Source organism: Scleropages formosus, chromosome 11, assembly GCF_900964775.1.
Source record: "Scleropages formosus chromosome 11, fSclFor1.1, whole genome shotgun sequence".
NCBI classification, from domain to species: Eukaryota; Metazoa; Chordata; class Actinopteri; order Osteoglossiformes; family Osteoglossidae; genus Scleropages; species Scleropages formosus.
Window position 1 is genome coordinate 4,121,714 of NC_041816.1, and position 62,197 is coordinate 4,183,910.

The 62,197-nt window shown below is 46.3% G+C and overlaps 2 protein-coding genes and 1 long non-coding RNA gene across 7 annotated transcripts; 1 reads left to right on the plus strand and 2 right to left on the minus strand.

Annotated features, from left to right (window-relative positions):
- Positions 1-832: 832 nt before the first annotated feature.
- On the plus strand, positions 833-2,508 carry LOC108934623 (uncharacterized). The gene is made up of 2 exons (XR_001966142.2): positions 833-1,395; positions 1,692-2,508. It is a non-coding gene; the product is annotated as an uncharacterized LOC108934623 (long non-coding RNA).
- A 27,444-nt stretch (positions 2,509-29,952) lies between these two features.
- On the minus strand, positions 29,953-49,672 carry stk33 (serine/threonine kinase 33). Of its 4 annotated transcripts, none has more exons than XM_018752387.2 (13): positions 49,563-49,672; positions 41,055-41,171; positions 40,459-40,572; positions 40,215-40,319; positions 39,481-39,619; positions 36,995-37,080; positions 36,104-36,191; positions 35,346-35,421; positions 35,098-35,210; positions 34,728-34,813; positions 34,303-34,566; positions 33,981-34,061; positions 29,953-31,452 (listed from the first exon to the last, which is right to left on the minus strand). In XM_018752387.2, exons 2-13 carry the CDS (start codon positions 41,169-41,171, stop codon positions 31,291-31,293), a joined length of 1,431 nt encoding a protein of 476 aa, XP_018607903.1. In that variant the 5' UTR covers positions 49,563-49,672; the 3' UTR covers positions 29,953-31,290. The 4 variants fall into 4 exon arrangements, with proteins under 4 accessions (XP_018607903.1, XP_018607906.1, XP_018607907.1 ...); XM_018752390.2 differs by lacking the exon at positions 49,563-49,672 and adding an exon at positions 49,246-49,473; XM_018752391.2 differs by lacking the exon at positions 49,563-49,672 and adding an exon at positions 49,242-49,473.
- A 4,116-nt stretch (positions 49,673-53,788) lies between these two features.
- Positions 53,789-58,770, minus strand: LOC108934625 (ras-related and estrogen-regulated growth inhibitor-like protein). Of its 2 annotated transcripts, XM_018752574.1 has the most exons (6): positions 58,719-58,770; positions 57,066-57,122; positions 56,184-56,257; positions 55,348-55,496; positions 54,896-54,910; positions 53,789-54,068 (listed from the first exon to the last, which is right to left on the minus strand). In XM_018752574.1, the coding sequence occupies exons 1-6, from the start codon at positions 58,768-58,770 to the stop codon at positions 53,789-53,791; spliced, it is 627 nt and encodes a 208-aa protein (XP_018608090.1). The 2 variants fall into 2 exon arrangements, with proteins under 2 accessions (XP_018608090.1, XP_018608089.1); XM_018752573.1 differs by lacking the exon at positions 54,896-54,910.
- Between the last annotated feature and the right edge of the window lie 3,427 nt (positions 58,771-62,197).

A 62,197-nucleotide genomic window follows, 5' to 3' on the forward strand; every position in this document is an offset into this window, starting at 1 on the left:
AAGAGCACACACTGCGTGTCTGTTCATGAATCTATTTGTGTAGCTTCTCTGGGTGTTTCGTACACCTTCCATATAGTTTTTCACTGGTTACTATGTGATGCACGGCAGCAGTGTGTAACGTTGGTGCCTCATAGCTCCTGGGCTGCGGGTTTGAATCTGGCTCCGTTTGCGTGGAGTCTGCATGTGTTCACATGGGTTCCATCTGCTCTGGTTTCCTCCCACAGTTCAAATATATGTATTTCAGGTGAATCGGTGACTCTGACTTACCCACAGCGTGCGTCTGAGATTGCCCCGCAATGGACTGGCATCCCATCCAGGGTGAACCCTGTTTTTCCAGGATAGTCTGTGGGTCATATTGGTCCTGCACTGGACTAGCGGTTACTGGTAGCGAACGAAGCAGTGGTTTGACTGTGATCCTGTACAAACAGCAATTTGGGAAAAAACTCCAGATCAGTGTGTAACAGGGTAACAGCAATAAATATAAATCACTTATTCTTCTCCAAGAAACACTTCTAAGCTGGTTTCAACTGAAGTTTATCGTTTGTAAATTAATTAAGTGATACCATTAAACTGGCTCACTTTCTCAGTGGGTATATAAAATATGACTTTAAATACCAGTCGTTGGCTTTAGCTGATAAGGTTGCTGATTGCTGCTGCAACTGGATATCAAGTTTTATGAAACATCTGCAGAAGTGAACAGTGAAGAGCTCTTAAATTGTCACGATTATCCTAATGACTTATTTTGCGTCAGCACTCCTGGTGGGCGGGGCCAGGCAAGGAGGACCACGCCCCCTCCTCTGCGATGAAGCCGTAGCTGGAGTGTGAAGGATGCTTGCGTGTGGTGTGTTCACGGGCCTCGCTTTTCGCTACAGTTGCATTTCACGGGGAATTTGGCCGCTGCGTGACATAATTGGCTCGTTTCGGCACCTTCTAATGTGGAATGGCAATAGAAAATAAAAAGGCAATCTTTCATGCGGTTGGTGGATGCATAAATTACCCTTTAAGCCAAGCGCTATTTGATTGTAATTCCCCATTATTTACTGCAAACATCATGTGAAACACCCGAGTGCACCTGCTGTCGGAGAACGCGACTAATTGCATTAGTTGTGCAGCAAGGGGTGAGCGCGCGCCGTCGCTCGCCGTAACGCCATTGGCCGCCTGTAATTCGAACGAGCGCGCGCTCCTCCGCACCGTCCCTCGCTGCGAATGTGACCGTGGACACGCCGGTGACCCGCCGTCGCCGTTTCAGTGGCGCTGCGCCGGTAAAGCCGCGTTATACCGCAGTCGGGACTCGTGTAATTTTTGTCGTCGTCAGCTCCATTGGTGCGGAGCGTTTTTAAAGAGGAGGAAGCCGAGCGCAGCCGCTCTTATGGTTCGATCATTATATTTCAGCATGTGAGTACACGTCACGTGCCGTGTTTTATTGCCTGGTAACTATTACCGCACGCTTTGCTTTGATCCTTATTTTATGAGGCTTCATTGTCGATGTCTTTTCAAGGGCCAGATATCATTAAAGCGGGCCTTGCTGATCTGTTTTCCTCTGTTTCTCGTAACCAAGTAACTGCAGCATATGTGTGTTTTAGCTTTATGACGGGGTGTGTGGGAGGTGAAGTGGAGGGGAGGGCGAGCTTTAATGATACCTTTTTGTAAAAGGGTTTTGCCAATTAAATCGCTTTCCCCATCTTTTGTAGCGAAAGCGTCGAAGCCTCGGAATTCCAGACGTGCGGTAGAGAGTGACAAGACGGCGCGGCGACACGTTCTCGCACCCGGGCCAACGCGGAGGCAGTGACGATACCCGCTTTGAAACAGGAGAACAGTAGACTAATGGGCAATTACGGCGATCGAGCCTGAAAGGCTGCGCGCGAGGAGCGGGTCCCAGAGGCCGCCGTTACGTGTGCGCGCGCGCGCGCAGCCCGGTCCCCTCGGACCCTGCTTCGTCGCACGTGCGCGAGGAAGGAGCCAGCAAGAAAGGCGGAAAAAAAAAGGGCTCCGAAAGCGCAGTATAATTGAACTTTCCACATTATTTCTCGCTAATATGTGCTGCCACTTGGTCTCATTAGCGAAATAATGTGCTCTCCAGTTCTGGAATGAACTCTTTGCCCGAGTAATTAAAGCGCCCAAAGTTTCCAGTCCTTTGTTTAAAGAATTCGTCCTTGTGCTCTCCATGCCCCATCAGCCGCCTAATTAGCGGAGCCTTTGTGTGATTAAAAACTCTCCCAGAGATTCCATTGGATATTTGCCTGTGCTAATGAGTGTTTGTGGACAGCTGGGGACGCGCAGGCCCTCCCTCTTCCTCTTCCTCGGAGGACCTCTGTCCGCGGCCTGCGCCCGAGAGCTGTCGCTTCCGCGGAGGCTGGGCAAATTGGTCCCTATCATTGCACCCCTCCAACCAACACGCCCGTGCGTGTGCTTCTAGGCAACCGCCCAGCCCCCGCGGGGAGTGGAACTTGCTTGAAATATAAATGAGGATGAATATTCATATTGGCTCCAATAAAAGTGCTGACTTCTCGTGCATGTCTCGTGTCAGTTTAAACAGCTCTACAATGGGTTTGACCCCCCCCCCCCCAACACACACACACACACATATCATCTTCGGTCCCCATTACGCTCAGGTTTCTTCCCCTAGTCAAAGTTAGGGTCACTTCCTGCTTAGAGGGTGGCTCCTGGGGAGGCTTAGCAGACAGTGAGGGGTAGGACGGGGTGTGGAAAAGCTTGCGGGGGGGGGGCTTTAATGAAGCCCACTCGGAAGCAGGGAAAGCCAGGGTCGCCTCTGCAGGGGGAATACGGAAGACGTGGTGCGAGCTGCCGGAGGGACCTCCTGCCCAAAGGGGGAGATCGTGGAGGAAACGAGACGGTGGCGCTCCCTGTGAATTCAGCAATCCCCATTTTGTTCTGTGTCTCATGTTGTTTTCCCAGGGATGAAGCAACAGCAGTGTCATTAGTCATAATTAGCATTGCTGGATTTATATATATTACATCATTTTTTTAAATTTATAGCTATTAGCATATGGTCTCACCCAAAGCAAGAAGGGTTATTTATAGATGCCGACATTTATGGATTTACGGTCATGTCTCGCGCAAGGGCACAGCAAACTTCCTGGTTGCATGTTGAGCTTTAACCGCCAACCCACCTGCTGGCCACCGCTACAGTCTTTACTTTTCCACAACACATTTCTGGTCTTTTCATCCCATTTGGAGGTGAGATGATGCTCATTTGCTGTAATTCGCAGCTGTTGTTTGACAAGTAGACTGCAGAACAGCAATTTCCCCTTCATGCAGACCACATGTGAATGGTGAAGGTGTGTAGGAGCTCCCAAGGCTGGGCCAGAGACATGGCGAGATGCCTGGCAGCGGGGTGGAGCTGGCACGGGTGACCGGAGGACTTCTGTATCGCCACCTTCCCGGGAAGATGAATGACTGCGGGAGATTAATTACGATGTTGAAGGATGGGTACCTTTTCCACAGACTTCGTTGTAAACCGTCAAGCGCAACGAGCCGCTTTGCCCCGACTGCGGTTTAAAGAATGGCCTTTCTTTAGGAAACAGCAGTTAATGACAAAATATTTTAGACTGAAATTTACACCTGAAAGGACTCATTTTGCCTTGGAAGCAGAAATCCACTGTAATTAAACTGAATAAAGGAAATTAAAACAATCCCTTGTCTGCTTCTGATATGATGTTCAAAAGGAACTGGGTGATTTTTTTTTTTTAATGAGAAGTATCTTGTTGCGAGGGTTAAAAAGATTAGGCAAATTATGAAATGATAAAGCAAAAATAGCAGCCTTGATTTGAGTTGATGAACAGCCTTGCCGGGTCTTTGTTACACTCAGTTTTTATTTTTCCTGGTTTATTTAACCGTATTCTCTAGCTCAAGCTGGTCGCACTCCCTTAGCTATTAATACGTATTCTCAGTCATGTGTACCCATGTAAGGTCAAGAAGTATTAATGAATATAACTGTAGGTTATGCAATCCACAGTGGACCAGAGTATTTGTTTGTCAAAGGAAAACCTACATTAAATATTTTTCAGAGTTCGGTTATTTGCGCGTGGACGAAAAATAATTTTCATCTCGCTTCTTGGTAATTTGTTTATGTTTGATTAAAGTGGAACGAAGGGATTGCAGAGCTGGCACGTCCGCCGCTGCGCCTGGTGGCTCGACAGGTTTAATAGTCCGCGGCGCTTAGAGCTGTTTCATTGGGTGTGAAGGGGACCGTTAACCGTTCAGCCACCAGCCTCTGGTTTCCACACCTTGGTGGGCCTCATCGCAGCACCTTCCGCCCTGTCGTGCACTGTGGGCTCGCCGAGTCGGATGGGGCTCAACGGGGGCACTTTCACAGTGACTTCCCACAATGCACCGGTGCAAGCCAGCGATTCCCCACGAACCTCAGCGAACGTCGGCCTTTGGGCCAGGTATTAGGGAAATCGCTTAGCAAGGCTGACCCCCGAGGAGTCCGGATGGGGCGGAGGGGGCTGACCCCCGGACCTCGACGCCGATCGTGGCAACGTAGATAACCGGGGCCTGGCTAATGGCCTAGCATGAGACGTGTGGAGATCTCCATCCCTTGAGGCCCGTGGACCATAGCTGTGCAGCAGATCCTGCGCTCTGTACTTTGCGTTGCTAATGTTGGCGAACCCTACAAGAAGGTTCGGTTACAGTAGCGTTTCGAATGACGGCGCCTGCCTTTCTCTGCGTGGTACAGAGCGGGCCGAGAGGTTCGACGGTGGACTGAACTACCCGAGCTGTAGGTCTGAAAATACGGCTAGTCATCTCAGGGAAGGTGTCGAGTCACGAAACTCCGCGCCGAACGGCAGCGGCGGATGGGGACAGTCAGACGTGTAAATACGCCACTATGAGGATCCTTCTCATCAGGCAGCAAATGTGCTCCGCGTGAGACTCTTAAGCGGGAGCTGTGACAGCCATTGTCACGGCGCCGCTCACGCGCCCACACGCCGCGCCGCCGCGTCTTCGCGAAGCCATTCACCGGAGACGGACGCGTCAGCACTCCCTCGTTTGAAGTGAATTCCAGCACGGAGGCGCTGCGCGGCGCGGAGCGGCCCTCCTTTCTTCTCCCTGACGGCTCTGACAGGAAGGGGAGCTCCCGCTGTTTTTATCTCGCCCCGAATGTGTTATTGCGGGGCTCTAATTTGCCGGTTGATTTCTGTAATGCGGTGTCGCGCGCCCTCCTTCCATCTCTTCAGGGACGACTTGTGAAGCCCTTAATAAGGTGACAGGCTCGCGATCCCATATTGGACTACATCAAAACTGCTAATCCTTGTAGATTGGAGCCACCCACTGATTCAGATTGTCATTATGTGTTCCATAAATGTTCAGATTGCAGGTTTTGCGCTCCTGGATCAGATGTGTGTGTGTGCGTGTGTGTGTGTGGAGGGGGGTGTACGCTGGTATAAACGTTCTTTTCGTTTGTATTCCTTCCTTTATGCTGAGTTTAACTGGGACAGCTGGTGATAAAGAGCCACAATGGCGCCGTTCCGCCTGCGATAAAAGCTCATCTTCGCTTCCGCGACGTCGCTGCAGCCGCTTGCCTTTGATGCCGAGAACATCTCCCTCTTTAGGGTGATCTGACAGAGTTTAGGGAGCGTGAGAGGAGCGCACACGTTGGTACCCATCATCACGCGTCATTGTCCAAGGCTGCAGTATCGCCGCGAAATGGCAAGACGATTTCACAGGAAGTGAGAGATGTTCGGTGCGGTGTCCTTTCATCCCGCTTCAGTACGTTTCCCAGGCAGGTTCGACGCAGCGTGTTCCGTGAGAGTTTTCCCTAATTGGACAAGCTGAGCTAATGGCGCAGACATCCACCTCCGTCAGTGCAGAACGTCCCTTTTCCCACATCCTGCTGGCTCGCTCGCTCGCCGCACGCGGAGGCTGGATGCCGCCTTGGGCCGTGCTCTCCTTTCCTCCCAGCCGTGTGTTCCTTTACACTCCCGCGATGTTTCTACACCCTTCCTCTGTTTTCTTTCTGGGTTTTCGGCGTCGGAGATGATGGGCGTCTCTCCCGGCGGTGGCAACGTGCCGATGTGCAGCCACCGCTCTTCCGTCGGGGTCGCGGAGAAAGGTTCCCGGCACGGCGCACCTCGGAAAAAAACACAGCACTCACAATTAATAACTGTAATAAAACCTCTCTTTGACAACGCGTAATAGCGATTGTCTCGTGTGAGGCAGACTCATTTAAGAGCGCGCGTGCTTTAAGGGCAATGGTGACGTCTGTCAATTCCGGACAGGTTCCGCGAGGGAAATGTTAAACTGAGAAAGGGGAGCTGGCAAAAAAAGACTCCTGTATTTTTTATGAAAAAGGTCACTTATCAGGGTCTGGAAAGTCACCAAGTTCTCTTCATCAATTTGATAAGGATTCGAAGAAGAAAAATAGCAATAGGTCATTCCTTGCTAATGCTTCTCAGAGGTTTTTTATGAGGGCCTCATTTCCCATTGTAATATTGGAATGTCTGTATAATTATAAAAGTCTAATAGACTCTAATAGATTTTCATTTGGGACCTGAATGGGCTATACCACCTCTCCTCGATTTGAGAAGAAAAATGATTTTTAATGTCCACACATGGCTTCCTGTGACCTTATTCAATCTCGGGCCTGATCAGGAAATATATTGATTCAATTACAGGATGACGACAAGCAAGTGCGGAGGAGAGGGTGGAGAGAAAGGTCAGCGTATATTTGAAAATGTAAATCTGAACAATGTCTTTCGGGTTTGCTAAAAAACCCATTACCAAATGCCACACAGGTCCGGTCACACCAGCCTGGACCACCCAGGTGGGAGGAATGCAAACATGAAGGCCAGTAGGTGGCATAGTAGTTAACAACTTTAAATGATATGTTCCAGTCCCAGAAGGGCTGTGCCGTTTCAACCTTTAGTAAAGTATTTAGCCTGAAACGCTTATAAATAATATCCACTGTATGTGTATATGGGTAAATTTATGAATAAATTATTTACTCTCTTGGGAAGAAATGATCAGCTATGCAGCGTTATACTAAATTACTTTCTTTTAATAACCAGAATAGCATATTCCTTCCCATTCCATCAGTAGCTAGAGTGGTTGTTATAATTTGTTCTTAGGAATATGTATAAGTAGGATTTTCATTACCATTTTCCCATAAATCCTATTTTGTTATTGTGGTTGGAATGAGTGTGTTATATAGCGCACTGTTGTATTTACCTGGCCTCCTTTTTACTACATGGAAACATTGAGGCACACTAGCAGTTTCAAAGAAAAAACAGTGCATCATGTCAGTGAATCTTTAATAACGCTGATCATTTAAGGGCAAATAACATGTACACCACAACGGGTGCTAAATCTTTGTATAGTAATTAGAATCTCATTAAAATTCGACTGTTAATTTGCATACCACTGTGTAGCATTATAAATTATTAATTATAAATAAATAAATAAACAGAAAAATGAGTGGCATAATTAAAGCATCTGCCTCGTTATTGTGGTTGCGTTTTAATTGACTTTGGCAAATTATAAATTAATAGCTTACTTAACTTCTATTTACAAACATTAAGGCATCGGCAAAAAAGGCATTTTTCATAAGACGCCTTGGTGCTAATTCACTATAAACCGCAGAGTAATTGAAGCTTTACAGTCTACTTGTGTCTAGTGCTTCTATTTCCAACTGAACGCAGACAAATATCCAGACCACTGCCAAATAATGTGAGAAAATTCTTTTGTGTTTCACTTATAGTTTAGCCACATACTTTCTTATTTTCACTGGCAAGGATTGTAATTACTGGTGGTTTTTTTTTTCCAAATCACTTCATTAATGAAATGGGACTGGAAGAGGTTCTGAGCTAATGCATTACCAGGGGTGGGCTGGCGCGGGCCCCATTGCCCAGGGTCACATTTCATTTGCTGCCCATGTCAAGCAGCTAGCAGCAGGCCCTACGTGGCCGGCCAATCAATGCCTCCACGCTGTGGCCCTTGAATGAATCCATTAAAGTTATGCACAGGGAAAAAAAACGAAATCCCTCGATAGCTGAGATAGAAATTAGCCATGAATTAAACGGCGGGGGGCCGGCCCTGGTGTGTTGAGTCCCATTTGTTGCCCACGCTATAGAAAGCTTTCCCTGCTGCTCCCCAGCCAGCGTGGACCCTCACGTCCCTGCTGGCCCACTTCAGCTATTAAAGAAAATTCCGGTTCGGAGCGGGAAGGTCTTTGGCCAGAGGAGGAAGGGCAGCAGCTCACAGGAGCCCTCTGCTCACCAACTGCCAGAGGTCCGTTCCAGGGCCTTTTGTTCTAGGGTATCTGAGTTTGTAAAGTGTGTTTCTTTAAAATGCCTTTACCTTTCATGTGAAAGGGCTTCCCTGTTACTCTGAAGTTACCAGAATGCATTGGAAAGGTACCATAGCAACAGAATATGGGATGTTCAGCATAGTCCTCTTTCTAACTTATCCAGGACGCCGCTGTTGTAGCCTTGGGGCCTAAATCAGTTCAGTACATCTGACTACATAAACTGGAAACACGGAACAAGCTCTGGCTCACCGCGACCCCTCTTGGGACAAGCGATTTCAGTCAACGTGTGTGTGTGTGTGTGTGTGTGTGTGTGTGTGTGTGTGAGGTTAATATTTAGCTTACATTTCCATTGAGGCATAAGCACACTCACACACACACACACGCTCATTGTCTGAAACCCATTGGCCCAAGCGGGGTCGCGGCGAGTCAGAGCCTAACCTGGCAACACAGGGCGTAAGGCTGGAGAGGGAGGAGACACACCCAGGATGGGACGTCGGTCCGTCGCAAGGCACCCCAAGCAGTACTTGAACCCCAGACCCACCAGAGAGCAGGCACAGGCCAAACCCGCTGCACCACCGTGCCCCCCCACAAGGTATAAGCAGTGTATTAATAAAAAAAATGATTTAATACTTGCACATATTCTTTGTATTACTTAGAAACGTGTCTACCGCTATCCATCTTTGATTTTTTTCCCGCATATATTTAAGTATTCAACAAAAAAAGCTTGAAAAGGCCTCACTGTGGTGCAGTGGGTAGAACCGGTGCCTCAGCTGTTTGTTTTGGCGTGAGTTCAAACCTGACTCGGTCTGTGTGGAATTTTTTTCTCGATGTTTTTGTGTGGGTGTCCTTTTGAGTGCTCTGGAGTGTGTAACTCGGTGTGTGCAATTGTCCTGTAGTGACTTGACATTCCATTCGGGGTGTACCTTCCCTCACCCTTTGATTTTGAGCTAGATTCTGGATCTCTTAGACCCTGCGTTAGACAAATGGGTATTAATAATGAAGAAATTAATAATTCACTGAAATATAAATAAAACCCCCTCTGTCATTTGGCCTTTCTTCTATATGGTTTTATTTCATATATTTTCCTATTTTCCCCATTTCGTTCTCTTGGTCTAAAATCCATCCAAAGAAGCGCAAGTTCATTACATTTACATTTACATTTATTCATTTAGCAGATGCTTTTGTCCAAAGCGACGTACAGCTCAGTAAAAGTACAATTTAAGAGAAAGAGACATAGCTGCAGACACGTGACTCAAGTGAACCTAGTTTGTTGCCTACCACTTCCTGCACCAAGGATCATTGTTCGAGTAGGTGCATAAGACACAGAATAGACAAATCCTGATACCCTCCCACCATTTTTTTTTTTTTTAAATATTATAAGATACACAAGCAAGCAAAACACTGCTGGAGTAGTGGTTGAATTAAGGCTTTATCTGGTGATGCTCAGTGGGGGGGGGGGGGGGGGGGGAGCACGGGGGCGAGGTGGCACAATGGGTTGGACCAGGTCCTGCTCTCGGGTGGGTCTGGGGTTCGAGCCCTGCTTGTGGTGCCTTGGGATGGACTGGCATCCCGTCTTGGGTGTGTCCCCTCCCTCTCCAGCCTTATGCCCTGAATTGCTGGGTTAGGCTCTGGTTCCCTGTGACCCTGTATGGGACCAGCAGTTCAGAAAGTGTGTGTGTGTGTGTGTGTGTGTGTGTGTGTGGTGATGCTCATAAAGTTATGGTGCATGAACATTTACACCGTACATGAGCTGGAGAGATCTTGGGCGAAATCGGTCTGGACCTATCGCGGGACCACCGAGCGAGCAGAAGTAGACGAGTGAAGGGGTCTAGTTGGGGTGTAGCAGCTGATCAAGACCTGTAAATAGCTGGGAGAAGTTCTATTGATGCATTTGTAGACAATAACCAGGGTCTTGAATTTGATTCGGGCAGCTATAGGAAGCCAGTGCAGAGAAATGAGAAGAGGAGATATGTGGGAACGCTTTGGCAAATCAAACACAACTCGTGCAGCAGCATTTTGTAGAAGCTACAGAGGTTTGATGGCATTAGCAGGAAGACCACACAGAAGAGAGTTGCAGTAGTCCAGACAGGAAGTCACCATGGCCTGAACAAGTAGTTGGGGAGAGTCAGTTGTGAGGTAGGGACGGATCCTACGAATATTATGCAGGATGTATCTGCAGGACCGGGTTGTGGCTTCGACGTGCTGAGAGAAAGACAGACTTGAGTCAGTCGTCACTCCCAGACTCCTAGCTGAGGAGGTAGGCAAGATGAGCGAGTTGTCCAGTTTAATCAAAAAGATCGTGACAGAAGTTCATCCCGCAGTAGCTACTGAGACTTTCAAGATTTAAGTGCAGACATTGAGTCTGACTGGTTTCCAGTGCTCCCAGACAGGCACATGTCGTTCCCAGTAAAACCACCAGTCCACCCTGAGAGAGGCACAGAAAACCTCTAAGTGAACTCAACCTCCCCGCTGGCCATCCAGGCCTCTGTGGAGCAGGGCGTAAAGGGCAAGCGCAGAGCAGCCATCCTTCATGTGCCATCGCAGGGGAGCCGCTAGTACTCAGTCAGGCAGACGGACTGCAATGAACAGCCCCAGCCCCCTCCCATAGCCAGTTCTGCATACTAGACTCCAGAAGCTCCTCCGAGCATCTCCAGCAGACATGGAGGACAGCGAGAAGCAGCGCAGACAAACTGCATTCGTCCGCAGTCGCCCGAGCGGAAGACGCACCCGCCGGCGCAGGCCAACACGTGTGTGTGAACGGCTAAATGAGATCTGAAATGGTTCTAAACAGTCGCTCTCTTCTCCCAGCGCTGGAGTCACGCATCATAGTCGGCAGCCAGGAAAACAAGATGAAATAAAACTCTAAGCCGTCCTGGCAGCCAAGGACACCGTTCCCTCACCGTAATAGCCTGTATCGTCTGGCCACTCCATGTGTAGCTTCTCTTCATTGCTCTTGGCTTTTATTCCTGACAATAAGCTCTTTATCACCCCTCAGCACAATTCATTTAAAACCACCGTCAAGAAGCAATCAGACCTTAAGTAAGAGGATTCAAAGTCAGCGTGTTATTGTTAAGCAAAGTACCATTGCTTCATTTCCATAATGCACACGGGGAAGCGCGTCGGCTGGCCAAAGTCATAATAAGTCTCTGGTTCAGTCGAAATAAACAGTTCATATTCCTTTGGTTTTTTTGGGTTTTCAAGAGGTAAATGTTCTGCTTCACTTGTTTCTGCTCCTGTTCTGCTGGCTGCTTTTTTAGGAGTTTGATTCTCTCTCTCTCTCTCTCTCCCTCTCGCGCTGGCTCTCGCTCTCATTCTGGAGGAGATGACTTTGTGTTTGGCTTCCCTGTCTCTCTGCCCTGGACACCTATGATTTAGCAACTCTTGACATATCCATTACACAGTACAGATTGGCTCCCTCTTCTCCCTCCGTCTCCCTACCTATAGAAATGACACGGACCTTTTTGCTTTTTTCCCCCACTAATGCCCTCAACTCGTGGGTGGTGCTTTTAGCAAGAAGTGGATTCTAATTTCAAGAGTCTTCCTCTACTATTAACTACAGACTTCAAGTGCTACAGGGAACACATCAATCTTGACAAGGTCTCTTTCTGTCAGGACTGAAAATGCCATTCCATTTCAGATTTTTTACTCTTTTATAAGCTCCAGTTGCACTGTAAAGCATTACTGCTGTTGCACATATTAGTAACAGTAATATTATTGTTATCATATTTTTGTATTTAATATGGTCACATTGTTTTTGCTGTTAAGGATTTCAAGGTGAATTATTCTTAATCGTAAATACTGCTGTAATATTTTTTAATCATTTAAATGCCACCACTGTTTTTGCTAAATAATAAGTGTGTACCAATAACTGTTGCGCTGCAGTTCTGTTTCTGTGTAACACGACGTGAAGTAAAAATATTCATTTATCAAGATTTTTCCTTCTCTTTTTACTCAATACTGTAGACTTTCCTAATTTATCAATTCCTGAACTTAGCTGTAGAAATCTATTGATATTAATTTACTCAGGTCAAAACGACCTCACTCTGTATATAGAAAGTGGGTTGCAATGCATGATGGGAGAGCAAAGAAAGTGTTTTTTTTGGTGAAGTTGGAGTCCTATTATATCATCTGTACCACTTTGTGCACTGATTTGATGTGCCCCTCTGATTAGCCATCTGATTGGCTGTCAGCATTGTCATTCTGATTGGTTGTCTGAGTGGCTTGCAGCACTCTCCCTCTGATTGGCTGTTCAGTGACTAATTGGAGCAGGTGGTGGATGGACATCCTGGCCAGGGTGTGCAGCCATGCATCTTTTTGCCCTAAAGAAGCAAAAAAAAAGAATTAGAAATTTTAAAGACAAAATGAAAGAAGGCAAAGCGTGACGCACATCTTTAAATGGGCTAAATTATAAGAGAAATAACAATTATTAACGTAGTACATCTGGTAAATTGTGGTTAAAGGTCTAATAAGCAAGCCATATGACTGTAATTACAAACCTGCTCTCTTCAGGCACCAGTGTCTCCACAGCCCTGAGGATTAAGACTAATGCTTTACTTGAACAAGATGCAGAACGAACTGGAATTAAAAGCAATTAGCACAGTTTCAAATGGGTTGTAACATGTTGTTTCCCTTGTTTTTACCGTATCGCCTGTAATCTATGCCCAGGAAGTCACACTGTGCTCACACTCTGTGCTGTGTGAATAAATTGGGGGTACTGTAAATTATTCAACGGAGATCTGTAATATTCTTTAATATGAATAATTCCTATTTGTTAAGAGCTACAGCTAACACAAAAGCATTGCAGGATTAATTCTAGCACTGTTTTTTATCGCTGCTCTCCCTGTTGGCCACAAGGGACCTGCGTTTTGTTCCCACACTCCTTAGCAAACCGCACAACAGAACTCTGCGGCATGTAGGTTAGAGCACCACCACCCTGGGCTAATTAATCCCATGTAATTACTGCCTTTACTGTGGTATTTCTCCTTGTGGGTGCACAGCTCTTTGTGGGGTTTCAGTAAATGTGAGGCAGTAGAATATTTCTCATTGGTTTCCATGAATAGGGACAAATACCCAATAATAAAAAAAAATACAAAGCAGTGGTTTCATATTGTACAAAATTGAATTATCAGTGTTATATTAATGTAATTTTTCTGTTCAACCCATACATTTACCGGCAGTGCCACTGTACTACAGTTCATAATGCTGGTTCTCTTATAAGTGCTAATTATAATTATGATAATAGTAGCTTCAATTTGATTTTTGATGATTACAGTGTCCGCCATGTTTCTGTTTCTGCTTAAATTATATTTTGCTGGTTATGCTGCATGCAGCAAACAGGATTATTGCTACTTTTCTGAAATTAAAGTGCATTTTAATGCGATTTGATCATGGGATGTGAAGATCCGGGCTGCAGTAATAATGCTGAAATCAAACCAATTTATTAGCATAGTGGCCTGTGTTCAGTCTGTGGGCTCTATTTCACCTGGCTATTCTCATTCATTCATAACAGACAAATAATTTCAAAATGTAACCATGAATCTAATCTTCTGAATTAGAATTAACCTCAAACCCCATTTTCTTTGCATGTTTTCTGGAGGTGCAGTAGCCAAATGTAAGCATATTAAAATTGTATACAAGGATTTGCAATGACCATTTTTTTTCCTCGGCAAATGGAACACTCTATGCGTTTATAGCAGTGTTTAAATATTGAGTTCCAGTCCTTCTTTTTGATTTTAACAAACTGTAATCCAGCACAACCTGAAATTTGAGGGCCTCCGTATTGGGATTTGCAGCAAAAAAGCTTCCTCTGTGACACAGGAGAATAACTGCAGAAGGAAACATCGTCAAAGGGCATCTCGGAAGTGCATGAAGTTGGCAGATCTCCTGAACATTCACTATCTCCAGCAACAACTTGGTCAGCAACTTGAGCGTCCTCTACACCTCCCATACCGTTGTAGGATAGGAACGCGAGGCCCCGTTGTTTGCCAAACACAATTAACGAGGTTCCTGCCACACATCAATAAGGCCTGATGCTATTTGCATAAGGTATTGATCTGCAGTGCTTATAATCACAAAATGTTAATTGCGCCAATTACCTCTCAATCTGTTTGTGCCCTTGGCTGGCCGCCTGCAGCGATGAAGGTCGTGGGGAAAATGAACTGCTCTTTGTGTCTCCTCCTGGACATGTTTTTTTCCTCAGACAACAGTTTGCTGCAAAGAAATCAAAACCCGGGCGTCTCTTTGTCATTATTAGCATTCTTAGTGAGTAGCAGCTAATGGGCTGGAGATGTTGGGATCTGTGTTCTCTGCAGCTGTTTTAATGCACTTTTCTGTTTGGTTCATTAGCACAGACATGGAAAGCGCTGTCCATTGGCTGACAGGTCACGTTCATAGGTCACTTGTATAGCATATAGTGTTAGATGAAACCCACATACGTGAGCCTTGTCCTGACCCTGCTGGCACACTTTTTTGATTTCATGTCTCGTTCCGTTGTCTTTCTGAGCTCATCACTATAATCAGTCAGCAGCTTTTCTCATCCTCCTGCATGACACGCTGGTCCACGGAGACCTGTTCAAGGCCCAGGCTCCGAGGGCATGTCAAGTGTCGAGCGAATCTGCCACTTGTCCATTGCTCCTTGAAGGACATCCATCGTCCCTATTAGCCCCAAGCACATTGTGTGCCCCCCAGCTAATTCAGCTGCTAGTATCTGTCTTTATCGGCCGGTTTCTGTGGAGGCGATACCTCTATGAGAGGTGAGATATGATGGGGCTGCGGGTTCATGGGTGGACTCAGGCGCAGCAGCTCATCACTGGGTGTGATGCATTAGTACGCTGTCACCATGCCACACCTGTCTGCTTTCTCGTAAATTGCACGGCTGGAATTGCTCTATGTTTTCAAGAAGAAGGTGGACTTCAAAACTTTTACTTTTTCTCCCCCACCTGCCAGTGGCTCCCTGTGCAGCGCAGTCCAGCAATTCATACAAGGGTCCACCCCCCATGCAGAGACAGAGCCGTGAGCTGACTGTTACCGGCACGGTGTGTAATGGCGAGTCCATCAACGACACAAGGCTGCCGACAAAAAGCACGCGTGCCGTGTTAGGTCAATGGCACTCGCGCTGATGATGGAAATGATGGAAAGGCCATGCATTGTGAGGATAATGGGCAGGGGTGCAACCTTGTTGCCAGTAATCTGCTTTATAAATGCAGTGGTGTTTTTCCAAAGGATCATTCACCGTACAATCAACTAGCCACAGAAAATGTACCATGACATGAAACTTTTAATAAACCCCATTACCGTTTCGCATACAGTAACAATCATAACAATATATGATTTCAGAAAGCCTGCTTCATATTGCAGAGCAGTCAGCTAACAAAGTTGACATGGACTGGAATCAACTTCTAGTGTCCCTATACTTGTCAGTAAACAAAGCAAAGGCTTGATCATCAGTGACTTAATAGCGACTTCTCCGTCTGTTCATCACTTCTTGTGTATCACACCAGTGCTCTTGAACTATGAAGCCCTTTCAGATAGGCCAGTGGATGGTCTTTGTGAGGGAGGGACCTTCAGCTGCTTCTGTTTCCCAGCCATTGGCGTCTTCGCATGGCCTGTCTTTACTTACTGACCCCAACCCTTTCTTCATCCTAATATTCCTCTCCTAACCCAATACCTCCTCTCCTCACCAAACTACCCACCCTGTGCTGCTAGCTACACTAGCTCTTCATCTAGCTCTATGCAACACCCCCACTTCTCAGCCAGCACCAAAGCCCCCCACATAAAACCCATATGCAGCATCAGTTAAGTGGCAAATGAGTCGTGCAGCTCACCTATGTGAGATGGAATTCAACCCATTACACCTGTACAGTCCATGCTAAATGGTGCCCTGATTGCCTTCAATTTTGTCTTTTAAATGCTTAATTCCTCCATTAGGAAAGCTATTTATATAAATTAGGCACAATTAGCAGTTTAACGCACAGTTCTGCTGCATTTCCATCCATTAAAATGGAAAAGTTTTGACAGCCAGGCCCTGGAAAACCCCCGACTCTCACTTGGTTTGACCCCCTTCACTGGGCTACTGGATAACATTCTCACCAGATGTCGTCTACTTGGTTTTGACTTTTGTCTAACCTGAAGATATCTGTAAAATGTAGTAGACTCAAGCAGGGTAAAGTAGTTGCCACAAACTCTTGGCCACCTTGCAGTCCATTACATGAGTCCATGAAGTTTGTGAGACACAGGTGCTTCACCTTTTACGCTACGGAGTATTCAAATGTTGAGGGAACATATCATTGCTCATAGAACAAAAGACATCCATAGCTACTGTCAAGGTCTGAGTATGATCTGTCAAGTACCTAGTACGGATCAGGTTGCGCTGACAGGACCTCCTAGTGCCCCAGTTAGCAGAAATAATTGTTACTGTATTTATTTGATTGCAGGGCTAGTTATTAAACATGTTCTGCTTACAGATATGTACTATGTCCTCCACAAGAGAGATGTACAGTCCCTTCTCTTTCCCAAAATATACCACAATGGTACTGTTCATACTGCAAATGTTCTGTTCGTCCATCCTAAGTGCTCTAGACATGACATTAGTCATGACATTGTTTGTATAATGAGCACTGCAAGTACCATATTCACAAATGCATCCATTCCAAAAGGAGGTGCTCTGCTGTATGTACCTAATCTGCATCTAACCGATCACTCCACAGGAAGTATAAGAAAATAAATAGGATACATTTGTCATTTGCCATCAGTAAATTAGCTCTCGATGCTTAACAGCTAAATTGGTTACAGTCACACTGTTCACCATTTTGTGTCGAAAAAATGCCTGCAAGAATAAAATATCACCGAAGCATTTGGGGTCTAAAAGGGTATATATGGCTGATCATGGCGCCCAATGGCTGGTAAAGGGATATTAATGTACGATCTTCTGCACTGACAGAGAGAACTGTTGGGGGTAGGCGAGGTGGAGGGACTTGGGGAGCGGGAGAGGTGAACGAGTATGGAGTCATTCGCATTTGCCGGCGATAATGACGCCCGCTCCGGTAATCGCTTCTCCCGCCGGCCTTGTCATTTCCTCCGCACTCCAAAGCAAGGCAGGGTTCCTTAAAGACCATTTGCACTCTGCCACAGGGGTTTTCACTGGGCACTTTTCGCAGGGCACAAATTACAGCGCCTAACCCCAGTGGCTCATATGCTGTGCCCGCGGAGCCAAATTCACCCTAACAAGGCTCCAGCCAAGACGTAGGTAGTAGTCTCGCACCAAAGGGATCTATTAAGCCGAATAATTGAAAGTGCAGCATGTTTTATTGGGAGGACTGTGGGGTGTACCTGGTAGGAAAAGTGTGCTATCATAAATACTTCTACTCACAGTGACATTAAAACTAGAAATCGGACTACAACTTTGTTGTTAGGCTCTTTAGTTTTTGTTCACTAATTTTACAAATTGGCTTAGCTGTAGAACCAGCTCTTCAGGAGGAAATCCTTCAGTACAGATACAGGCAGCTTTCAATTATAGTATAAAGTATAGAGTATTAAATAACACGCTCCTTAAGTGGTCGTTTCAAAACAGGCTTCTACAAAGAACAGCACCAGGGAAGGAATCACACCCCTACACTATACCATTGGCATACAGTACTACTGGATTCACCGAAAGTGTATTGATTCTGTTGCGTTGAGATGTTTTCATTTTTGTTTTTCCATGTCTAAAAGTAGATATCTGTGATGATATTCCATCCTGTCCAGGGTGTATTCGTCCTAGCCTTGCACCCTGAGATTCTAGAATAGGCTCCAGACCACTGCCACCCTGAGAGAGGTCAACGAAAGTAAGTGAGCGAGTGAGTAAAGTGGACGTATGTCAGAGCATGGAAAAAAGGAATATAGTGATACCTGCACATTTGAATAAACCAGTCAGATTCAAAGGCTTGGAAATGAAAGTCTGACAATCGATACAAAATCCCTCTCAGTACATCACATGTCAGTTTTATCGGTTAGACTTTCATATCTTCATAGCAAGACTTGAGCTGACGTTCTTCTGCAACAGATTTATTTGATGATACCTGGGCTGTGTAAGTAGCAGGACAGTTGAGGACATCATTAACAAAACATCACCTATGAAAATTGTCTTTAATAAACATAATTGCTTAACGGGTGTTGCTGGAGATAAAGTCAAGCTTTACACAAGGTTATTTAGGGTAGGTTAGAAATAAAAATCGCTTTGAATAAGAGACTCAGGTTAGCAAGTACAGGAAGAAATTACCTTCAGAGCTGTCAGTAGCCTTGGGCTGCTTCATGTTATATATAAGAACATGTAAAAACAAAGAGAATGTTGTATAAAATTTTTAATTCTTCCATGTTTCAGAATACATATATTGAAATTGTGAATATATCTGTAGAATGTATTATTCAACAGTCTCCTTCTGTTGATGTAAACCACTTTTCGTTTTGCTCTTGGAGATGTACGTCTCTTCGGAGAAAGGCCTCTGTTAAATGATTAAACATAATGTTTTACAGGAAGAATAAACATATGTAAGATGGAGGACACTGGCCAGGATGACAAAGAAGGAATTGTGGGAACTGGAGTTCTTTAAGTACTGTCAGAAAGAGTCCATTTTAAATGGATGAAAGGAGCGGACCACATTATTCTATGTTTTCTGAATGAACTTGAAACAATAAGAAATGTGGCATTTGTAAAATGTTGAGATGTTGAACAGCAATGGGTTCTGCGTTAATTTAATTGATAAATGGAATGGCTGGATGGAGCATTAGTAGTTGCTTCGTTTCAGAGGCAGAAAGATAGAATGAAGGAAAGTAAAACAGAGAAAGAGGAAAGAGAATTACTGTTAAGACTTGTTCACTAGTGAAAGTCTTGTTTGTATTGCTAACCTGTAAATAAAGCACAGTTTGCTGAAGGAAATAAGCATTCTATAGAGACACACTAATGCTGCTTTAACCTCATTGGTAAACCAGTCTGGACGCATGCAGATTAAGAGGACTCCAGCACCAGGATTCAGGCGTGTGTGCACCCTAGTCAGGCATGTTTATCTTCAGCCCCATGGCATTTCAGTTGGATGCCATGGGGCACATTGTTGCTATCGCAGGCTGGCTCTGCTAATGGGGATGTGCTGCGGGGGCGGTCCACGCCTTGGTGGGTTCTGCTGTCGGCCTCTTGCTGCGTACCTTCCCCGCTCCTCATTTGAGCGTAATTAGGCTTGTCGCGCTCTCTTTGCCGTTCCTGCCCCTCTACCTTTGCACTTGGCTTCCGTGTGCTAGCGAAGGATCAGGCAAATGCTCCGGCAACACACATTCAGATAGATGCAATTTGTCCAAACACGTGTCATCGTCACAGCTGATTGATTGCGTTTTTATTCCATTTACATAGATTGCCTCTTAGGCCCAAATTTTCCTTTAAAGCTTGATGCATTAGGGTTTGTTTTTTTCTAATATCTAATTTGTAGGTCTGGCTGAGCTGCCAATAAATCACTGCCCCTGGAACTGTAACATGCTTTTTTTTCCCTTTTTGATCAATTTTTGATTCTATGACTGTACATAAAACCTTTACAGGTTTGCCGCAGGTTGACAGATTTGGACCACAGGTCCCGTTTCATCACGCGAGTGGACCTCCAGATACTTCTAATCACAGCCCCACATCTCTGCGAGCAAACGGCTTCCCCCCAAAAGGCGGCAGGTCCAGCTGTGATTAGCTTGATCTTTAGGGCCCCGGGAGCCGCCCCCCCACTGGAAAAGCGCACACACGGTGCCCTTGTCCGAACAGAGAGCCTGGTCTAATTCGGCCGCCCCGCCTCTGGCCATAGAGGTGCAGTACATTTAATCACCTGCGCCAGACTAGAGGTTCGACTGGCCTGCAGTGTAAGCTTCTATGATTTTCTATTTAGAAAGGAACCCAGTCATGGAGTCGCTGTACAGTATGAAGTATGAGTTCAAATGGCATAGACACGGAAGTTTTGGCGTGCAGTGAAAAGTTCTGTGTAAAAAAAATTGTCAGAATATATTACGTGTAGGCGATGGAGCTTTGCCGTGCAAAAGTTAACACTTCTTTAGCATGTAACTCTCTGAGTTGCAGTTCCTCACACGGGGTGCTTTGCGCGTGTCGTCTGGGGTCCTTGGAAACAGCCGTGAGGACTGCCTGCGTACAGTTTGTCTTTAATTACACTTTTATTGATTTCCACTTGCTCTACTATAGGGCAGTGCTAATGGTATGTTTCGCAGTTTAGCTGGCGTTCCTTGGTCTCAGCTAAACCCCTGGCACTGCAGGCAATATCTCAGGGTTCACCAAAGCACACAATCAAATGCCACCGTCTCGGCGGATTCCGTCGACTTATTGTCCTGCCTTCCCGAAAACGGGCCTCCAATAAGGCTCGGTCCAAAGGAGAGGACAGGCAGAGATTCCATTTCCTCGTGCTCCGCGTTTCTTCATACCCTGACGTAATAACTTGTAATGGTACGGTTCAGTGTTGGGATGTTTTTTTTTTATTATTTTTTTCTTCTTTAAACTCATGTCTGCGGCTATAGTCCGGAGTCTTTTGTTGTCGCGGGAAATACGTCTTATCTTCTTGAAAAGTCTTAAAGGGAAGACCAGCATGTTGTTGGATTTAACCCACTTACTAGCTGATGTTTTCTTAAAGGGATGTCGTGTTACACCTGATTTACTAATGGAGCACATGATCACACTGCAGTACTTGAGTCCATGTGCAGTATGTTACTCTAAAACTTATACTGCGTGTGATTAATGTCAAAATAATGATGATTCACAGAACAAAACATACTGCCAAAATTGGGCCTCTTTCAGAAAGCATGTTCTCCTTGTGAGAAAAACAATGTCTGTCATCAGAATTGTACAATTGACTTTGTCCGATTATGATTAAATTTTATTGTTCCCCTTCCCATGCAATTATTCCATTCTGGTGGCGTCAATCTTGTTGACTTGTGCAATCTCTGATTTCCCGACGCCATTGATTCCTCCGAAGTTCACCCAAGCGTGGGGCGCTGACATACCGGTGTTTTGCATAGGATGATTGAAGGGAGGCAATCTGCATGTCAGCGAAGTGTCGCTCTCGTTCAGACTGCACCGTGTTATTATCCTCTTAGGCAGCTCCGAGCACCTCCAGGAAAAGGCCGAGGCGAGGAACATCAGACACCGAGCATTGTCTGCCTCACAATAGACAGCAATCTGCGCAAAGCACAGGAAGGAGGAAGAGCGAGCGGCGCGGACTGTCAGAGAACGGGGCAGCGGGCAGCCGGGTGTTTACCGGGCAAACGGGAGGGCTGGTGGGGCGCCAGCATGGGCGAGCACACGCCGCACTGCGGGACCATGCTGTGGGACCTCATGCGTTATTTGGCTCCCATTGTCAGGATGGCTACCCTGAAAGGTCTGTGGATATCCAGTGTAAATCCAGCTCAGGGAGGTGGGGGTGAGAGAAAGCTAATAATGTGTTATTGCACTAGAGGTCCTGTTGGTCGCCTCTCCATTGCCACCGCGGTGTCAGGCTATATAGGGACCACAGTGTAATAATCGGCAATAATGTACCGAACCATGAGAGAAAAGACCAATCTTACTGTAGTCTAAATGACACCCAGGGCCAACTGAGGGAGCCGATCAGGTTTGTGTGAGGAGCAGCTTTTGGAAAAGAAATAACGTCCGTGGCCAGAGGTAGGCTTGCGTGTCATGATAAACAAATGAGTTCTCAGCCTGGGATTTTCTCTCTTAACATGTTGGATAATATTTCTCAGGTGCCTTGGACCTCTTGTTTTCACATGTATTAAAGGCCATAGGCTATACACTGCTTGTGCTGGTTAACTTCATTGAGCGTGTGAACGCTTCCCAGTGTACTGTATATAAAGTGCTCCAGAGCAACAGAATGTTTAACGTGTCCAGAATACTTCATGGCCTCTTGATTTGTCTTCTGTAGTAAGTGTTTTTTTGCACTGTGTTCAAGTACCATATGGAATAATTTTAAAAAGCATACCTCAACTTTAAGCTTGCTGTTAGCCTGTTTGCGTGCTTGTAATATCTTTAGCGTTACTTGCATTTTTAAAAGCCAAAGACAGAAGACCTCTGTCTGATTAACCAAGTGCCTTTTTGCTCTTTGTAGTGCTAATTTCCCACTGGACTGGTAATTTTCATTTCACCCTCATTGCAAGTATGAACAAATAGGAAAACCATACTAATGTTCAAAAGCTGCTGCTCCGCAATGAGGCCAATGAAACTTTAACCACAGTAACTGGGAATCCCTGTGTTCCGTCCTGGCCGCCCTCTGCTGGCCTTCCAGTGCTCCCACTGCCGAGTGTGGAGCACAGTGCTGCTCGCCTGAAAATGGGCAGCCTTCAGCAATCCCATGGGACTTCAGGCCTGCAAGGATGGATATTTATTGAGGTTCGGCTCTTGACCAAAAGGGGAAATGGAAGAGTAACCCTAGGTATCGGGAAGGCCGCTCCCGAGAAATGGCTCCCCTGGGCACGGGTGTGATTTGTGCTCCTCCTCCAAGCGCCAGGAACACCTTCACCACAAGTGAACTCGTGAAGGCCGTCCAGCACAGCTGAGGCTCTGTTCTCCTCGAACGACATCATGCGCCAAAGGAGACGTGAGCAACGGTCCGCGCTGAGCCTGCCAGTATCCACGTGGTGAGCTGCGCGTCTTCAGACTCCTTACAACAACGTACGTGACTTTCTGACCTCTGATGTAGAGGTGACAGCTCTAGCTAGCCTCATGCATCCCATCAAAATCCCAATCGAGGCTGAGTAACTAAGAGCCCACCTAGAAAATACCTATACAGCTGGTCCTTGGCTTACACCACAGATGACTTATAGTATATATGACTTGAAACCTTTAGAAATTAAAGCGAAAATAATAGCGCGACGTGAAAATGTTAAAACGTGAATATAATAAAGTACTGTATTTATATTACTATTACTCTGTATTAGTATTATTTTAGTGTGAAGAATGTATGAAATTGGTGAAGAAATATTACAAAGGCATCACACATCGTAGCATTCATGCATGTTGCTTATATATCCTTACGGTTCATATTATGACAAAGTCAACAAGGTCGTCGGAACAGAACGCCATTGTAATTTGAGGACCACCTGCATACCCCGCAGCCCACAGGGATCAGGCTGCCCCAGCATTTGATGTTTCACCCCGGTGCTGTTCAGACCTGACGGAAAGAGGTACACGGTCTTACCACTGTATCTGTGAGGACAATAGTCGGAGAAAAAAAGCCACCGTGTTCTCAACCAGGGTTGGACTTCATGTTCTGTCTCTGAACCCCGCTGGCCTCCTCACTGCACTTCGAAGGGTGTCGGCAGGACGTGTTCCAGGCACCAAACTGACTGCGTGGCTCCGAGCTGCAAACCTGCCTCCCAAATGGCTCCCTAACAGCTCCAGTTTATTCACTTGATGATAATAAACGTTACAATTACGGCTGAAGCAATTTCCCCGAGATGCGATATAACAAATAACACGCTGGAGGTCATATGCACTTGCTCTCATTACAGGCGTCCGCTCCAGCTTCTCCTCCACCTGTAGCTGAGACCCCGGTACCTCGAAGCACCATCGGCCCACTTTGGCTAATTCACCCTCTTGACGCACTGGAGGAACGACGCCGTCACGCACCTCACAACAGAATTAAGTGCTCGAAATAAATTGGTTCACACCAGTGGGAATGTGTCAAGTAACCTTTGTGAAGCTCATTACACATGGGGCGCATCGCTGGGGAAGAATGCGACTGTTACCTGGGCCTCTGTGTCAGCCCGCCGCCCCTCCACTGGACCCGGTAATTGTGGGAAATGTGAAATTTCCATGTGGACTGCGGGCCCTTCTCGCCCTGTGCCAGAGGGTCGATAGAAATTTGGAGCGTACAGTGGACCCAGGTGATAAGAACGCAGTCACACTGAGTTAAATGCTGCCATAAAATGCAGGCTAGATGGCAGAGCCAGGGTGCGAGAGCATGGCCGATGCCATCCTATCGGAAATGCCAATGCTCTACGTTCACCAGATTAAGATTTTTTCCTTCAAACCCATTCAGTTGTTCCGTCTTCCACATTTTAAATTGCTACATTAGTGCAGGATTTTAAAAGGACGTCTCCAACAGACACGTCCCAACAGTAAACTTGGCCTTTCATGTCAAGTTCTTTGTTGCAGAAAACTGTGGAGCCAAAATCCGGCAAAGACCTTGGCAAGTAAATATGCGTTGCTGTGACTTTAAGAGGTGCTGTTGATTAGTTTTACTGAGTGGGTATGCAAAGTCCAATAAATTAAATATGAATAAATTAAAAATGTACTCTAGCAGAAAATTGCTTGGAAAACAACCACCTCCACATTAAAATATGTATAGTAATGCCTTTTATGTGCGGCAACATGGGATTAGATATCACTGTAAATTAACACGCCAGCCGACCGTAGTCAAGAACTTTTCACTTTTAACAAGGATTTATAAAAAAAGCATTTACTCTGGTGTGCTCACTAATTAATTTGATATTTAAATGAGCTGTTGTATTATAATTGCAAATATTCCAAATAAGAGTAGTTTAGAAAAAGGAATAACGTCAACAAAGATTGATGAGACTTGCTTTGAAAATGCCATCTGTTTGAGGTGCTTGCATGAGGTGGGGGGGCGGAGGGGGGTCTGTTGGGTGGAGGATCGAGCGCGGAACACGTCGCCTCCCGTCTCTCCAGCCGTGTCTGTCTTTCGCGCCACCGTAAGTGTCCAACACAAAGTCCCGGGCTGCAGTTAACGGGACAGGGTGCGTAGAAATGTCGAGCAGGATCCCGCCCGGCTCGCACTTGATGTCGCCGCAGTGGGGGCAGCGTTGAGAAAGAGCACTAAATTAGTACTCGCGCTCATTAAAGAAGCTCTTTTAAGGTTATTCATTGAGACATCTACTATTTCTGTGATTCGGATGAGGAGCTCAGTGGGCTTGCCCGCCTCGAAACGTGTGTGTGCGGGGCATCCTTCCCATCCATCAGTCATTGCTGCTCTACCCACCCTTTAAAGAGCTGCACCCCAGAGTCACGCTTCACGTGACGCCTCCCAGTAACCCCTCTTCCCCATGACCCTTGATGCTGCAGGAGGCCCACATGTGCAGGATCCAGGAGCCTTGCGGAGCGGTGGTGCGGTTTCCAAGGGCCGCTTCCCCCCAGGCCTTCATCTGTCAAGGAGGTCACTGCAGGAGTGGGGGAAAGGGCCTGAATAACAAGTTCCGATTCGCCGCTTTTTCATTTCCTCTGCCTTCACGCCTCGTCCCAAACACACGCCCTTTCCCCAACACCCCGCTCCTCTTTTGTGTGATTTCAGTATCTCAGCGAAAAGCCCAGAATGCTCAGCGGCGGCTTTTCCGGACGCTGTGGCGCGCGCGTTCTCCTGCCACAAACTCATAATGGCCTGAAGATGAACTTTTTACCTGTTTAATGTATTAATTTACCCCGTAGTCCCTTTGGCCTTCATGTTTTTCGTCTTCTTGTTTCCAGAGTAATTTATTGCAGGTCACATTGCGCTCACACAATTCAATTTGATTTTTTCTACCATGAATTTAAGTTCTGGCAGGAATAAATGAAGACCATATGCTGAAATCCCATTTCTCTCTCTGACAGCACTTTAACCATGCAGGAGCTTGTCTAAACAGGCTTATGCAAATCCAGAGTGGGGTGACTGAATGAATCATTGCAAAGGATTTTATTCTGCTCATTAGTTTTTTTTTTTTTTTTCTCCCCCCCAGGTTAAATTCTTTCCAATACTGTAATTTTGAAAAATCAGTGTGATGTTTTTATTGAATAAATTGAGTACATTTTGACACTTCACTTCTGATGTGTGATCTACAGTTGGGCAATGAATTAAATAAGCTGACCTCGACAGAGGGCTGAGATACAACATAACATCCAACTTTCTAAAGGACCATTTAGCCATAAATCCTCAGGTTATCCCGGTGCTCTCTGGCGCCACCTAGTGCCCGTCAAAGGCGCGCTCCGCTACGCACCGTCATTCTTACCCGTTAAAAAAATGATTTACATCGAATTATGTGTTTATGTATCTTTTTGCCACACAACAGTCCTGTGCGACAGAAAGCAGCTTCAGGAAAGTAAATTTATTTATTTCACCCCTTAAAAAACCGGAGTGCATTATATGAGGTTCTGACTGCTCATTTACATTTATTCATATAGCTGATGCTTTTTTTCCCCAAGGAACTTAGAATGTTAATCTACCTATAATTATTTACCTATTTATACTGGTGGTTGATTTTACTGGTGCAATTTAGGGTAAGTACCTTGCTCAAGGGTACTACAGCAATGTGAGATTTGAACCTGTAACCTTTAGGTCCCAACGCAGCTGCTCTAACCACTGCGTTATCAGCTGACAATTTCATATGAACTCCTTTTTATTTTACTTGCTGTTTGTATGTTAAGCTGTCAAAGACATGATGAATATGCAAATTATTTCTATGTACGTGTCACGCCTCTGTTGCTCCCTTGACTTGCCTCGAAAGCCACGCGAGCGGTCGCTATGGGTCAGGTTCGACCGGGCCCCTTGAATGCATTCCCACGTGCGATGCCACCGCGCTGTTTGCTGCCATTGTCCACTCTGGAAAGCTCTGGTTCAAGTGTTGCTGTGCTTTAACAGTCGAGGTTTATGTAACAAGGGAATGTAGTTAGCACATGCTGCATAGTGTGCGGTGTGCATTATGAGAAGAAATTCATAATCCCAGATATGGAGTCTCTATTTCAGGGAAGCCAGGCTGGCTCACGGTGCAGCAGGGCCTCTTACCCTGAATACTGGATTCAGATTTCTTTGCTTGCATATTTATCATGTCTTTGACACCTTACCCCCCCATTCATGAAACTGCATGTCTATATAATTCCTTTAGTGCTAGTTAAGAGGTGACATGGGGGGGTGCAGTGGTGCAGCGGGTTGGACCGGGTCCTGCTTGCTGGTGGGTCTGGGGTTTGAGTCCCGCTTGGCGTGCCCTGCAACGGACTGGTGTCCCATCCTGGGTGTGTCCCCCTGCACCCCGTGTTGCAGGGTTAGGCTCCGGCACCCCGCAAGCCTGTATGGGACAAGCGTTTTCACTGTGTGTGTGTGTGTGTGTGTGTATAATGCAGTGGTGTGGCAGGCTTGGCTGGGTCCTGCTCTCTGATGGGTCTGGGGTTTGTGTGTGGCTTGGGGTCTTGCAATGGACTGGCATCCCATCCCTCTAGCCCTACGCCTTGTGATGCCGGGTTAGGCTCTGTCTTGCCGCGACCCCACTCCGGATAAGTGGTTTCAGACAGTGTGTGTGCGCACTAGTTAACACAAAGAGCAAAATGTGAAAACATTAAGGATCATTTTGAGGATTATGGAGAAAAAATGCCAGATGGTGGCAAAATGGCAGAAGAGGGAGACCCTGATTTTCTGAAGGGGGTCTTTCAAGGAGTACGAGGCCTGGCGCTTAGGCTGACTGGCCCGTACTGAGCTCTACATGCATGACCTGCGGAACATGAAGTCCAGCAAACGCGGCCCACTCCCCGCTTGTGTAACCTCATTACACATTTAGAACGGCCAACTGGACCCATCTGGGTCTAGTTTCTAAAGCGTGAGATGATACAGGAGGAGGAATCCCACACCCAAAGCACAGCCTTGGAGCAATCATCTGCCAGCTTAACCTTCCTTCAGTCTTACCGCAGTAAAATCAGTTACACGGTCTGAGAACCACCTTGTTCCTGAAGGTTCGGGTCCGACACGTGCCTCAAACACGAGCGGGAAGAGCGGGTCCGTCTCCTCAAGGGAGAGAGAAGCGCCTTTAATCAACCGCAGGTCAAGTCAAGGTACTATTACTTATTAATTTAGGTGATGCTTTTCTCCAAAGTGACTTAATTAATTTATACACCTGGGTGATTTTTACCGGAGCACTCCGGGCTAAGTACTTGCTCGGGGGTATTGCAGGAGGAAGCCGGATTCGAACCTGGGTCTTTCTGACTGCAAGGCAGTGGCTCTAAACCCTGCGGTCGGGGAAATGGAACTGAAGTAAAAATGCTGTTACCCGGCGGTGCCTCTGTGTAGCCTGTCGAGACCCTCGGAATCATCAGCGCAACGGTCGAACCGCGTTCCGGTGAAGTAGCTCCACCGCAGCTCCTGCTGTGAGTTCTATACTACTCACCTGTATCAGGCTGTACGGTCAGCGACCATGTGCATTACTGAGCCGCACAGCTACCGTACCTTCGCGGTGTAAAACTGTATTAGTGACAAAGTCCAGTGCAGTAAACTGGTAGCGCCAACAGTTTTGCCAAAAAAAGTCTTGCACTCGAAAACATGACCGCGTCTTTTGGAATGCGGCGCAGTGACCGTGCGCCACCGCTTGCCGTCGAGAAGCCCTGATCGATACTCTAAATATTAAACTCGAAACTCAAAGGAATGAGGAAAAATCTCAAAGGCAGCCGTCATTTCAAGGGGACCTGGGGTGCTGTTGGCGCTTCAGATGCCGTCGTTCGCTTTCGCCTATCAACAACCGTCATCTGAACAGCGAATCTGTCAAGTTTTTGTTTATTATTTATGGAGCGCCATCAGATACGCGAACCGCGCGATAAGGAGCTGTGGGATAGAGAACTCAACTGTACGCGAATTTACACAGCTATACTTTATTAGGAATTTTATCTATGTCATGTTTGCCTGCTTTTTCCCATTATATCATCACAGGGGTTCTGAGGAGAAGTGTCAGCTTGGTTTCAAGTGTTAAAATGTAATAATGTAGAGTAAAAGCTGCATGTAATGCTAAAACCACAATGCAGAGTAAAAATGTAGATTTATAGAAAATGTTGGCAAAACTAATAGTTCTGGTTATTTTTATTTTGTGTGGACTGAATGTAATGACTTTTTAGCTCACCGTGAAACCCACCCAGTGTGGACAACCTGATGCGCCTCGTGCTCATGTACTGTACGTGTAGGACGGGGGCGGTTCGCACAGCTTTTCCTTTCTCGTCGCAGTACGCTCGTCACGGGTATGACCATTATTTCATTTTGCCATATAAATGCAAACATATCTGTCAAGTTACAGAGTATGCTGGTATGTATGGCATGGTGGTGCAGTGGGTTCAGCTGGTGCCTGCCATGTGAGGGGTCTGGGGTTTGAGCCCTGCTTAGGGTGCTTTGCCATGGATTGGTGCCCTGTCCTGGGTGTATCCCTTCCCCCTTGTGCTCTGCATTGCTGGATAGGCTTAGACTTGCCCCAACCCCATGGAGGACAAGTGGTTGTTATGGATGGATGGATGGATGGATGGAGGGAACCATTATGTACAGCTCTGGTGTAAAGTGCGAGCCCACCTAGAAACCAGATTTTCAGCATAAGGTACCAAGTTTGATGAGGAATTGAGACACCAGCTCTTCTGCAGCAGGTTCCACAGCTGTGTATTGCTTTTCTCTCACTCTCCTGTTCCGTTTGTCCCTTATAGTTGTTCCCCAGATCTCCCAGGTGTACTCAAACTTTTGACTAGTACTGTCTAAGTGTGGGGGGATGCGGTGGCATAGCAGGTTTGGCCTGTGCCTGCTCTCTGGTGGATCTGGGGTTCAAGCCCTGCCTGGGGTGCCTTGCGATGGACTGGCGTCCCGTCCTGGGTGCGTCCACACCCCCCCCAGCCTTACGCCGCGTGTTGCCAGGTTAGGCCCCGACTTGCTGCGCCCCCACTCAGGACAAGCGGTTTCAGACAATGTGCGTCTAAGTGTGAAGAACAAGCAGGTCATGCGTAGAGATATTTCATTATTGCAAAGTGTGCAATATATTTTTAATTTATTAACAATGAGGAAAATGTAGCAGATGAATGATGATGGATGAATTTCCGCAGATTAATAATCCCAGTTACACCGCCAGTTTGACAAAGGCGAGCAAAATGTCGTCGGCTCGTTCGCCGCACCGTTCCGCTCTTAACTCGGCGTTTCCGTGCGGTACTTTGTCCTCTAAACTTTGGAGTTCAACACCGCGGGGCCCCGCGCGCCTGCCAAATCCAGGCCGTCCGTCATCACAGCTCGCCTCTCCTTCGAGCCTTCGGGGCCAGCACGGGTACGAGAGCGCGAGGACCCCCCCGTCTGCACTTTTACTAATGCTCTCTCTCATGTCGTGCTCGGCGCTTTCACTATAATATGCGCGCTGGGGATTACCCCCTGTACCGCTCACGGACCTGACTTTCCCAGGTATCCCCTATACCGTCTCAGCCCATCCAAATGGGGTAAGAACGGTGTATTTCTCTTTTGCAAGATGTCTTTATGAATAGAGGTAACCGAAAATGAACAGAAGCAAGTAAGTAATTACATTGAATATTTAACTGTTCAATCAACAGAAACTCAAAGGTAAAGACAACATTCAATATTTCAGCTGTAACAATCCGGCAGAACACTGACAACTGCAATACAGGACTTAGTTTTAATCTGCGTTTCCGTCTCTATGTGACATGCTGACGTTAACCAGAAAACGAAACTATTTGCACTGGTTTTGCATGGTATGGTTTCGATGGTTTTCTGCTATTTCGCAACGGGATTGACACAACGAGCGGAAGTAACACTGGCCTCGACCGCACCTCGTGCTTTTTAAAGTACTTTGTATTTTTTAACACTAAACGAAAACAAAGAAAAACGCACCGGGTCATAGAGCGAGATCCGTACCGGAGCGTGCAATACTTGCTCTGCTCGCTGTAAAAGAAACGATCAGCCCCTTACGATGCCGTTCAGTGCGTTCGAGAGCCGCGTATGAACGATGAGTCGGCGGAATCTCTCGTTCGGGTAACGGAACAAACGAACGGAACGGTCATCCAAGATGGCCCGAGAGCCGCCGAGGAAGGGGGGACGGCTGCGCTAGCCGACTGTCTGTCCGGTGCAGAACTACAGTACTGTAAATAATTAATAGAGTGCAAGCAAATGGGATTTAAATACAGCAACAATACTGCAAATCTTCAAATGTGTCCCAGGAGCGTTCCGCTGCACAGCAGGGGACCCGCTCCGGGATGCGTCCCTTCCTTTGGCACTTCGGGGGCGAGGAGGGTCCGGGGCCATGGCCTACGTGGCCTTTTTAGCCCTGCCGCCGATGGACATCTGGGAGGCCTTGTTCTCCGTGGAGTGGGGCAACAGCTTGGGGTTGGCGAGACGGGTCTTACTGCAGCCCTTCGGGCTCACCTGTCTGATGCTCGGTGCGTTGATGACTTTGCTGCCTACGCAGGTCTGCGGAGACGAGACACCTGTCATCTCCAGCACTCGCAGAGCAAAGTTCACCGATCATTTCCAGCATTATAGCGGTCGCCCACGGACCACTCGCTCACTCCCAGGTAATGTTGGCTCCATCTACTGGTACAGCGACGGAGTCACCGCCACTCTTTTTTAAGACTGTGGTACTTGGGGCCGTATTTGGAACCAATATGGAATCAATATGGAATCGATATTCATCAACAGTCAGAAACTATAATCACCATTTCTTACAAATGCAAGTTTTTCCACCCAAAGTGCTACGGTGCTGTTTGTCACACTAGAACGTGGGATGACAGGCGAAACGGAGCAATATGCAGAGGTGGGTAGTAGCTATATGTTTATTCCAGTACGGTGGAACCTCGGAACTCGAATGCCTCTGAACTGGAACAATTCGGGACTCGAACGAGTTGTTCGAGGAAATAAATGTCTTGGAACTCGACCGAAATTTCGGAATTCGAACCGATGAACCTTTCAGGCTAAAACCTGTCGGACACGCGACGCGTCTTTTTTCCCGTAAAACAAAGGGTGCGTAAGACGCGTATGACTCGGTATGAGTCAGTCTTGCCCGAAAACTCACAGTGAACATCTTGTTGAATTGTGCTGTGAATTTCCACGTTTTTCTGCTTTTTTATATCTTATATTAAATAAGCCATCATGGGTCCTAAGAAGGTTACTAGTGAAAGCAATCAGCCAAAAAGGAAAATAGTGAGAGCCACGATAGAGGTTAAAAAGGAAATAACTGAAAAACACAATAGAGGTGTTTGTGTGGTTGATCTGGCTGCACAGTATGGAATGCCTAAATGCACTGGGTTTTACACTTTTTATTTTATTTACGGTTTTAGCATCAGGTATGTCTGTACATAGGTTTAAATAGGCAATCATTTGGGGGTCTGGAACGGATTAATCCAATTTACGTTATTTCTTATGGGAAAAATTGATTCAGAACTCAAAATTTTCAGACCTCGAACGCCCTTCCGGAACGAATTAAGTTCGAGTTCCGAGGTTCCACTGTACTTATGTACATTTCTCAAGAAACAGTTATTTTCATTGTATTTTCTGGCAAAGTTCATTTTACTTAGGTATATTCGTTTAAAAAAATGGAACTGTTACTGATATTTTTGTGTCCCTTTTTTCCTGCTTCTGACACTTTAGTGTTTAATATTTCGACTCTCCTTAAAATCGGTCGAGACACTTTCAGCGAGAACCAGCAGCGACACATATTAAGCATATGGACTATTGAAAACGGCTTTTTATGTTATTAGCAAGTTGCAAGTAAGATCAAGTTTTAAAAGCTCTTTAATAACACTAAAGTATTTAAGAACTTTAAAAGTTCTTTAACGACATCTACGAAATAAACACTGGAATGCATTTAAATACTGTTACATTATTGCTCCGAAGTATTAACTCGTAACAGCAATTCTCTAATCGCATTTACCTCAAAATCAGAGTAACGCTCAGCAACATCAGTGCACGCAAGTAGTATTTTTGGGGGGTAAACTTTTATGTCATTTTAGAGGATAATTTGCCTCCCTTTACTACAAAGGGCTGCATCGACGGTAGAATTGACATTTTTACAACTGTAATTTGTTATTTATAACTCTGCTATTTATTCATTATAATTTAACATTAGATTTATATTTAACAAATGTTTTTAATTTTACTGCAAAGTAGGCTAATTTTTTTTTTTTTTTAAAGAGGCTAATTTCATAGTCATCTAGGTGGCGTGAACTTGCTCCCTAACGTATTTTCACTCTCTTTGCCAGCTACTGTCTGATTTTGATGTCCTAAATGACATTAGTCAGCTAGATAACTTTTAAATGAGCTGGAGCGACCGAAGAAAGCAAATTCAAACATATAACTAACCGGACTGGTGGACTTCTGTATTTCTCCTATTGACTATATAGCTCTATTGAAACAGGGGCTGTATCTCGATGAAAAGATAAATAAATGTGTCTTCATGTACTGAAATGATTTAAGGTGCTAGTGGTTTAAAGCTTCTGTACCTTTCCAGCAATTGCATGTAATGCAGGGCTGCAGTCGTCTGCAACCGGTCCCAGGAAGGGTATCTTAATCCAAGTTATCGGACGTCGGAGTAGTTTTTCTCTGTGACGTCACTCAGGTCGATTTCTGGAGCGCTACTTATACTTGAGTAATTGCTTTTTGAAAAGTAACTATTTTATTCTGCATTGTTTTTGATAAAGGGGCACGGTGGCGCGGTGGGCTTGGCCAGGTCCCGCTCTCTGGTGGGTCTGAGGTTCGAGTCCTGCTTGGGGTTCCTTGCGATGGACTGGTGTCCCTTCCTGGGTGTGTCCCCTCCCTCTCCAGCCTTGTGCCCCGTGTTGCCGGGTTAGGGTCTAGTTCACTGTGACCCTGCTTGGGGTGTGTGTGTGTGTGTTTGATAACTCTATGCACCTCTGGCAACATGTGCCTTGCTCTCCCTACCCTCACACTGGTGCATTGTGGGTGCTTCCTGCCCAGCCTGAAGGGACATTGGGGTTACTCACACCACTGCTGCTCTTGACAATGGACCCGTTCCTCTTCAGATCCCCGTTGGATGTCGACACGAAGGACTTCTTCCTCTGTCGCTGTACATTTACAGTCCACACTTTGAGCACATTCTACGTTTCACAAACGCAACCAACATTTCTCGATAATTTCACAGAAATTTCATTATCTCAGTGACAAATAGTAATCTTCGCGATGATAACGAAACGTATCATATTCAACAAACGACTGTCCGTCGAATGCATGAAGTTTCAAAAGGCACAAATATGCGAAGAGAGCAGCGTAACGGGGTGTCGGGGAGAAGCCCCCCGGCCGCGCTACCTTTCGGGTGGGGGTGGAAGGCTTGCTGCTGCCGCTGCTTCTGTCCGGGTCATCCTTGAGGCTGACCTCTTCGCTTCCCTCGTGGTCGCTGCCCGTTGACGTGACTTCGGCCTCCGCGGGTGGCGTGCGCTCAGGAGAGGGGCTCAGCGAAACCCCGTTGAGACTGTCCCTCAGCTCCACCCAGTCTCTATCCTCCGGATCGTCCCGGAACTGCTTCATCATCTCCAGCACGTTGGTGGGCATGACGGGCAAAGAGGTATCGCCCTGCGATTGACAGGTATCGGCACGGCGATTTACTCCGAGCAGGCAGAGAAAGCGGAAAGACAGCCCTGCAGAGCAACTGGAAAGCGTGACTTGTGTTGGAATGTTAAGAGGCAGCGCGGCTAAGCAGTTATGGAGACGGTGTAGAGACGTCACTCCCTTACGGTGATCCAGGGGTTGTCCAGCAGCTCGCTGGCCGTGATGCGATGTGCGGGATCCACTTTCAGCAAGCAGCGCAGCACTTTCTTAGCTGTGGTCAAGGGAAACGTAAATTATCGCCCTGTAGGAACATCCTGGGCACCATTACCATCTCTGCAATAGGCTGTTAAACAGAGTTTATATGTTATTAAGGCTTGAAAACACTCACTGGTCGTATTTATTGGATGTTAAACTCTTTGGGAGTATTTAATAGATGGAGAATAAGAGGCTCAGAGAGCTCTCTCGGGACTGTGTGAAATGAGGTTTCCGTTTCCCGGAGAGCAACTTTTGGAGAGTTTCGAAACGTATAAACCACACCAAGCGTCAGAAAGTTACCTGCATCGCTGATACTGTCCCAGACGAGTCCGGCGAAGGAGAGCTCACCCTTCCGGATGATTTCAAAGAGCTTGTCCTCAGAGCTGGACATGAAGGGAGGCTCTCCACAAAGCCTGGAGTGGAAGAGGCTCATCGTTATACAGCCCCGACCGACCGACTGCCCGCCTGGCTCGACTGGCATTGCTTAAAGACCGGCGAAAAGAGAAGCGGTTCGACGCAAGGCCACGGACGGCGATCGCTCTACGCACAGCATGTACATGATGACCCCAACGCTCCACACATCGCACTGCTGGCTGTAGTCGTGAGCATTGATCACTTCCGGAGCTGCGATACAAAGAACAGCGTCATTTAGACCCAGCCAACGGGAGCTCATCTGGACGCTTGAAGTTTCCCTCAACTACCGTGACTGTAACTGATGCATCAGCATGACTATATTAAGACATTACCGTGGATATTTTTGACTTGGGTCCTTCTCTGTGTCTCTCTGTATGTATACGTGTGTGTTATGCATGCATTTTACAGACAACCTCTGCTTTTTATAATGCTTTCATACTGAAATAGTCACTGTCTAAATGTATTAATGTTTTTTATTACATATATACCCTTTTTACTATACATACAGGTGGTCCCCGGTTTACAATGGGGTTACGTTCCGCGAATCCCATCGTAAGTCGAAAATATCGCAAGTTGAAAACGCATTTACTACACCCAATACACACGTCTGCGTGACAGACTGGGGGATGCGGATCGCTGCTGCTGCCCAGCATCGCGACAGAGTATCGCTTGCTGGGGAAAAAAAAATCGAAATTCAAAATTCAAAGTATGGTTTCTACCGAACGCCCGTCGCCTGCTCACCATCGTAAAGTTGAAAAAGTCGTAAGTCGAACCACCGTAAATCGAGGAGCATCTGTATATATAAAGGGCGACAGAGGAGAAGGGTGTGTATTGTAGTAAATATTCAGTACGAATATAGAGTGAGCTCCATGCAACATGGTGCTGTGTCTACCCATGTAGACGGGCGTCCCGCAGGTGGCCTGAAGCATGTTCTCACTGCCCACACCGCTCTTTTGTACAGAGAGGCCGAAGTCCGTCACCTGGAAGGGCAGAGGGGACAGTCGGTTAAATGCGGCCCGGGTTCGAGAGCACAAACCACGTGCCTTGTCGCTCTCTCGCCCCGTCCCGCACAGTCCAGTGGGAATCCACCCAAATGCAACACGCAGACGCGGGCGATAAGAAACGGAAATAAGAGAAGAGGACGGGACCGTCTCAAAATAGCTCCTGAAACATCATCTCCTATAAATGATGCATTTCTTCAGACGCTCACATTTTGTCGAGGGGAGCCACAAGTCTGCTGTGAGTAATAACTTTTAATCGTCGCCTTTGCTTTGCACTGGCATTATGTGTTTCTGCATTGCTGCATGCAGAACGTTTCACTTGACCGGAAGACATGTGAAACAAGCACAATATACTCTTATCTGGGCTGAATGAATGAAACACGCTATCTGTGCCGCGTATGCGGTGTCAGCCCACCATTTAACAACTGGTCGCATGCAGAAAGATCCAGCTGGAGAAGATATCGATGAGAGACGGCTGTCCCTTGCTAGATAAGATGCCTTTATACCGACGCATGCCGGCGTGGTGCTGTACCGGAGGGCAGCGTGTTTAATTTATACCGTCCCCCGTCCGCTCTGAGCACCTCCTGCAGTTTTGGCGGATGTCCATTCCCAAAAAGCAGCTCGCGTACAGTTACGCCTTTAAAGATCATCTCGGTTCATCCATCTTCAGAGCGATAAAAAGGAGGAAATCATACAACCGCTGGTCACGGGGTCTATTTACGGCACTTCCGGAAGAGAGCCCACCTCGGTCCCAGAAAGCTCCGTTTGCCATGTTCTCTCACCTTGATACAAGGCATCTCATTTTCATCACCTCCGTGGTTATTCTTCACCAGAATGTTCTCCAGCTTTAAGTCCCGGTGCACGATATCTGAAAACGGACAAAGAGGTGGGCAAATAATCCCTGGGAGAGTTCAACTAAACCGTACAATAAACAGGGAGCATGGTGGTGCAGTGGGTTGGACCGGGTCCTGCTCTCCGGTGGGTCTGGGGTTCGAGTCCCGCTTGGGGTGCCTTGCGATGGACTGGCGTCCCGTCCTGGGTGTGTCCCCTCCAGCCTTACGCCCTGAGTTGCTATCTAAACATGTAAAAAGAACGTTTTTTTCCGCTGGTTCTGTTCAACAGACGGTCGTCGGCAGTTTACGGCATTAATAACTCGCCATCGGCTTGGGCGGAACTGCAGGAAGCGAATAACAGCAGCAAAAATAAGAATATTAACAGTAACAGCAAAAGCAGAACTGCTGCAGCCCTGGGGAACAAGTGGCCTCAATGTGTCCTGGCGCTAAAGAAATGTATCTGTGCAAATCGGCGCGTACAGCCACGTGCCCTTGGCCATGTGCCACACTTCGCTGGCACTCAACTGTTTCGAGGAGCTGAAAGGTTATAATCGACGCTGGCGCTACCGTCGCTCGTCGGGATGGAAAATAAAAGTGTCAGAAGACATACTATTACTTTCCTGGGGAGTTTCTTGCGCCACGCTCAGTTTTGGTGCTAAAGAAATCGGAGGGATTCCACCCCGTGTGTCGAAACTCATTATACGTGGGCATCGCTACACTTGAGAAGCAGAAGAAATGTATTTCTGCTGAATTTCAACCAAAATGTTTTCCATTTACGCATAAACAAACATTTGCAGAAATCGCCTCATTTAGAAGTGTTAAAATTTGCTTTAAATAAATCCACACTGTATGTTACCCTACAGAGTACTCGCTACTCACTACTTCATTTTGATACGAATGATGCTCTGAATTAGGTGTCCGTGCAGACTGTTGGTTTACGGCTCTGTTACGAATGGAAATAATTATTTGCATGGTTCATCTGGTGTTTTTCATCTCTGCGTAATACAAAGCCAGCAATATTCTGGAGCCGGACAGCTGAAGTATGATTTTAGGCTTATCTCAAGCGTTTTCCACGATAAGGATGATTAATGAATTGCAAATGAAGACAGACTTCGAGACGCAACGCGGACATTACGCGGCCGGTGCGTCGTATTTCATCACCGCGTCGGGGCCGAAGGAAGAGCGCGTCTCTTCAGAAGAAATGCGCACGGGCATGAAGGGATGCGACGCAGCATCAACACGCACCTATTAATCAGTATTCATACCCTGCTCGCTGCAAATGACTCATTAGCCACATGTAATAATGTGTTATTGCCAAGAAACATCCTAAATTGCCTCTAACTCCAGACTGCACTATGGGGGGAAAACATAGCAAATAAACCCATCAGACTCAATTACAAAGGTCTGTTTTTTTTTTTTTTTTTTTCTGTCTGGCGGTTGTACATCATTAGCTGATTATTAAAATTAGCTAAGTTGTATAATGGCTAGGAGCTATAATGTGGTGTCAGCTTTCCGATTATTGAATGTCTTCAAACAAAGAGAGCAAGGATCATTTCACAAAAACGCTCCCGCAGTCCACTGGCAGAACATTATCTAGGATCACCTGTGTTTTAATCATTTTAAGATTAAATTCGTCGCAGAATGTTGGTGTGTTTTTGGTAGTCCGCACACCTAGGCAAAGCCAATTTTAGTTTAGCATAGTTATATGGCTGGATGTGCAGGGTGTGATGAAAAAGTTAAGATGTTTAAGTCAAAGAGTAGTGCACATAAAAATGGTCCATGTGTTTATTTAGCAGACGCTTTTCTCCAAAGTGACTTCCAATGAACTCTATGTAGTGTTATGAGCCCACACACCTTATTCACCATGGTGACTTACACTGCTAGATACACCAATGTGACTTCCAATGAACTCTATGTAGTGTTATGAGCCCACACACCTTATTCACCATGGTGACTTACACTGCTAGATACACTACTTACACTGGGTCACTCATCCATACATCAGTGGAACACACACACACTCTTTCTGTCACTCACACACTATGAGGAACCTGGACAGCATATCTTTGGAGTGTGGGAGGAAACCAGAGCACCCAGAGGAAACCCACACAGACATGGGGAGAACACGCAAACTCGACACAGACTGAGTGGGGATCGAACCCATGTCCTCTCGCACCACCCAGACGCTGACAGCAGCACTATTCACTGCGCCACCGTGCTGTCCATGTACATTATTTTTTTAAATAAACTATATGTCTTGCACATGAGGTTAGCACATGAGGTTAATCATGTTGAGGAGAAATACAACAAGACCTGTTGTGGGAGGTGAAACCAACAACCTTCGCAGTCCACATCCTCCACCTTTGTTAACTATTGCTGCTATGAAAAGGTTTACACGTGAATTTTAGCACAGAATCGCCACCGATGAGGTTTACCCTGTTTGTGGAGGTAGACTATAGCCTCGGCCAGACAGCCGATGATGTGCCTCGTCTCCTCCTCCGTGAAGCATTTCTTCATCTGCAGCAGCTCCTTGAGCTCCCCTCCCTCGCAGAGCTCCGTCACCAGGTACATCCTCTGCGGGCACGGACAAGGCGAGGGGATGAGGAAAAGGCCCGTTACGCACGGCCAGGTGTGTCGCATCCTAGGGACCGCAAGCTGAACCAACCCCGAGCTGGAGACATCCTACTAGAACCTTCGTATTTACATCGATTCATCCAGCAGACGCTTTTCCCCAGAGCGACGCGCATCTCGGAGAACAATACAAAAAGCTACATCAACAGAAGGGGAGATTTGGATGCAGACACACGATTCTACAGTCCACTTGTCTCATACCGTAGTATAAACCAGTGTACACCACACGAGTAGCTGCATATAGGTTTATGTAAGCGTTAAATTTAAATTATATTAAATGAAACTCAACAGAGCCAATAAGGAATATAGTGAGAGGTTCTTCACTCCTTATTTTCACTGTCTTCACTTGTTCTTCACTTGCACTTCACATGATTGATATGCTTAATAACAACTCCGCTTTAGAGCGAAACAAACCAGCGTTCAATACGGACCATCGATTACAATTTTCTTGACCGTAACGCGTCCTGCGTATCCCGAGCGACTTACTCAGCCGTCCGCCTAACGCGCTCCGCTTAAAGCTCGTTTTCCCATCACTAACCTTCGGCGTTTCAAACACTTCCTTCAGGTGTATCACATGCGAGTGGTTCACGCTCTTCAGGATGCTGACCTCTCTTTCCAGCTGCTTCACGCCTGAGCTCCCGGCCTGTGGAGAGACGCGCCGAAGAGTGTTCGGCGGAGCACGGGAGGACCGCGGCCCGCGAGACGAAGCTTCGGGTCTACGCGCATCGCCCAGCCCGGCGGAACCGCGGGGAAGTGCGTCTCGGGCTCGCCGGCGCGCTCACCTTCTTTCTGTTCACCTTCTTAATGGCCCACTTCTTCTGCGTCTCCATGTGGGTGGCTTCATACACCACGCCGAAGCTGCCTTGGCCCAGCTTCTTGCCGAACGAGTAGAGTTTCTGCGGAAATGATGGAGGAAACCAAGTTAGACGTACTCCAGACTGCTAATGCGTCCCCTCGGAAGAGGTGAGCACGTATCGGCTGTCAGCCTCCGGGCGCAGATTAGCACGAGTGCATTTTTCAGCCTCTCGTAGACTATATTAGAACAAGATCTCAATCCTAAGCTCCCGTTTCGCGCGTGCTCGGAAAAAAAGGACGTTTCCCGGCCTCTGGAGCTGCGCGGCACAGGATTCGTGATCGAGTCGCAAACGATCAGTCCGCAGGCGTAGTTTATTCAATCGCGGGTCTAATTAACTCAATCTTTATCTGGGCCCGTGCGCAGATGAGCGCTGCCTGCTGAGATTCTGCCCAGGAGAGACACCTCAGCCCTCCGCCTGCGGAACGTGGAGCCGAAGCGGTCGGCTGAGGGCCGAGTCGCCCCGCGTGGGTAGAAGGGCTGGACGGGGAAACGACGGACCGGCGGTAACGGGTCTGAGGGCACCTGAATGGCGGACTCGTCCTCCATGCGGGTGTGGGGCACCTTCCTCTCAGCACTGCTCGCTCGCGTCCACGGGGAGGCCATTTTCTTGCCGACTTCCGAAGCATCCGCCTGTTGCATCTGTCGACGAAAGGCTTCGTTAAGTTCGTGCACCAGAACGGAGATGGAATCTACCTGCCCTGCGGAGCTACAGATAGCGATCGACTAATGAGGGAAACGAGGGGAAACGAACACAACGCACCACCTAAAATATGACCCTTCTATCAGGCAGCTGAAAGCATAGCGGTTAAAGCTGCAGCCCTTGGATCCAAAGGTTGCAGGTTAAAATCTCACCAACTGCTCTAATACATATTTCGATCAAGGAACTTCCCTTAAAATGACCCCGTTGAGTATAAATGAGTAAATAATCGTAGGCCGCTTAACAATAAAAGCGGTTTTGGAGAAAAGCATCGGCTACATAAGCAAAAGCACACACTATAGTTTAAGCTGTCGATTTGTCCAGTGTATTCTGACTGTTTTAAAAAGAAAACGAACCTTATCGAAGTGCTTAGCTGCATGGACATTGAAAAAACAGCGATCGTGAAGAAATACCAAAACGATTCCCGTACAACCCTACAAAAAAATGAGCAGTGCAGAGATTGATTGAATATGAGTCACGTGCGAATGATCCCCAGCTGACATCTGCATTTCGTACGTCTCAATACAAACGAACGTACTGATTTCCGATTAATGCGAAGCTCCGTGGCCGCTGTCAGTTCCGTACGGGGTCTGGCAACGCAGGCCGTGGAGGAAGGCCGGCTCCGCGGTTAACGTTGTGGATTTCCTGCTAAGCGTCTCCCTCTTTATTTCACAGCAGTTTAACTCGGGTGACCCCGGCAGGAAAATCAATAGCTAAGCGGCCCGGTAAGTGGTCTGCTGGTGTCACCGTGGCCACGTCTCCCGGAACAGGTAATTCAGCTCCTTTCGCTCCCAGTGTTTACTCTCGAGCGCCGCCCGCCTCAAATTAAATGTGCCGACCGCGGGCTGCGAGGGAGCATGAAACAGTATCTGTCCGCTAATTCCTCAAATTGGAAAGTGCTTCAGAAATAATTGGAAATTTTCGGAGGAAATGATTAAGGGCGTACGGAGAGCACTGCGTCGAAGGCAAACGGATATATTACAGGGTATTCCTCTCATGCACTGCTACTTTACTATAATCCTGTTACATCCTCTCCTTTCTTATAGACTGCTTTGCCCTTACCACCTAACCCTATAAATAGGCCTGGATATACGTATTTCTACTGGTGTGATAATACTGACACGTTAAGTCACATTAAATAATTAAGCCAGTCTTCAGACATTCCAACTGTGTTATATATGTGTAATTTACATGTATTATATATGTATACTGTGTCTCGTACATCGCAGGTATTGTACATACACAGATACTGTATATACCGTTACAGTAATTATCAGTCCAAGACGGACTGGAACCCCATGCGGGGCGGACCCTACTTGGCCTTGCACCCGATGCTTCTGGGAGAGGCTCCGGACCACTACGACCCATTGTTAAACCAGTAGTTAGGAAGAACGAGTGCGTGAGTAGCTATTAGTGTAATATTATTACGCTGTTACGCTTTCCATGCTGTTAATGTTGTTCGTGTTAATTTAATTAACTGAAAAAAAAATCAAAGTTGCCCATAGGGTGATGATTAAAAGAATTAAAGAAATATTAAAATAAAAATAGAAAGATATTAAAAGACAGAAAACTGCAGTGATTTCTAATGAAACAATGTACATAATTGCAAATGATATCAGCGCAGTTTGTCAATGGTTACAACACGTCAAAGTAATTAGCTGTGAAAAAAGTTACTGTATATGGAATCATATTCAATATGTGATGAAGGGTAAACGGCTTGGAATAAAAAATGCTGGTAAAAATACCATTTCCTTTAAAATTTTTATATTACTTAATCGAAAAATGTTAAAATTTTCCTTCTGTCCTAAGTATTTTCTTTTAATCTGTTGCGTATGAGCCATAACCATATTGCTGTATAATAAAAGCTGAACCTCATTCCCAGTTTTTTACAAAATGCATTTGAAACGATAAGCCATTTTCTAAAATTGCTCCAAAAATTTGGAGGCATATCAAACCTTTCCAGTGGAATGAATTTCTCATTTCAGAGTCGCTTTGCGCATTTTTCCATTTCCCTCCCCCAGCCCGTGAACACCACTTAGCTTACCTTCTTCATCTGCCATTAGTCTCTAGATGGCCCAGTGTCGGCAGAGTCCACATCACCATTAAGCACAATTTACTCAGCTTGAAAAACACTTTCCAAAGCCAAATTAAATGTAAGGCAATTATCAAGTGATGACGGCGAGAGGCGGAGTGGATCCGCCGCACGGACCGCAGTTAATTATTAACAAGGAAACGGTGTCTTTAACCTCCTCGCTGCGGAGCCTTGCTTGTCACAGACGGGGCTCGAGTAACAGGCCCTGTCTCTCCCATTATCGCTCGTCCGCCTGCTAATCAAAACGATTGTGACAGCCCCTGGCCATCCAAATCACCCCAATTCAGAGTTCATTAGTGGGGACAGAAGCGTGTGATGAGTGCCGGGGATAGGGTGGGAGGGGGAGTAGTGTGGCTACGCGCCTTCGCCACGCTTCGCAAAGGAGGTGTGTGAGTTGCAGGAGGGACACACTAAGTAGCAGTTACTAGCACAAACATCCGTCCGTCCATCCTCATTAGCTGGTTGTCCTGGTCAGGGTCGCGGAGGTCCGGAGCCTATCCTGCAATCGGTGGGTGCAAAACTTGGAGGGGGTACAGCCGGGATGGGATGCCAGTCCATCGCACCACAAATACTCAACAGCGCATAGCATATTTACATTCATTCATTTAGCTGACGCTTTTCTCCAAAGCAACTCACAATGTTAAGGTCACCTTTATTACATGCTTACAATTATTTACCCATTTATACAGCTGGGTAATCTTACTGGAGCAATTCAGGGTAAGTACCTTGCGCAAGGGTACTACAGCCAGAGGAGGGGATCAAACCTGCAACCAGCAAGTCCAAAGGCAGTAGCTCTGACCACTATGCTACCAGCTGTCCCCACATTCTTCTTGTTGCTATGGAGATGGGTTTTGTCCAGTAGTACTTAGACTGAGAGCATTTGGACCCTCGGGGCTTCATGGGCACCTCTTGGGAGGTCGACTGCTGTCACAAACAGTATACACACAACAGCAAGAGCTCAACATTACACTGAGATTGCCTCTAGAGCAGCGGTACACAACTCCTATGCTCGAGGAATTCAGCTCTGCAGACCTTCCAGAATTTACTACAGGTAGCATCCGGTTCGCACCTGAAGCACCAGGTAAGGACGCCGTCCGATGAACGAGCTCAATAAATCAATCACAGCCCGAGGCTCAGCGGACACCAGCTCACTGTGCGGCCCTCGAACACATTTCGTGGCCTGCTGCGTGTGTCTGGTGTATTAAACAGTCCTGATCGCGGGCTCCCCGTGTGCAGTAGGGAGGGCCATAAGCACCACTGCTGGTTACCTGCACCGAGGCTAACCACAGGAAACACGGGCTAGCTAACCGCTAGAGGTGTCACGGCATTCCACGTCAATTCCATCAAGGTTCGCCAACACAAACAGGGAAAAATGCCGTATCTGTAACAAACACTCGATCCTTCGATGTCGACTCTTCCTATCATCGTGAAGCAGAATTCACCAAGCGTTGTGTTGTTCCCCCGCTAACAGGGAACGTGAGCTGGGTTTAGATCGCCGTGAGACAGGTTAGTTTTACCCTACTGATGATGTGTTGCTGCAATAGTAATCCTGTGGGGGGAGGTTTGAGCGAGACGTCCCGTTAACCTAGGGAAAGTGCACGCGCAATACATTGCCTCGCCGCGTGGCCACTGTCTGTAAATGGCCTCTCCTACATCGCTGCGTCCGTAGCGACACCTTCTCATCGGTCCCCCCGTTTTCAGAGCTTGCTACGTCACGGCGCGACCGACCGTCCGGCGGTATAACTGGATGGGTAGGCCGGACTCGTTAGCCTCGTTTGACAGCCAGCCTAAGGGAAGGACAACTCTAACTCCAAACCCGGGCAGATGAAGCTCGTTTGCCCCGTCGGGCCATCCGTCTAGGAGGAGGACACTCCGATATGACACCTACGACCCGGGGACCTCGCTGTCACCGTCCCAGCTTCCTCGGCCATGGCAGATGAACCCCAGGAATAAAGGGTGGGGTCAGTACCGCGCACACGGCTCTCCACCTAAAAACCCCACTGCGCAAGCTCGAGGGGCACGTCCACGTCTACGAGCAACATCACTCGACGCCGACGGGTCATGCCTGCACAGCTCATCACTTAACTGACCATGTTTTCCGAAGCATTTCCTCCATGTACCAATTAGCGCTTCCTCATCGCTCAGGTACACGCGAGCGGAGCTCCATGGCCGTTACGGGAACGGCGTTTTCCTCCCTTCGCTTTTGGCCGTGACATTCACAGACTTGTCGGAGTGGCGAAAACAAGAGGAATCTAAAAAAACGACGTGGTACGAGACTTTAGAAGGAGCTCCAATAACGAGCGACGGCGTTGAGCGGAGGCCAAATAAATGGATGAGCGACGCCGGCGGCGGCTCCCCGGACTCCCTCGTCTCCCGGCGCGTCCCGCGAGGAGTCGTTGCGGCAGATAGGATGTCAGCCATCGATCGCCCACAGTTTTATTCCTCCAACAAAACTGTCAAAAGCCCATTAGTGTTTATTTACCGATAAATAAACAGCAAGACACAGGCAGTTCTCCCCTTCGACTGCGGTGGGGATCCTGTGTTTCAACTCGGAGCACAAATTAAACGTGACACTGGAACGAAGCCTGGACACACACTGATAATTCTAGCTCTGGCTACATTTTTTTTTTTTTTTGCCTTCTTCTTCATCTCTCATCCCCCACACACCAGCTCCCCCCCCCCACCGCCGCCCCCCCGGCACGGCTCTGGTACCGCGGCCCGTCTTTGTGGCAACACCAAAGTGTAAACAACGTTTCTGCCATATGGTACATTAACTTTATCACTTGATTTACCTCTTATTATCCCAGGCGGAATGAAACTGTAAGGGCCTTATCACTTTCAATCTAGCAGAACAGCAGGCGCTTATGGATTTACATTTTTAAGTGCTAATTAAAATGAAGGAGCAGACTAATGGAGCGGGAGCCGCCGAGTAATTATTTTTAGTGGGGGTGGGTGGGGGCAGCTGCGGGTGGCCGGGCTCCGGGGAGGGAATCCTACAGCGACGAGCGGGAGAGCTGTCGGGTCGAGAGGGTCACGTGCAAGGAGACGGGGCTCGAGACCATCCGCCTGCTTCCACGCCTCTCGACGCCCAACGAGGACGTGACGAATGCTCTTACGTAACGTGAACCGCCGGCGTGCGCCAAAACACACCAAAGAGAATATCTGAGCTTGTTTTTCTTTGCCTCCTTCTCACCCCACTTGCTTGTTTTCCTAACCCAAAGAAATGTCACGTATTCCTCCGCTTGCATCAAACATTTAAATAAATTCTAGTCGTTAATATTAAAGGCTATATTTAAAAAAATGCATTAATTACACATTCAGTCAAAACATTCGGCCTCTTTATCTGCGACTTAATTATACGCCGGGAGCTGGCTTTGACAAATGATAAACTTCACAGCGGTAATGAAGCGTGAAATGATATTACCTGATGAAGGAGTGTCGACAGCTTTATAACAGCGAATGCTAGAAATGAAGCGAGTCTCGGAGCGTGTTTGGCTTAATGAGCGAAGCTCATCTGCGCGATTTCCACAGTTAACATTCGAGATAGGCTACGGCGAAGAAAGACGAGACCTCGATCCCGCCACGAACCGTCTGTCGATGTAGCCCAACGTGCGACCGAATCTGCCCGGAATTCGGCGGAGCCATCGAGGCCTTACGTGGTGTTCGGGATGAGCCTGCGGTATAAGAGAAGATCGGCGGGAACAGGACCCCGGTGGAGCAGAGTATCGAGATGTTCCAGGTCTCCTTTTTAGGCCCGTCACATCAGGCTTAACAACACCGGCTAGGGGGCAGGGAACGTTACTGTAACCGGAGGGCCGCCGATTCCCGACTCTGCCGCTGTACTCTTGAGTGAGGTACTTCGTGTGAACTCCCCCTGTAAACTACCTCTGCTGTACAAACAGGGAAGACTGTAAGTCACTTAAGATGAACGGTTCACCTGAGCGACAAAATAACAGCAAGAGCTGATATCTGCTTTAAATTTAAAAAGCAACGGTGCCTTTTTCTTCTCCTTCTTCGGCGGAACTGTCACCGCGGGTATCTGTGCAAACAAGTCATCCCCCGAATCGCCGTCTGTGTTTTCAGCTCGTGACTGATAAGTGTCGGCGGGGCGGGGCACCGGGCCCTGCTCACTGGAGGTATGAGATCAAGTTGCCCCACTTGCTTGAAGGACTCCACATGTTGCTAGGAGATAACGTTCAACAAATTGAAAAGCATTTCAGATTGGTTTAATCACGATTTCGGCTAATCCCCGCACAATGCACTTTCCACAACCTCAGGAACAGCAAACAGACATCATGTAAAATAAATATTCCAATTTTAAGCCCCATACTCTGTGATGGCATCTGGGAGAGGAACATTTCAGATTAAAGACCCACTGGAATGAATAAAGAAACCCCTGCTGAATACAAACTAGCTGCAGCGCTGTATCTCCCACAGTGTTAACAGTTCCTTCTCTGAAATATGAAGTAAGCCAATAAAATCTGAAAGAGGGATTCAGCGGAACAAGAGTCAGAAGTTAAGGGCGGTGGATTTTAATTCATATCCTCTCAGCAGTAGCAAATTATCAGATGTTTTATTCTTCTAGAAACCGCTTCACCTGGGATTATCAATCAGTCACTCATTGAACGACAGGCTGCAGAGCTTCAGGGAAGGAGTACGGTACACCCCTGCGCCTGAACCATTCCACATATCTAATGGACCATCATTTCAAGGGCCACTAATTCCATGTTTCACTTTGTTTCTATAATTTTTCAGTTCCTTTTACTACTTCACAGCATCCAAGTGAAGTGTTTCCAAGCTGGCCATGTTTGCATTTAAGATATTTCATTAAGCAGACACTTTTCTCCAAAGCAACTTCCAATGAACTCTACGTAGTGTTACCAACTCACACACCTTATTCACCATGGTGACTTACACTGCTAGATACACTGCTTACACTGGGTCACTCATCCATACATCAGTGGAACACACACTCTCTGACACTCACACTATGGGGGAACCTGAACAGCTTCATTTACATTTATTCATTTTAGCTGATGCTTTTCCCAAAGCTACTTACAATGTTAAGGTACTTACAATTATTTACCCATTTACTGTATACAGTTGGGTAATTTTACTGGCAGTTTAGGCTAAGTACCTTGCTCAAGGGTACTACAGCTGGAGGTGAGATTCAAACCTGAAGCCTTTGGGTCCAAAGGCAGTAGCTCTAACCACTACGCTACTTAGAACCATTGCCTTACATCCAAAGGGCCCGGGTTCGGATCCCTCCTCCTGCATTACGCATCTTTGCATAACGCTGTCACTTGGAACAAAGGCGGAAGCTTAGCGAACAAAACAATAGGACACCTGAAAGCTGCAATGTGCATTTTGAACAAACATTAATATTTCTACTAGATCACAAAAAGAAACTCCGGCGACTGATCTATTGACCCCTCCACATGAAAATGGATCTCAGTCCCTTTTTAAATCAGGTAACATGGGAACCGAGAACATTTCTGGAAAACTCTTAAAGACAATCAGGCTAACTTATTTAACTGCTTAGCTGACATTACATTTAAGGGACACTTGAACAAAACTTACTTCCCACTCTATTACGTAACACAAATTGAAGGAAAGTGGCCTGTTTTCAAAGTTTTCCAAGATTATGCCCGCATTGCAGAAATGCCACTTTTAAAGGGGTAATAATAAATAATCTGATGCGCGTGTAGCCTGTAATTAATGACATGATCTTTCGACCCAGTCAGAGATGATGTACAGTATTTCTTTACTGCGGACACCTGAGTGTTACCGTGTCGGTGGGACGGTGTGCAGCTCAAACAGCCGCTCTTACTCAGCAAATCCAGGGTGTTTACAAACAAAACAAGAAGAGGCGGGTATGTGGGTGACACACAAGTCTTACTTAGTCACCGGCGTTACTTACTTACTTACTTCAGACAGGCTATTAAAGTCCAGTACAGTCAGAGATCACTGTCCGAGCGCTCGATCAGTCGGTTATTTACTCTGCTCTGGTGACGGACCACACTGTGACTGTCACGGACGTGTCACAGCTTCAACGCGCAACAACCTGTTTACCTGCCATTTGAGATGCGGACGCGAACAGAGCGCACGTGGCACCGTGCGGCCGGGAGCGTGCGTTGCTATGGCAACGCCGGGTTTCACTTTCTTTGCGGTTTAAAGGGGGGCTGAAAACGAGCACACGCACTTAGTTAGAGAGACACGCGCGCGCGCGCGTTTACCGTACATTTCATGCGAACAATCTGCGCTGAAGATCCGCTGTCAGGACACCTCTCTACAGCGACGTGGAACCCGCGTCCATGGGTGACACACAAGCGGGACGCGTGAGAGCGCAGGCGAGAGAGCGAGTGGGAGTGGAAGTGGGCGGGGAAGCGGGAGAAGTGGGAGGAGTCTCGTTACGGAAGCCGCTTGGGGCAATCCGTGCGCTGAGGGGCATAGTCATAGTTAGCGTTTGAAAATTGAAATTCAAACTAATCCGCCCGCAAGACCCTCGCTTGTCAGGAAGGTTTATTGACGCATATTTTCCCCCCCTCCGCGGAGATTCGTTTTGGTGGAACTCGCTGTAGCGAAAAAGGCTAAATTACTAATCCCTTAATCGCAGTACAGAGAATTCTCCCAAGCCTTGTACTAGCGAAAAAAAGTACAGCGCAGAAATCTCTGTACTGCGAACTATTTTCTTTCATGTGATGCGCCAGAAAAGTAGTTCAGCGGATGGATACAGTCTGTGACATGTTTCTGGAGCGATGTGGAGTCCAGCTAAGGCCTCGCGCCTTCCTTTGTCCTCATTTTCATTACTTTCTGTTCCCAGTCCGAGTCCCAGTGAACAGAAGAAAATGACTGAGAAAGTGTTGGAGAACATTGAAAATGCAGGAAAGGCGAAACAGAAAAGAAAAGCTCTGGGCACCGATGAGAAACTGAAGTGTTAGTGTAGAATTGGGTGAAAGAAACCAGACGTTTGTACGACAATGGGTCTGGCTAGTACTACAGTTTACACACTCTTTAAAAAATGGAGCTGAAATTGAGACAACAAGCGCATCCGTTTTTCTTTACACACATCAGCGAGGCCAGTTGTCCTCGTTCTGCCAGCACCGTGGCCTCCCTCGACCGAGGCCACGGAGGCCGCATAAGTGGGCGTCTTCACCGGTTCACGTCCCTTAAGCTACCGCACATTATTATTACAGTTTTTAACGCATGTTAGTTCCCCCTTACGCAGCTGTACAAATACTTCTCTTTTTCTGGACCCTTCGGGTAACGGAGTGCATTCGTTAAATAGCGCAGAGTATATGTCATTTTAATCGTTATTTTACCTTTACAGCTGAAAATGTAATCTGTTTAATGTTAAATACGTACTCGTTTTGCAGAAATTGATTTTTTTTTTCCCCCCCAAAACAAATGAGGAAAGATTTTTTAACTTTGAAATTCTGCGGTCGGTGTCACAGCGGTTTCAGCCGGTGTCTCGTTTCGGTCGCCACTTGTCTCACCACTTTACCACCTGCTGTAGTGCCGTACAATACCGTGGTGAAGGTGCTCAAAAACCTTTCCTCAAAGTAAAACTCTTGTCAAAAGTAGGTTAAACTAGAAAACTATGACCAATGAAGGAAGAGACCCGGGAATAAATGTATGGAGAGGAGAAGAAAGGCCAGAAGAATAAGGCAAAGGCAATGATAAAAGAGAAAAGAGACATGACCAGAAAAGCAGAAAAGAAAAGGCATGTAAAGGGAAAAAGCACCATCTGAATGAGACATCTGTCCACATCTGTCCTAGCTCTGATTGCCTCTTAGGTTTTTTCCAATTTCGCTTTGACGTCCTTTGCAGTATCCCCATCTAGTGTTCAGCTGTGTAGTATCCTCTCGAACTCTGTCACGTCCTCATCATTTCGTGTTGTGTATCAATATTCATCTTATTTGTTCTGTCACTCATCTTTTTAGTTTAGTTATATGCTTTTCATCGAGGGAGCAGTTTTACCTCATGTGCTGACGCAGACCCGGTTTATTAGAGCCTGCATCCCTTAGGCACATTGCAGGGTTGTCATGTTACACAAGTTATCTTTCTATATTTTACATTTACAGTTATTCACTTAGCAGATGCTTTTCTCCAAAGCAACTTAATGGATTTTATGTAGTGTTACCAGCCCACACACCTTATTCACCACGGTGACTTACACTACTAGATACACTACTTAGACTACTTCCAAAACATTACTTACGTCTACATTTATTTAGCAGATGCTTTTGTCCAAAGCGACTTCCAATGAACTCTATGTAGTGTTACCAGCCCACACACCTTATTCACCGCAGTGACTTACACTGCTGGATACACTATTTACAATGGGTCACTCATCCATACATCAGTGAAACACACTCTCTCTGTGACACTTACACACTATGGGGGAACCTGAACAGCATGTCTTCAGACTGTGGGAGGAAACCCACGCAGACACGGGGAGAACTTGCAACCTCCACATAGACTGAGTGGGGATTGAACCCATGTCCTCTTGCACCACCCAGGCACTGTGAAGTTTTACAGCCCTAAGTGGGGACTCTCAGAAAAGAATAGTTATAGCGCAAGTGTGCTTTGTTCATGTGGACATGTTCCAAGGACTGAGAACTACTGTATGGTGACCACTTTTTGTCTTTGTTTCTGTGTTTTCTCACATTGGTTTTCATATATGACCTAATTTCTGAATGTGACTTAATAGAGATTCTTTAAAAATAGGCCTGATTAATAGAAATGTCAAGCCAAAATGAAATCTTTGAAATTTGGAGGGTTTGTAAATGTCCCCTTTGGCACTGATTTCAGTCTTGAATATTTCAAAGAAAAACAGTGTATATGAAATGTTGTGCACTTTGATCGCCAAAGTTTTTGGTATTTTGCTTCAGATATGCAAGAAACACAAATAACCAAGATGTACTGAAAATGAGGTCATGCACTGAAAGAAATATTGGATTAAAAAATCTGAAAGAGGCACTTAAAGTTTCCAAATGCGATATTTTATTAGCTAGTGCAAAAAGTCAATGTTTTGCCATTATATCATGAACACAGAAAAATCTAAATATTTCTTTAAACAGTTTTTTAAAACCCCAAAAAGTCAGACAAAGAGCAAGATGTACCGGACTGTTTTTGACTCATTATTTAAGACTGTCTCCAAATGACCACCAGATGATCTGCGGATAACCGGCAGATGCAGTACTGATGTAGTAATTAGGAACAGGCTTGGATGTTGCGTTTATTAACATTAAAGTTTAAATGGGTTGTGCTGACAACAGAAGTTATTGCATTGTAACTCATGTTCCTCCTTTAAATTGCGTGTTGTCGGACATGGATGATAATGTTTCCTTTACCACAAAAGTATTTAACAAAACACTAAAGCTTTCAGGCGCTTCCTCAACCCCCAAACTTAAAATGTATCACTCAACAGCTCTTATGCATTAGCGATATCTTTTAAATCACTAAAATAACATGAGTACATTAAATGTTATTGTGGCCATATGTACGTTGCTCTGGATAGTCCTTGTATGGTAATGCAAATTATTTTTTTGTGTATAAGTGGCCCTAAGGAAATAATTGCATTCTTCATGAGATGAATTATACACCACGAAAAGAATAAGGTTTTTATTTTTTTTTATTTTAAATATTCATCATATTTATTCTTAGGTTAATTATTGAACAAGTTTTTTTTGATATTTTCATTTGTTAAGTATATGTATCCGAAGGAATAGAGTACATTCGAGTTTAAAGCAGGATATAATATGAAAGGAACTCTATGAAAGGAATTTCTTTTATTGGAAGAACAGCCTAAAACAACATCATTATTCAAAGGACTAAAACAGAAGTGAATTTATTTATAAAGTTTTGTGAATAATTCTACCTAATTTTCTCTGCAGAAATTAAATTTACCTGATTTTGCAAAAACACAAAATGAAAACCACTCAGAATAAGATTTCCCTGCCAGAAACCTTTCGGCATAATAAATTCTTCTTGGGAGAACCATTTTCCCATACTTTTCAATCCATTACACTACTTGTAAAACATCTGCTTGTTATTCCTCTCTTGTATAAACCATGTACAACTTCAACAAATGTAGTACGAAGCAATTTCAGCTAAAATGTTCCCTTTGCACTACCGCTCGGTGTTTTTGTGTATTAAAAATATCAAGACAGTACAATAAAAATTCAGTGCACATAACATATAATGTTGTGTCTGATGGAAAAAAAAAATGTGGCCAGACCTTTTTTATATACAAAGCAGAAAAGAGAGATGGCGAGAAAGGTTTGTTGAATAGATGGGTACATATTATGCCTTATACTGTACGAAGTGTCTGAGCCACAGCTATAAAGTGTGGGCGTACTGTACTAGAAAGTCGATCTATTATTCACGCTTACAGATCGCCCTTATCTCCATATGGAGGTCTTATAATGTGGGGAAGACAGCACAGCAGTGTCCCCCTCCTCCTCAGACAGACTTCCTTCTCTTGCCAAAGACGTTGTTGATGAGCTTGGCCATGGACTTGGAGCCGCTGTAGCGCCGCAGGTCGGTCGGACGACGTAGTCGCTCCGCTGCACTGCGGATGAGCTCGGTGAAGAGGCCGGAGATTTCCTGATGGTCCTCGGCTGCAGACACCTCCTGGAAGAGGCACCTGTGCTCTTGGGCCAGGGTGCGGCCTTCCTCTTCGCTCACCTGTCGGGCATGGCACAGGTCCTGCTTGTTCCCCACCAGGCCGACGGGCACCTCCCTGAGACAGGTAGGAGGTTCTGACCATCCGCTTCCCATAAATGTGAGTTTTCTTTCTCTGTCCCTAATCTCTCAGGTCTGGCATTAACAGGTGTCTCTAAGGAAGACGATGTGCAGTTACATTTATTCATCCAGCTAATGAAACAGAGACATGTCTTGCAGCTCATTGCGTGAGACAAATGCTTCAATGATCTACCATGAACTCTGCACCTGGAATAAAAACCTACCTGACATCCTGTACAAATAAAGGCTTTGATCAAGTTGACATGAATTCATACACCAAGAGAAACATAAAGCGAGCGGTGTATTGATCAATGCTCGGTGTGGCTGTTATGAGGTAAGTTAATCTACTTGGTCTTTACTTTCGAAGTGTCCGTCAATAGGGAACGAGGCCCGACCACTCGTTGTCATGCGGGGCCGAGAGAACCGGGACGGCAGGACCCAAGTGCGGAGTCGTTCGTCTGGATTCAGGGGATAAGGCAAGTTCTCGGAGTCGGGGACAGGCGAACGGTTGGTCGGTCGGCGTTTGAACGAAGATCCATGGACGTGGTCGGGAAACAAAGCGAAGGGACGAAAGCCGGAAGACGAGAACGAAAAACAAGCGTTAAGTGCGCACTGGACGTAACGAGGGAGGACGGTTGTCTCTGACGAGATTCCGCAAAGGTGTGGGAGCTGAGGAGGGTCTTTTAAAGGGTGAACAGTTAAGGTGCTGGGCCAGAGTCAGGTGCTGTCGGTTGAGTTGCGGGCATGGACGTGACACCCGTGTGACTTCATTTTAGCTGTAATTAGCCACCGCTCCACCACTTTGCACTTCCACTTTGCACTAGCACTGTATCCAAATGACTATCGTGTGGTTAATGTCCTTGGAAAACCCGTTAATAAAGCCCTGCTAATATTTCGTCATGTTTTAATTAATGCGCAGGAGAAAATTGGACAATAGCTGTTATGGGGCCAATTCAGTTGAGCAGAATAATTTTTATTTTAACCATGTAATTAACTGAAGTGAGCCCAGAGGCTCTAATTCCCCTAAGTGTGTTTGTTAAGGCAACACAGTCGGCTCTGTCATTGCATGTGCTCGTGTAATTTAGAGAACGCTAATTTCCTTGCCCAAATAAAGCCATGTTCACTGGGCCAGCGGTCCATCTTCCACTCTATCGGTTTGACTGCCGTGTGCAGCTAAGGGCCAAACTGACAGCCTGTGATTTCAGTCGCGGGTGCTTTGATCATTAACTCATCAGCATCCAATCGGTGACCCCTACCTGGGTCATGGCACCACTCACCCCTTGCAGCCATCCACACGGATCTCTTTGATTTGCTGCAGAATGTTCTTGGCGTTAAGGAAGGATGTCCGGTCGATGATGTTGTAGACCACGATGAAGCCGTCCGCCCAGCTCAGTGGCTCCACCGGGACACTTTGGCTCTCAGCGCTCTGCCAAAAAGAGATACCATGCCCTTATTGTGTCTCCTCATCTCATGAATTCCTAGCTTTTACCCCTCACATCACCCACAGAACTCTGGAAGCACTGGAGTATTACATATGAACGGAGAAGTGGTATTAAACACAAACACATGGTCTATATTGCGGCTGTTTTCGGCACTATAAATATCAACTTATGGTGATGTCTCCTTTTATTTCCTTGTATCTTTTCAGCTTTAAAAGGTTCAAACCGTAGACTAGAACCGTAAAAAGCACAAACAGTATAAGATACTGCATACGTTAAGGGAAAGCAACAGTCAACAAAAAAAAAAGACAGTGAGGTCCTTTACATGGCCTCGGGACTTCATAAGGATGGAAACAGCTGTAGTAAAACCTTTTCACATCCCAGATGCACCCAGCGTAGGCAGTAACCTGGTTATATAGCTATTCTACATCTTCAAAGGCAAAGGCACTTCTCCTGCTTCAGGGCAGGATCATAAACTGCAGCAAGTCAAATAATGCATTGACCACACTGAATCAAAAGTGAGCACGCAGGAGCATTCATGTGACAGACTGCAATCACCTCGCTAGAGGATCTGACACATTGCAGTAATAGGTCAGCCTTATTGGCATTGCTGTAGGATCCCGGCGGGGTTACGCATAGACAGAGGCAAATGATACGGGGATATGAGAAAATACCTGAGAGCACGGATCAAAAACCTCAAGGTTCAGCTGCCTCCCGTCTATTGAGAACCTTTTGCAGTATAAGGAATCTGTCGACAGAGAAGTGAATGTAATATTTTAATATAAGTAGCAGAGTAAGAATTTCATTGTATGGTGTAACAAACTGTTTACTGTACACATGACAATAAATTCTTGAATCTTGAATATGCAGCACCGGTTACGTTGCCTATTTGTCCTAAAGTCAGGATCGTTTAGTATAAATAGGCATTAATTCACATTGCATTTAAAAGTTATTTGGTTACGTTACAGAAGAACAGTATGGGTCTTTGGAATGGTTTTCTGTGAGGGCAAATAAATGGAAGCATGGGGGGGTTTGAGGGTGAGCTTTGCTGAGGTTGGGTTGAAATCGTGCACAGAAATTGCGTTGGACACCTACTTCCTCACGCTGGACATGAACTAAACAATGGGAAGAAGCACATGAAGCCTTGATTTTGTGCAACAGGTACCCTACACATTCAGCGAAGTGTTTTTCTTGCTGTGCGGAGACACTGGCAGGTTGGGCTTGAATGCATGTAGTGGTTCCATAAAGACTTCTATTTAGCTGATATGTCTCCCCAGAGGGGCTTACAATTATTTACCCATTTATACAGCTGGGTAATTTTACCTGAGCAACTTTAGGATAAGTACCTCCTTTAACAGTACTACAGCCTAAGGGGGAATTGAACCTGCAATCATCACGTCCAAAGGACGTAGCTCTAACCACTACACTACCAGCTCTCGTTTTTTAAAGTCTTTCTTCCTGTATGGGATTTCATAGAGTCAAAAAAAAATAATGTCATGCAAACCGATCCTGTATACTTTGGCCGCACCGGAGCAGCAGGAAGAATGAGCACTCACTCGTGTTGGAGGCGTACTCTCCGATGAACCGCTTCGTCAGGAACCTCACTAAAACAGCTAGGAAAAGAGAAAATAGTTCTACCATGGTACATCTCATACCCAGCTTAGCCTACTGAAGTGGAAGATTAAAAATGCTAGATGGAATAAATGTAAAACAAGCCGTGCATGACGCCTTTCGATAGTTAGGAGTGTATTCGGAGGGAATGTAGGAAAGTGCTTTTTTCACTCTTACGCTGGGGTTTCCAGCACCGAGGATGTGTAGAAATTTACGTTAATTCACTTAGCTGAGTTTTCCTCCAAGGCAGCTGATAATGGTAAGCCATTGTTTTTCTTTACCGTGGTTAATTTTATCTAAAGCAATTTAGGCGAGTGCCTTGTTCAGACATACTACGCTAATGTGGAGGGTTCAAACCTGCAACCTTCAGCTACAAAGGGAGCAGCGCTACCTACTACACTGCCAGCTGCCTAGCAGAAAGACAAGTAGTCATGTGCTGGATGGGCTGAAAACACCGTGTTGTGCACCCCCAACTCACATACCCTAACCCTGGGCACCTTCACTCAGTTCAGTGCAGCTCAGCATCCCTCCCTTATACTGACCCCTCCTCCTGTCCTATCAGCACTCAATCTGAGGCTTTGCAGAACTTCTCCAGCACTTTTTATTTACATTTATTTATTTAGCAGATCCCTTTCTCCAAAGCGACTTCCAATGAACTCTATGTAGTGTTATGAGCCCACACACCCTATTCACCGCGGTGACTTACACTGCTAGATACACTACTTACACTGGGTCACTTATCCATACATCAGTGGAACACACTCTCTCTTTGTCACTCACGCGCTATGAGTGAACCTCAACAGCATGGCTTTGGAGTGTGGGAGGAAACCAGAGCACCCGGAGGAAACCCACGCAGACACGGGGAGAACATGCAAACTCCAAAAAGACTAAGAAGGGAATGGAACCCATCTTCTCTCACACCACCCAGACGCTGTGAGACAGCAGCACTACTTGCTGTGCCGCCCCATCATTTATGCCCCTCATTATTTAATTTCTATACCTGTATACTTGTTAGACACACACACACACACACACACACACTTTCGGAACCGCTTGTACCATACGGGGTCGCGGGGAACTGGAGCTTACCCGGCAACACAGGGTGTAAGGCCGGAGAGGGAGGGGACACACCCAGGACGGGACGCCAGTCCGTCGCAAGGCACCCCAAGCGGGACTCGAACCCCAGACCCACTGGAGAGCAGGACCCGGTCCAACCCACCGCGCCCCCCTACTTGTTATACATTATCTGAATTTTCTTGTTTTAACACACTTTATTGATTAAGTGGAGTTTTAAAAAGTTTACCAAAAAATTGTAACTCTAGACAGTTTCGTTAGTTACTACTTTCTTACTGACTTCTCATATTCTCTTACTTTACCTCTTTGCTGAGATGTACGTCGCTTTGGACAAAAGCATCTGCTAAAAGAATAAATGTAAATGTTACTACTTCCAAAAGGCATCAGCCTCATTCGGACATTTTTCGCTCACTTTTGACCTCCTGTCTGACTTTTACACGAATGCAATGGAGTGCGCGTGCAGCTGTTTGTTCATACCCCGGTACAGGTGACCCTGTACAGGTGAGGTAGCACCCTGCACTTACCCGACTTCCCCGTTCCGTCGCTGCCCAGCAAGGCCAGCTTGATGTCGCTCATGTCTGCAGCGGGGGGCCGTACCTTCGCCGCTCCTCTGTTCTCTGCAAGCCGTGCGAGTCTCCGGGCCGCTCGACGAGCCGTGAGCCGCCAGGCACTGTGGGAGGCGTCCCGCGAGTGGAGATCTCCCCGGACACGCGTGCACGCGAGCGCTAGCACACGCTACGGCCACTCCTCCCTCGCTGGTGATGAGCGCAGCTCCCAGCTGGGTCACTGGAAGGTCAGACTGCAAATGAAATTCTCTCTGCTTTATTTCTCCTTGCAGGGCGTGCTCTTAAACAGAAAAAAAGTCTTAAAAACTCTTCCAAACTGTGTATTTTTTAAGACAATTTTTAAATCCACATGACCATATTCAGGTGTGACATCAAAAGTGAATTCAGTCTGGGGTTTAAAACAGCTCTAGTTGAACTTTCTGGTCTTTTAATCTTTGTACTCACTCTAGGAGATCGATGGCAAAAAAAGAGTTTTGTTTTATTTTGTGCTTTACACTTCGCACGGTAGATTTTTTTTGTTCTGGGCTTCGTGAAATCAGCCGTGCTGATTTGAGAAGTATTGCCAGGTTTTTAAATCGTTCAGATTTCACAAATTTCAAGGCTAATACTGAGTACAATAATATGTGGTCTTAGTTTAAGTGTGTGGGATGGTGGAACAGCGAGTAGCGCTGCTGTCTCAGCGCCTGGGTGTTGTGAGAGAATGTGGGTTTGAGCCCCCCTCAGGCTGTGTGGAGTTCACATGTTCTCCCTGTGTCTGTGTGGGTTTCCGCTGGGTGCTCTGGTTTCCTCCCACACTCCAAAGACATGCTGTTGAGGTTCACTCAGTGTGTGAGTGACACTAAGAGAGTGTTCCACTGATGTATGGATGAGTAACCCAGTGTAAGTAGTGTATCTAGCAGTGTAAGTCACTGCAATGAATAAGGTGTGTGGGCTGATGACACTACAGAGTTCATTGGAAGTTGCTTTGGAGAAAAGTGTCTGCTAAGTGAATATATGTTCGGTGCAATTTCCCATTTTAAAAATTGGGGGGAAAAGGCCATGCCGTTTTTTAGTTCACTTCACTTTCAGAATGATTCGGTAACCAGTTTGTAAATGAAATTATGACATTTAGAGAAACTAGTGAAACTTTGCGAATATCAGATACGGCCTCTTTCTGTTTTCTGCTGTCCATCTAGATCCTGTCCAGGCCAGTGTTTATCGCAATTTATCACAATTTACAGTAAGCCCTTGGGGAGACCTGAACCATCCAGAGCTCCTTTGCAACCTGAATCATTAATTTGGCAAATGTTCAACAAAGTAAAACAGTAATAAATGAAATAAATTATTGGCTAAAGTTTTTAGGGGATCATTTCCAGTATATTTACAAACCAATATGGAATGTGTCTTTTGAAGAGGGATATGTAGCATTCATCTATTTAGCTGATGCTTTTCTCCAAAGCAATTTGCAATGTTAGTCCATCTACAATTATTCACCCTTTTATACTGGGGGATTAGGGTTACTGAAGTAAATTCAGGTAAGTACCTTGTTCAGGGGTACAACAGCAGGAGGTGGGGATCAAACCTAGGTCTTTGGGTCCAAAAGCAACAGCTGTAACCACTATGCTACCAACTGTCCCCTTATCAAACCCCTTCACAGGACAAAATAAAATCTGGAACTTTTAACATGATATTTGACAATTTTACTGTAACTTCTTGTGGCTGGGACTTTAAGCTAAGGTAGGGTGGAGGTCGTGAATGCGGACTGCAAAAAATCTGAACGATATCGGTTTAGATTCCAGGCCTCTCGCATTGTACCTTTGAGAAAGATTTTTAATCACTGCTGGCTAAGTAAACAAATTATGACTCTTTTTGGAATTACCTTCTATGACCTGTAATGGTTTTATCTGCTGCCTCCATAAAAGAAAGCAACTGAATAGTCTGATCTTGCATAGAGAGCCCAAGGCATGATGGGATTGCGTTTCAAGGTTGGCCTGTGCAAAGTCTTTCCTGCAATGAAGTGCACAGAAGCGCCGTGTGTGAAGTGCAGTTGAAGTGACGCTGCAGAAACACACACGTTTGAGAGCAGTGATGGGCACCACCCACAGACCCTGTTGGGCAGCATGGTGGCACAGCGAGTAGTGCTGCTGTCTCACAGCATCAGGGTGGTTTGATCCCCACTCAGTCTGTGTGGAGTTTGCATGTTGTCCACGTGGGTTTCCTCTGGGTGCTCTGGTTTCCTCCCACACTCCAAAGATACCCTGGCCAGGTTCCTCATAGCGTGAGTGACACAGAGAGTGTGTTCCACTGATGTATGGATGAGTGACCCATTGTAAGTAGTGTATCTAGCAGTGGAAGTCTTTGGGTGCTCTGGTTTCCTCCCACACTCCAAAGATATGTGTTCAGGTTCACCCAGTGTGTGAGTAACAGAGAGCGTGTGTGTGTGTGTGTTCCACTGATGTATGGATGAGTGACCCATTATAAGTAGTGTATCTAGCAGTGTAAGTCACCATGGTGAATAAGGTGTGTGGGCTCATAACACTACATAGAGTTTGCTGGAAGCTGCTTTGGAGAAAAGCATCTGCTAAGTGAATAAATGTAATGTATGTTAATGCATGCTCCATAACTGCACTCATATGGAGACCATCCATAAGTACAACTCATTGTGCTTTTAAATTCAAAGCAGATACAACTGACCAAACACAGCGGAGTTGCATGAACTCATCAAGGAAGCACGAATTTGAATCGTTAACATAACGGGGGAAACGTTTACGAAAACAGCGTTTCGGGAGCAGGTAAATGAATCGCAGTCGCATGTGAAATGCCGTCTTCCCTAAGGAACGGGAATCTGAATCGTTTAAATTGAGCAGAAAGTTGGCCTCCAAAGTGCTGTGCTTTAAATGTACCAGGTGGTCATTAGATCACGTCGGAGTCGGGCAGGATGACCCTTCATAGGCTATTTCCGCAGCGTCCTCATACAGGCAATAAGAGTCTTAATTCTGTAGCTAGTGGGGGAATTCTCCGAGGCCCCGACATAATCTGATTCGAGTGTCACCGTGATACTGTCTGATGCAGGGGCGCACGGGGAAACGGCTCGAGATAAACAGCGCCTTCACACAGAAATGAGATTTACCCAGAGCAAGAGCTTTTTCCCATAGAGAATGACATCATCATCATCATCAGCAGGCATGACATTACTGGCTCACGCCGACTCGTCTGCATCGAAAGCAAACCGAATAATCAATTTCCTGCAGGTCGCCTTTTATGTCTTAGTATGTCTTGCGAATGTACGAAAGGAAGAATAACAGTTTTACTATTGTTAAACGCCACGCAGGAGCGTTTAAGTTAGGGAACGCGGTGAATGCGACCTTAGGGAGCATGCGAGGCCTCTTCGGCACCGGGGAGATGAGGTTTGGTGGTTCCGGCCTGATGTGAAACATACGGGTCACCGGTGGAGAAAC

What these genes read in the sequence shown, in the direction of transcription:
- stk33 (XM_018752387.2), bottom strand. Translation starts at nt 41,171, where the DNA reads ATGCAACAGGCGGATGCTTCGGAAGTCGGCAAGAAAATGGCCTCCCCG. An exon ending in AAGTGTTTGAAACGCCGAAG is followed by an intron (nt 39,620 to 40,214) that starts GTTAGTGATGGG and finishes CCGTGCCCGCAG; the next exon opens with AGGATGTACCTGGTGACGGA. An exon ending in CTTCCACCCCCACCCGAAAG is followed by an intron (nt 34,062 to 34,302) that starts GTAGCGCGGCCG and finishes GTAAATGTACAG; the next exon opens with CGACAGAGGAAGAAGTCCTT.
- LOC108934625 (XM_018752574.1), bottom strand. Translation starts at nt 58,770, where the DNA reads ATGAGCGACATCAAGCTGGCCTTGCTGGGCAGCGACGGAACGGGGAAG. An exon ending in AGAGTACGCCTCCAACACGA is followed by an intron (nt 56,258 to 57,065) that starts GTGAGTGCTCAT and finishes CTCTGTCGACAG; the next exon opens with ATTCCTTATACTGCAAAAGG. An exon ending in TTTTTGATCCGTGCTCTCAG is followed by an intron (nt 55,497 to 56,183) that starts GTATTTTCTCAT and finishes TCTTTTTGGCAG; the next exon opens with AGCGCTGAGAGCCAAAGTGT.